At 46.4% G+C, this 59,968-nt stretch overlaps 1 protein-coding gene across 4 annotated transcripts; it reads right to left on the reverse strand.

Moving 5' to 3' along the window:
- Positions 1-8,426: 8,426 nt before the first annotated feature.
- Rrp47 (Ribosomal RNA processing 47) lies at positions 8,427-34,363 on the reverse strand. 4 transcript variants are annotated; one of them, XM_089586152.1, is made up of 5 exons: positions 34,177-34,363; positions 30,490-30,556; positions 29,798-29,853; positions 23,918-24,036; positions 8,427-9,474 (listed from the first exon to the last, which is right to left on the reverse strand). In XM_089586152.1, exons 1-5 carry the CDS (start codon positions 34,327-34,329, stop codon positions 9,417-9,419), a joined length of 453 nt encoding a protein of 150 aa, XP_089442278.1. In that variant the 5' UTR covers positions 34,330-34,363; the 3' UTR covers positions 8,427-9,416. The 4 variants fall into 4 exon arrangements, 3 of the variants coding, with proteins under 3 accessions (XP_089442278.1, XP_089442277.1, XP_089442279.1); XM_089586151.1 differs by having other exon boundaries at positions 8,427-9,472; positions 23,913-24,036; positions 34,177-34,362; XM_089586153.1 differs by having other exon boundaries at positions 8,427-9,472; positions 23,913-24,036; positions 34,234-34,361.
- Positions 34,364-59,968: the final 25,605 nt, after the last annotated feature.

Below are 59,968 nucleotides of genomic sequence, written 5' to 3' on the forward strand. Positions count from 1 at the left end.
AAGCATTGGTGGCCTCGGTTTAATCCACCTGTATGTTCGACAAGTGGTTTCTCGTTTCATGTTTTTCGGGGCACTACACACCCAATAATGCGGGCATTGCTGCAAGTAAATTTAGTTCATGCTTTACTGAGCACCACTGTGTCTTCTAATGCTTCTGATCGTCCGTGTTTGTGGGGATTCATGCATGAGGTGTACTTGTCTGTTCGTTTCCTAGTTGTTCCTTCCCCCCCCCCCCCCCCTTCGAGTTCCTTTTTTCGGTGCCGAGGAACGGTTGTATAAGGACTTAATCTCTATGCATTTTCCTGCGCCACTGTATCGCTCTGTGTATTTTGGTTTACCGGGACGTGACGTCCTCAAGAGTGCATGTAAAATGCCCCTCTCGCCATGTGCAAAATCATTTTTCTCTAAGCTACACACTGAGACATTACCAGTTAAACATGGCTAGAGAAAAGGGTATTTTCGTGTCTACAGTCAACTGTCGCCTTTGTGATGCTCCTCAAACGATTGACCATTGTTTCATCCATTATAAAGACACAATTCTCTTCTGGGACATCATGCAACGGACATTGAAAACAAAGACTTAATTTGACGCCGCATCCTGTACTATGTCTCACTGCACTACTATTCGCTGATGAGCCCTTAGATGTGTTATTTTTAACTGGATTACACAGCCTGTGGAAAACACGCATGGTGGACCGACATTATGAATCTGTTGCTTCTGCCAAACATCATTTCTGTAGAATGACTGTTCACCTAAAAGAACTGAATGCCCAGACTGAGTACGAACCAGAGTGGTACTCACTCTTAGTGCTGCGTTGTTCATGGCATCTTTTCTAGTTCTTTGTTGCTTAGATGTGTCGTGTTATTATGTATTTGCTATATGCTCTGACTTGACTGTTTTCTCGTGCTTGTGTGTTGATGTTCCACTGTTTGTAGATAGCTCATGTACATAAAACATCGCATCATTGTAATAAATACCATGTTGAAGAAAAAAACAAGCGGCGATAGCCTTGTGGTCTCGCTGAGCGGTCCTTAAAGGTGACATGTCTTGCAGCCGTGGGCTCGACTCCCATTCATGGGTATTGATTGAATAATTTCTTTTTCTTCTGTTCGTGGTTTGACCTCTAAGTTCAAGGTCAGAACTAGGCACCCAGCGATCGAAGCACGAGGTCCCGTAGTGAAGCTTTCGCTTCAAAAAGGCAGAGCTCCCACTGAGGGTCTAGAAACGTTTTTTTCTGGTGTGTTAAGCAGCAACAAAAACGAATCATACAATTTTGGTCCCAGAAGGGCAACTGGGTATAATACTTCGGGACCAATGTTTTTCAACAATAAATAAAAATCAATTGATCGCTTTCTTTTCTCTCTCCCTCGCGCCACAAGCTGCAGGGAAAGAAGGTTTTGCTCATGCACACGTCGTCTTGAGAGATAAAAGTTTCGTTCGAACAGCCGAAGGAAGCGGCTAACCCCGTATCTCTCTTGGCGCATGCGTTTCTCGCGCGTCGGCCGTTGCCTCCTCCCCGCAGGCAGGCGACAGTGATGTGCTTTTCATTGCGCCGCCGGAAGCTGCAGTCATCAGCATGCCTGTCTTGTAGCGGTTTCCCTGCTGCCGCTCAACGTCAACATTATGCGGCGGTCCCTGGAGGCATCTCTGACTACTGGCAGTCCTCCGCTGTCTAGCAGAGGTGCAGTAATGGCCTCCTGTCGCTTCCTCGCTGGATGGAAGCCATCTTGTGTACCCTTATTCGTGCAGCCCCCAGTTGCTCGTCCACAAGCCCCAGCACGCACCAGCTCTTGCTTTCATCAAAGATATGTCGTGGACTTTGTACCTACGGATTCACGGCAGCTTTCCCGCGCACCTCGGCGTGCCCACAGCACCTTTTGGAACTGATGCAGCGGCGGCGCGTCGGAAGTCTTTTGCGCAACTTCACGGCCGTACTGATGCCGCGGTTCGAAGCGGTGTTTGTGGCGGTGCAGTTCGTGGCAATGGGCCACTCCTAGCACGCACCCTTCATTCCTCAAAGCCACCGATGACTGCAGCATGGCCGTCCACTGCGGTCATAGGCGAGAGGGACCTTTGGAGGATCACCACCCTCTTCAGTGTCCAATGCTCTACCTACTTCGCCGTCGCCCAACCATCCTGTCGCAGCGGCATAGTTTGTGTTGCGTCTGCGTCTCTAGTGACACCCCCCCATCCCGACTGGATAACTTGAGTGAGAGGAAAAATCCCCCAAGCAGGTTCGAGCGTCCTCCGAGGTGGGGCCCCGGAGGATCCAGAAAATCGTCCCAGACTGAGCACGTCTGTAGATATAACAAACATGGCTTTACTTAAAACAGGCAAGCAGTCACTGATGGGTAGGGAGCTGCGCGGCCGAGGGTCGAGGAGTGGCTCCGGTGTGAGAATCCGCTGCCCGTCGCCAGAAAGGCGCCGGGGCCAAGTACCTCCGCAGGCCTGTTCTCCTTGCGGCCGGAAGTCGGGCGCGGAGCACTAGCACCGGTGACCTTGACGACGCACCAGAGAGGAGACGGCCGCCCAGGTCTGGACACCCGGGCACGGCCAGGAAGGCACTTTTTCACAGCAGGAGGTCCCAGCCACGGGACGGCAGGCACGAACCGACAGCAAGGCCGGCAGGATCTCCGGGCGGGCAGCACCTGCCTGTGCCCGTCACGGCGCCCGCTCTCCGAGGCAGCAAGAGGCAGGCGGGAGACAGGAGACAGCAGGCTCCTGGTGGCGCTGAACTGGGCGAGGATGGCTTCCCCAGGCCTGGTCACCGTTCAAGAAGCCGTTCAGCCGTGACCTCGCCTGCTCCGTTGCCCGAGCTCGTCTCCTCGCGCCGCTTGCGCCACGCCCTGCGTCTCTCTTCTTTTTTTTCTTCTTCCTTCTCTTCCCTGAGAGAGCGTCAGGCCGCCGCTAGTGCTGAAGGGCTCTGGTGGCGCATCACAACTTGTGCCTTGATCTCGCCTCCCACGCCAGTGCCACACGCGCGCTTATTGCTCGTTACCTACTTTGCCTCTCAAGGGTCACAAAAACACCGCTCCGACAGCATCTACCGTGATGTGCACTATCCTAACGGCTCCCTCGTCCTCCTCTGGCTCGCTTCCCTTCGTGTGGACTTGTGTGCAAAACTTCTTCCTCGTTGCACGGGCCCTTACTATGTTCTACGCCACATGACCGATGTGACCTATGAGATTGCACCGCTCCATCCCAAGACTCCCCCTCCCCGGTTACACCTTCGAAATAGAGCAAGTTGCCCGCCTAAAGGCATACTATTCCCACTTCACCTTGCCCTCATCGAGACGGTGACTTCCCCGCGGGAGTAGTGTCACCCACTGACAAAGAAGCGATTATCGGTGCTCTTGAAGACGACGACGCTGAGTGCTTGTGCGTGAGCGCTCGGAAAGCCTCAGGTTGTCGACTACCTCTCAGCCCTCCACAACTTGTTATGGAGACCTCCCCCGTAGCAATATCTAGCCCGGCTTGACCGACGGTTGGGTTCACCAGTTTTTCTCAGGAAAATGACTCCTTGAGGGTCGTCTTCTAGAAGGGCTGCAGTAGTATCCCTTAAATGCTTTTACAAAATGGCTTGTATAAAGCTATTACAGCCTTCGCTGAGAAAACCAGGCAATACAGAAAATATCAAACCCGACACATGAGCAGTAGGAGGTGTGTCCAGCCTGGACCTGGGTGATCAGAGGAACTTGGTCATCAGGGCCCAGGAAGAAAGAACAAAGCTGGGCTAGTTGGTGCTTTTGATCCACAGACTGCGACATATTACTAGCGTTGAAATACACACAAAGGAAAGCGAGCAGAAACACACAGGACAGGCGCAACACTTCAAACGAGTTGAAGTCTAGCGTCTGTCCTGTGTGTTGCTGCTCTCTGTCCTTTGTGTGTATTTTAACGCTAGTAATATGCCGCATTCTGTGGATCAAGGCCCAAGCGGCAGCGGCCTCCAATGGTCTTGGACAAGGACACCGCTCTATATTCGTACAAATAAAGTTACCACCACCGTACACTACAGCACCTCTTTCTTCCTTGTTTCACACCCTCCTTCACCCCATCACCATGGCACGGTTGAGGTCACCACCGAGAGTTGAGAGAATAACTGCGCTCTTCTCTTTCCTCAAGAAATGCCCAGCAAACGTGGCGAAGGCTAAATCCAAACATCCACGGATATTTCCTTTCCGGAAACAAACCAACCAACCTTCTTAGACAAAGCAGCACCATGTACCTCATGGATTTTGCACTAGTATTGCGATTTACAGCCACCTTCGCTATAACCGGTACATTTCCTCGTTATATCATTTAATAAATTTTATAAATGTCTGCATCACAGCACTACGAATCGTTTGACGCCAACCGGAACCCTCTGCGACAAACGGTTCGTCCGTAATGGCCAGCTGAAGGTTTAGGGGCGGAAAGGTCCTCGTTGCAAATCCCACACATATTTTGCGCTTCATTGCAATGCGTAGTTTTATCTTCAGGAACATGTGAAGTCATTTGGCACCACTTGTAACATTCTGCGTCAGATGGGTGACCCCTAAATTTTATGCAAATGGTGGTCCCGGGGTGGGAGGTCCCACTTCAATGCCTGCTATACTGGCACGTATATAACGGACTGAAAGTGTAAGTTTTAAGTGAAGCGCTATGCGCTTACTGTTGCTAGTGTGGCCATGTGGTTACTGTTTTGATCACTCTGACCTTCATTGCAGACAGACCAGTCCTTGACAAACATAAGTAACAAGAGCTAACGCTCTTAAAGCCAATAATTGTGCTTGGCTCAAAACCAAATGCCATGTGGTCTGTCGCTCCTCGAAGCGACGATCACAACAGCATCCCCGAGACGGATTACATCACAGCTGGCGTAAAGAGGGCAGCTTGCTTTCCCGGCGCTTTAGAAAATTGGGCCATCGCCGCAGACTCCTAGGATGTGCATGCACACTTGCACTCGTCGTCAAAAATACAAAAAAATTGTGTCACTGTAGAAGAGTAATGAGAGAATGAAAACGTAGTACTCATTGCAATGAGTTAAGCTTATGTTACCAATGCACCTATCAACACTAAAAAGAAAAATGCACTAATGACCGGAGCTACTTATTGAACCAATGCCTGCAACAATTTTTTTTAATAAACAAACGGCTACTCCAAGCGACAAAGGTCGAAGCAAGATAAAAAGATATCAACTCTAAAAAAGAAATCACAGAAACACCACAAGCATAAGCGAAGTGTTGATGATTATCATCTCTTAGAAAACATCCTTGATGTCAACACTGAACACAAATGGAAACTGTTCTACTGTTGGCACGCATTCTAGCAATGTGCACTACAGGGCAAGGGGCAATGCAGTGAAACACGTAAACCAGTATCCCACATGTGAAAACAGGTACACTCCAAAATTCCACTCTCCTGTGGCTGAAAGTATATCGGACAAACTGGCCGATGCTTAAGTGTAAGCTTCTAGGAGCCCAATGTATATTTCGGAACATCACTTTCTTCAGATCTAGCAAAGCATTGTAGTGAATGTAAATGATGTGAGCCTTTTTTTTGATCAAACAACAATTTTGATCTGCATCCTAATCAATTGACTAAGTAGGTGTCAGAGGCCTATCATACTTGTAATACAGCACAAATGTGCGACTCATCAATTATACATCATGAAAGGTGCTGTATCTAGACACACCTCATGAATTTTATTTTGATCTGTATATACCTTTTTTTAAAGTATGTGCATATTCTGTGTTTTGGGAATAAATGCTTTACTGCAAGTCAGCACTTATGGTATCTGTTCTGCTTTCTTCATGTTTTGTGCTGCAGTCATGTGTGGTGCCAACCAGCTAGTGCCAATTACACTCCCTACATGCACCTGCAGCCATCAATTCGTTGCAATTCTTCCGTGTCCAAAATTAGCATACTTAATCGTGCTACCTCAAAAACGCAATGCACCCTTGGTTTCCAAACCCAGCAGCAACACTCGGCGATTGGGGGCAATAAAATTGTTTCTATCAAATAGCAATACAAACCCTATAATACTTGTAAAGAAATAGCTTAAGGATTTGTGCAGCTGATAATATCAAAGCATAGTTAAAATGATGCCATTATTTTAAAGGCACACTGAGGAGAAATTGAAGTTGACTTGCATCGACAGAATACCAGCTCCTGATTACAAAAACGCCAATCATACTGACAACAAAGCTCTTGTAACGTAGAAAAGAGCAAGAACCAAAATACAGGTATCGCCACCACAGGCCAAACTCGGAAGTACAAGCTTCATGACGTCATAGGACAAAACAGTGTTGCTAGAACCAATAGTTCTAGCAACACTAGGACACGAGAAGCCACGAATCACCGAGACGCAGCAAATGCATGCGCAAATCTCCTTGACGTCGCCAGATGGCGCCACGTACCCGACAGCTACGCGCGCTCCGGCAGCGCCGGGACCAATCAGCGCCTGCTCACAGCGGGCTCCCAGTATTCCGCTAACGGTAAACAAGGTACACGGTATGCTAAGGGTGTCTATTTGCGAGAACTTCGTTGACGACTTCGAGAACGGGATCCATTGTAACGCTGGCAAAACGCCGGTGCAAACGTAAACGAAGCGACGGCCGCAATAGCCGATAGATGCCTTCAACGTGCGGCCGGCGGTAGCTTTCTTTTTGGCTGCTGCTGGGCCGCACTGCTGGCCGCCAGAAATCACGGAGTCTGCGTTACGTCATGTGCACGTCATGTTTCACGTCACTTAGTCCTGTGTCGTCATAGGAAAATCCCAAGTTTGAATCAGAGAGGCGGGAAAAACTTTTTCAACTTCGAATCCAAATTTCTTAGAAATAAATACATCTTTCGCTGCCGGTCAAGTGGCAACAAAGCCATGAAATGCCGAACTATCGAATTTTGGTGTAAAAAAAATATTAGTAGAGCTCTCCTCAGTGCCCCTTTAAAGGGATACTGAACCAAACTTTTGGAGCTGCTCTTTTACATGTAAACAAGAGCTTGAGCGGTAAAGTTGATAAATGGAACAAGCGTTTTAGCGAAAAAAGGCGGATAGCAGGTTTTTTTCGCGATTTACTGCCGCATCGTTGCACCTGGCGGCCGCCTGTGCAACGACTAGATGTGCGACTAGATGTCATAACAGCCGCACGCCCACTGTTCCCGCAGGACCACGATTGCCATCGCTACTCGCAGGTTTTCCAGTTTTTGCATCGGCCGCTCGTCGTCTGCTCATGGTGTACATAGATATAAAAGATGTTAATCGATGCTGTCTACATACTATAACCGTATGCACGCTTACGTACGCTAAATGCACCTATTTTTTTTCGGATCTTACGACATTTCTACCATTCTTACTTTTAAAACAGATACGCAACGATGTTTAGACTAGTGGCGCCATCTGGTGGTTAAGAGGCGAACCAATGTTGTCAACAAACTGACGCCCCTCTTAAGCCTAAAGGGGGCAGAATCGTCACTCTAAATAAAAAATAAAGCAGATTTTACTTGTACGTTTTATTATGGCCGACAGGAGTCGAAGCGAAAGACCGGTGGCCCATTTATGGCCGTTGAACGCGCTAAAGAAGGCTGTAACAATGACGAGTCCAGTCCGAAGCGAGGAGCCATGCATCGAAGGGTGCCGCCATATTTGAATCGGTGAAATTTTATCCAGCGGCAGAAATCGGTCCTTGACCGATCGGGCTTTCCGCTGGATGTTTTGACGGAATCTCTGCCGCGGTGGTGGATTCCGCTCGCTCTCGCCGCCGAATGTCCAAGTGTGAACGCGCCTTTATCGCTTGGTCTGCCCAAACTGCATTTAGACATCGCGCTTCGAGCGACACGAACGGTTGCCTCTCGGACGAGGGTGTCATGACATCACGCTCCTCACCTCGCACCGGCCGGGGGAGCTTCGCGTGCGCTCATAAAGCGCTGAAAAATATCTGCAGTGACTAGATTTCGGTGTAATCACATTCCGAGAATCTATATTCAGCGTTTTTGTTCAATTTTAAGATTTTGCTGCAGTATCCCTTTAATACTCACCCAGAACTTTCTTTCTGTGCTGCTATCATAATTATAGCTCATCGTGCGGGGGGTACAGCGTGAAAGAGACGAAGGACGAAGCAAGAAGACTACACAGACGAGTCTTGTCGCACACATACAAGACGAGTCTTCTTGCTTCGTCTTGTTTGTGCTGTACCCCCCCCCCCCCCCCCACGAGGAATTATTACAAACTCGCCCAGCTATCCATCTTTCTTCATAATTATAGCTCTTTGCAGCAGTACTATGTACTCATTACAGTACCTGCATGACTGTCACGCATTTTATTTTAATATTCAACCAGAACTTTCTCTCTGTGTTGCTATCATAATCATGGCTATTTGTGGTAGTATTCATGGCTCACTACAGTACCTGCATGACTGCCACACATGAGTCAATCAGACAGAACGATGAAAACAAATGCCCTTTATTGTTTCTCGCCACTTCAAGCGCCACCTTCCTGCAAGCAATCATGGGTGACAGTGGAAACGCAGCCACTTCCTTCACGACGTTACTGCACCACCTCGCTACATGTCAGCCCGTTCCCTCCACAAGTTAATTTCACTGGAGCTAGAACACAACATGGACGTGACGAAATTCCCTGCCAGTAATGCACCCAGCAGTGCGTTGCATGCTAAAAAACTCCAACACGTGCAACGCAGCAACGACTCTGAACTTCTCCAGTTGCAAAGACTAATGAAGCTGGTTTACAGTTTATGGGAATTTAATGTCCCAAAGCCACTCAGGCCAAGAGAGACGGCGCAGTGAAGGGCTCCGGAAAATCTGACCAACTGGGGTTCTTTAACGTGCACTGAAATCGCACAGCACACGGGCCTCTAGAATTTTGCCACCATTGAAATTCGACTGCCGCGGCTGGGATTGAACCTGCGTCTTTCGGGTCAGCAGCTGCAGATGCATTATAAATCGAAAAAAAAACCAGTCACAAAAGACGAGGGACAAGAGAAGGAGAGTACACTCCTTCTCTTGTCACTCGTCTTTTGTGACTGGTTTTTTTTCCATTTACAATGTACCAACTGGCCCGCATTTCAACCCTTCTGCAGATGCATTAGCACCAAACTGATACTGTTTCAATGCCATGCAGGGCAAATCTGGTTGATTTGTAAAGCAGTGTGCTCAGGTGTCGCCACACAAAGTGCAGGGGCCACTAAAGCAGACAAGCGAGAGGGATGTAATGCATGCGAATTCATTGTCGAGCTCATTTAAAACAAGAAATTTGTTGGCACAATGCTTGGGTGCCTTCAATCTGTGCCTCAGGCCTTCGGCTGCTTCGGTGACCTCTCACAATTTGTGAGCTCGGCAGCAACACAACTGTGTAGTAGAGTCTGCTTCCTCTCCTGACCACAGGTGCAGTTTTTGTCCTTCTCGAAGATGGGGGCCATCACCGACGCCTCTTGCGCGGTGGCTCTTGGCTGCCCTTTTGGCTGGCACTGTCCTCTGCAAACACAAAATGTGATGATGATGATGACTGCAAATTTTTATGCCGCAAGGACATCTGAGGGGCAAAGAGTGCTACGGCACATGCGTTTCCTTTACACAAGGTCAGGTCAAAGGCCCAATTCCCAATTCATCTCCGAGAAGACCAGCACCAGATCAGGGGAAGCTTGTACACATTGTATCACCGGTGGGTACCCGGCAGCACTGGGATCCGAACCCTGCACCTCTCACACATGTAAGGCGGATGCTCAAACCGCTAGGTTGTGCTGCGAGGTGCTGCGGTTGTGAATGAAGGAAACTACAAAGCAAAGCAACGCAGTTAGCTATGGCCATTCTATTGTTTCAAATCATTTTGCAGACTTGATATAAAAGCACAGGTTGTGATGACAATGCAATACTGCGCCAGGTTTCGAGCCGTCGCGTAGCTCACGGCACTGACATTGAACATCGTTGCCTCAGCCGCGCTCCGCCAGATGGCAGCGCCGTCGGCGCGCTGCAGTGGCGCCAAACAGTTTGCTCTGTCGACGACAGATGGCGCCACTAGGAGGTACGCCACATCTGGCCTTCGAAGCCGGCGTCAGCGGCAAACTAGGACTTAGTGCACTTAGCAAGCAAGTTACGAAAGCCAGATTTTTGGTATATATATCTCTCAAAAGAAAATCATACATAACACACACAGCTGTGCTGTTTGGTATTGAATTTCTTTGGACCATGAAAGACAACACACAAAGGACGACCAGGAGAGGCACAGACAACACAAGCTCTCAACATACATGTGTTTGCACAAGTCTCTGTTGCTGCTTATCCTCCTTTGTATATACAGTAGCCGACCGATATTTCGCACTTTGTGGAGTCTAAAAGTTCGAATTTTCGGACTAGAATAGATGCCAACAATATTGTGGTGATCGTTTTTCAACCGAAAGTTTGTTATTTGGGCCTAATCTAGACGCGAGCGGGCATCGCTGTCACTACCAACCCGTTTGCCACCACTGCGAAAGGTGCCATCTTGGATTTAAACGGAATCGGCTCGGCGAGCGCAATCGGAGTGGCTTGGCTATTTGTTCTCCATCGTTGCCATTCGAGACAATGAAATGCTCTCCACTGCCATCGAGATGGCCTACAAAGGGCGTGATCGCATCAAAAACTGAGTGGGACAGCTGCAGCGTCAGCCGCGGCTTGGACGACGCACCCCACGGTGCGGGGCAGCAAACTCTGTAGACGGGGGGCAGGGGGGACTGCATTCGGAGGCAATCGCTTCCGCTCGCGTCTTCCTGTGGGTTAACCATGGATTACCTATCCTTCTTTGCGAACGTCAATGCCTCATGCAAACTGACTGTTCTTGCTTCGCGCAACGAATGCATTCATTCACGGCATGACCGCGACCGCGTCGCACCATCTGGTGTCATGATGTGGTAGGCTGCGGGCATGAGGAAAGCACGGCTATGACTCAGATAGAGTCTAATATTATTGCTAGTAGGCGGAACATGGGGAGCGACGATTTTCACGATTTCGAAAGCCAGTTTTTCGCAGAAAAGTTTATTTTTCTCAGATTTTTTCGCAGATTTTTCAGACTGTTCGATTATTCAGACCATTTTTCGGGTCCCGCCGAGTCCGAAAAATCGGTCGGCGACTGCTTGTTCATGGCCTGAAGACATATGTAAGAGTTTTATCACAGAACATGGGGCAAAACTTGGTGGCTGGTGAAAAGGGTTAGGGTCAAGATTGAGGACAGCACATAGTGCTTGCTGTGGAAAGAAAAATGACTACCACAAGTCAAAAACGGAGCATGGATCAGAGAATAAATGAGTTATTGCCATCCAAACACAAATGGTGAGGAACAGGGACAGATATGGCCAAGAGCGCGAAAATGGAGTTAATGGCCAACACGAGCATTTGAACTGTGTTATAGGGAAGAGTGCCTGCAACATTGGCAATGAAAATGAGCAAGGTGGATGGGGCGTACTGAAAGTTGAGCCTGCCTTAACCCACTAGCGCCCAGCGTACTTTTAAAAGTACAGTTAATTTTTTATAATTTCACCACCAAATACTGGAATTTTCTTTTCAAGTAGGGCATGCTTTTGTCAACAGGGGATTGGCCAACCACCCTTAACTAATTTGGCGCACTTCCCCTGCTCAGTATGTCAGCTTTCCGTGGTGAAACTTCGGGATGTTTGTTTCCCGCGAACTGCACCGGTAGTTGCTTGCTTATAATTTTCTCACAGCCGCATTTTTGCACATATTACGCTAGTTTCAATTATAGAGCAGCACGAAAGACGAAAGTAAACAACGGATGCTTTGAATGTCCCGCACTTTTGGCGTTTTTTGCTCTGTTATGATTTATATACTGCTGTACTTTCTATAGTACACTGGGTCTTCCTGTGTGCAGAACGGCGCCTATTTATTCCAGTTCATAGATCTTATGGTTCCTTCCCATTTTTCGGAAAAAATCACTTTGTCTGCTCAGCAAGGCCTCGGAGGCTGCTGTACTCTCCGCTAGCGGTCTTGAGTATGATGATGGCATGATTTTAATTGGTTGTAATAAAGTTTGGTTGTAAGAACTGAAGGTTCTGCAGAGCAGACAGTTACTGTTATGCCATTCACACCGTCTGCGGAAAGTACTTGAGTTCATAAATGAAACTTTTGGAAGCGCGTGTTGTCCTGTCGTCACCTGAGGTGATTTCAACGCTTAGTGACCATTTCATCTTTTTTTGTAATTTTTTTACCTCTCAAGACATTCTTCTAGCGCTCCACTGGGACGAATTTAGGGCTAGAGGAACCGTTCGCCAAAACGAGTTTAGGAAGTGTGCACTCGGGCCAAAGAAAGCGATGAAATAGAAGCAGCCATGAAACATCGATTCTTGCTTCAGTAGTATAGGTTACATGCTTTTATTGAAGTCTACGATCAACAGTATAGTAACTATGGCTTGCAACTATAACAGCAGTGAGCCTATGTGTTTTGTGGAGTGGTGGTTGCCTTTAGCACAAGAAAAACAGATTTTTTTAAAGCCAAAAATCGTTTCCTTTTACAACAGTGGTATGGCAGGTGTTCACCTTTCGCATCAAGCTATCTACTGCCAGCATATCAGCATCAGGGACAAAAAGTGATAGTGGTTGTTGACACCAAAGCTCAACTTTGCAATTGTGAAAGCCTGAACAATCTGCCAAATTGCTAGAGACGAGCCTGCTGACTATTTTTGCTTTGGTAAGAACTTTATTCATTATTATCTACACCTTGACATGCAGTAACCAGTGGTTCGCAGACACTCTGGCTCAATCGTATATGATGCTTCTTTGAAAAGGAGAAAGCTTTCCGTTCAAAGTAGGATAACTGCGGTGCCAGTATAGCCAGAAAATATTCATGAGGGCCTGCAAGAAGTGTTATATCACCCTGCGTAAAAATCGCAGACATAATAACAAAATTCACGCCACCAATAGGAATGCAGTGAAGTAGCCACATGTGCTATGGGGAAGACCCAGTGTACTATAAAAAGTACACCTGTGAACCTCTGGAAGGAATAAAGCAATCGTGACGAAATTTCAGCAATCTCTTTTTCTTTATATGAGAGCATTATGTGCTAAAAATGAAGAAAATTCCTCTGTTAGATTTTTCTTGGTCCCTAATGGGTTAAGCAATGTGTCAGGAGGGTGGACAGTGTAATGTAATGCCCAGGAGACAGCATACAGTGGGCAACACTGACTGACTCTGCGCTCACAGCAGCACAAAGCAGCATGCAATGTGGTGACTCAGTGAATAAGGCCCTATTATATTCCACCTCACAAGTTCTTTGCAGTGCTGTCAGGGCTGCAACAGTCTGAGCCAATCAGAGGGGCGTGCCCTGCAAAACGTGTTTCTCTGCCCCCCCCCCCCTCACCCCACAACTGGTGGCTCCATCTCTGGGAACAAAAGATCACCAGTGTCCAGTTGCTGCGCGCAGAAAACTTGGCCAACTAGGCGGACACCATGATTACACAGGGCGGCGCACCACTTCGTAGAGGGCCTCTGCAATGCTGTGTTCGTGCGGACTTTCTCTGCTAATTTAACCAGTGAATGAAATGCATGCAGTGCTTTTAAAACACCATCCTGAACTGCCTTTTCAATTACTGCAATAACTGCATGAAAAAAAAAATTAGAGGGGACATTTAAACTCCACTTTAAGGGTATGACGCAATAGCATAATGGGTTAATTCCCATATACATACAAGGTCATTCTCTACTTTAAATTTATAGATCCCTAGGAGTCATGTGAACCTCCCCTGGTGCAGTGGTGCAGCGGTTAAGTGATGTGCCACTGCCCTGCAATGGCAGGTGCTCCCATGTTGCTCTACCTGAGCGACCAATCATTAATTTAACTGCCACCTGCCACGGTAGGCAGTTTGTTCACTATCCGGTGGGCAGGTTGTGATGGTGCCACATAGTCACGTGACTTACCGCAAAAACCCGCGTATAATATGAACCCAAATATAATACGAGGTGAAGTTTTAGAGACGCGAAATGGGAAAAAAAAGTTTCACCCGCGTATAATACGAGTGACGCAAGCTCATAGAAGACATTTATTCAAATCGCATCCCGCACTCCACTTCAATTACTTTGTTCTACAGTAGCGCTTTCTTCGGACATTTCTTTGTCTGACAAATCATCCCAAATGTACTCGTCTTCCGTGCCATCGAGGGCGTTCGAGATGCCGCACTTCTTAAGCCCACTTCAGCCGCCCGGTTGGCGTCACTGCAGGCTCACCTGAGCGCATCCACGCTGCGTAGCACCGCTTGACTGCATCCTTGAACAGTTTGTTTACATAACCATCAAGCGGCCGCGAAAGCTTCGTTGCGTTCCACTGCACGCCAAAAGGGCTTCTTTCTGTCGTGGCCATCCACGAATGCTTCCTTCGACGACACCAAACTGCCTCCTGGCCGCACCGTTGCCGATGTTCTGCGCAGCTAAAATCACTTTTCGCTTGAAAGCAGCCGAGTACTGTTTTCGAGACCCTGATATCATGCTCCCCAAAACAATATCCGCTTCACGAAGCGTGCCTTACATGCTAGCACGTGCGTTGTCAACAGGCACACCGCGACCCCCCGGCGCACCCAACGGACCAACAAAGAAACGACGTCGTGACGTCAGTTGTCGAGAGTAACGAAGCCAAGCCGTAGCCACGCCGCAAAAACGAAACCAAAACTTCGAGCAACTTCGAAAATTTTTCTTCGGATCCGCAAATAGTACGAGGCGGAAATATAGGACGCTAATTATGGGAAAAAAAACCTCGTATTATAGGCGGGTTTTTACGGTAGTTGACCCACCTGCCTCCTGGGTTGCTCTCTGGGCACCACCTGCCAGAGGCATGCTCGTGATTTTTCGCTCACAACACCGAGAATGCTGGCACAGGATTTTCTTCACAAGGGGGCCTTTCATGTGATACCATTAAAATAGCCACTGTCCAAATATTTGCAGGCTTTGTGTTGCCTTCCTTCATATCACAAGCTGCTGCGAACTTGTGACATGAAGTATAGGCAGGCATATATGTCTCAGGGTCTGTAGCCAGCAATGGTGGCCGCTCTGGGTGAGGGTACCAAGCACCCAACAGGCCGAGCTGTGAATGCATCTGCTAGCCCTCCATTACAGTTCCTGTTGCCGTTCACAGCACAGCCAACCATCTCACTCGATCACCACCACGAAGTGATCCCAGGAGAGGACGACAAACACGGTGCCCACCCTCTCTTCGCACACCAGGGACCAGCTGCTATGGTTGCAGAAATAAGGCAGGAAGAAGCATTAATGGGGCACTGAGGACAAAGTCGGCCTGTATCAACACATTAGTCGAACAGTGATAGGACAAACACAGATACCGTATTTTCCAGTGTATAAGACGTGGCTTTTTTCAAAAATCTTGCTGGTGCGTCCTATACAAGGGTGTGTCTTATACGCGAATATTCGGTTTTTTTTGTGAGTTCAGAAATTATTGAGGTTCATGCTCGAGCTTCTTTCACCGAAAAAATATCGCTGCCAATAACGTGGTTGTAACACGGTTAATACTTCAATACGGGCACCGCCGCGTACCACTTTTTCAGGTGAACTTTATCATGAAACAGCGGGGATGACGACTTCCGGAATCACAAACCGGTGGCCGTTTTGGAGGCCCCAAGCAAAAGTAATGTGAAATGCCAGAAGTTGGCGACAATCAGGCTTCTCGCCATTATCAAGACAAGCCAGCAACTGTGTTTCCTCTGTGTACGTAGTGCGAAGAGAATGTTTCAGCCGCGTCACCTCCAGAAATGGGCGAACTTTTTGGTAGTGCATCTGAAGATGAAGATGAAAAAAATGTTGTTCTGGTCATATGAGAGAGCTCTTTAGTTTTGCTTTTTTTTTGCTAAAACCTGGGCGGGTATGGCGCGAGTGTTGCTTTTTTCGATCACTTAGCGTTGCTCAAGAATTTCTCACAGGTACGGTGCATTTTCGATGGTCGCGCAAGCGTGTTTCATTAAGCATCACTAGCCTAACTGGATAAACTGGGGTGCGTCTTATATGCCAACACTTTCAATGACAGCTTGCATATATGGTGGGTGCGTCTTATACACCAGAAAATACGGTACTATGAATTACCATATTCGTTTGTAAATATTTTTAATAAAACGCGTGCAACTTCTACATTATATATCAAAAGCAGTTGGCAGTGAAACAGCGGCAGATAAGCGACATGTCTGTAAACAAAAGGCTCTGCTGCTGTTGGCAGCGACAAGGGGTGTAGGCAGAAACGCAGCATGCCTACACTGCGCCAAGCCACACTGCCTTCGCAGCCAACTGACAGACGCAAATATTTGAAAGCGTGCGCGTTGCAAGGGCTGAGCAACGTTTCTGCTGATTCTCGGAGAGTAATTCTGCACTTTTTCCGCCTGTTTGTCACAAAGAATTAACAGGCAGAGCGCTGCATCAGATTCCTTCTCTAGTCCTAGTTGGCAACAAGTACAGTGCGGCAATGGCGAGCGACCACGTTGACTGATTAAATGAAACCGAGAAAGCAAGAGGTATATGAAGGAACTAAATAGTCTACAGTTTTCAACTTCTGGACTGATACAGCATACACAACAGCTAGTGCAAGAAGTAGGATGACATGATGCAAGATTGGAACCAGCTTTTGCACATGATGAACCTTGTGATGTACTTCCTGTTTTCGCCGAGGCACTTCACTTCGGAAAACATTGAAAATTACTGGACGCTTAAGGGTGACGGAGTGGATTCCAAGAGAAGGCAAGCGTAGCAGGGGGCGGCAGAGAGTTAGGTGGGCGGATGAGATTGAGAAGTTTGCGGGGATACGGTGGCCGCAACTGGCAAAGAAGGACAGGGTTAATTGAAGACATATGGGAGAGGCCTTTGCCCTGCAGAGGGCACAGTCAGGCCGATGATGATAATGACTGAAGTCATACAGTTACATACTTTGATTGAAGCGAATGCGATCTCCCTGTGTTTTGTAACTTTGAAAAGCAAAGAGTGAACTTAAACGCTTTAATCTGCTTGATTAAAAATACACTGCAGAAGGAGGACTTGAGGTCTCGCTCCTCCGGTAATGTGCGTAAGAATGCTGTCTTGGCTTTGGGACAGCTGTGTCACGAGTGCCGCAACGCTAACTCCGACGGCCCACGGCGAACTAGGGAAAGAGAGGGCCCACGCTTCCTTCTAGCTCGGGGACCACTGCCTCCCGTCGCTCCCGACTGCCCATTTTATACCCTCCCGATTGCACCACGGGAGTGAAAGGAGTTGTTGTTAAGGGGGGACGAGGGTCTTAAAACTGACTTTTTTATTCATGGCTAGAATCTCATGAATTTTGCACACTGATGTGTTTGTCTCTCTTGATTCCAAATATGCAATCATAATTGAGCTCGTGGTCTTAGATCAAAATTCATCTTACAGGGTCTAGAGTGTAACTAGGTAATTTCTTACACATCTGTAATGAACTTTCTCACTGCATTTTGCTCCTTTTAATTACACGAATTGGTAGCCAGAGAGTTCCCATACCCGGTGACATTCTTACTTTTTTTGTTTGGGCCATGTATAGATAGCAATTTACAATTAGCTTAATGAGTTGCAGTGTAAAATACTATGACCTTTTACTCTCGACATAGTACATCAGGATGACAAGCCTTTAGAGAAAAACGAAGAATGTCACCGGGTATGAGAACTCTCTGGCTATCAAATCAAGTAAATAAAAGCAACAAAATGCGATGAGAAAATTCATTAAAGCTGCGTAAGAGATTACCTAATTACATTCTAGACTTTGTAAGATTAAAGACCACCAGCTCAATTGTGATTATGTATTTGGAATCAGAAGAGAAAAACGCATCCGTGCGCAAAATTTCATGAGATTCTAGCCGTAAATAAAAAAGTTAGTTTTAAGACCCTTGTCCCCCCTTAAAGGTGCACTGAAGAGGAATCTGAACTCGTCTTTCTGGCACGGGAACTCAATCTGCATGTTCCGAGCATTCTTAGAAACTTCGATTTATTGCCCTGTGTGGCTGATTTTCCTAATTAAATCAAATTAACATACGGCTCCCGCCTTTTTTTTTAATTCTCCCTCGTACGGTGGGCGGAGTCGACCAATGCGTGGAGTGCCTTTCAGCCAGTCCCGCGGCGGCTTGCCGCTCTCCTATCGGCGGAGTAATACGTAGTAGTTCGTAGAAGCAAATAGTCCGCACGTATTTTTAATTCTGCGGGCTTATTTTGCGGCTATATTATCTGCGAATGAAACTATTTATTCATGGAAACCTGAAAAACAAAATAAAGCGAAAGCAAAGCCTCCACGGAGCTGGCTGCAAGGAACTCCACGCGTTGGTCGACTCCGCCCACCGTATGAGGGAGAATTAAAAAAAAAAAAAGGCGGGAGCCTGACGTTAATTCGATTTAATTAGGAAAATCGGCCACACAGGGCAATAAATCGAAGTTTCTAAGAATGCTCAGAACGTGTAGATCGAGTTCCCGTGGCAAAAAGACGAGTTCAGATTCCTCTTCAGTGCACCTTTAAATTCAAGGTAGGGTTGTCGGTGACCGTGGCTCCCCCTGTCGGACCTCATCTCAGGCTGTTCATGCTTTGTTTCTTCTTCAAGAGTACAGGTGGCGCTGCTACACTACAGGTGCACAAGCACATACACAGACATTTTCCAGGAACTTCAAACGAAATCAACTTTTACTCTAGTAAGCTAAACAAGTCATTCTGATTCTTATATTAAAATTTGCAATCAAGTGTGCACGTTCTGCCCATTGTGAGTTTGTTGTGCTGTAGTATTTGCTGTCACAGCAAATACTACCTCCTATATTGCCGCAAATCTTTGTAGTGTTTGTTTGTGGTGTTTATTTGTTCATGCTTCAAGGCTGCCGGCAAGCCGCTTTATCGCTTCGTTTGTGACGCCAGAGGCGCCTACAATTATCTCTATTGATCGTATGTGACGCCAGACGCGCCTACAATTATCTCGATTGATCGCATCCAGGCGGAGCCGATTCTATTTTGCGCCAGAAAGTTGTAGTAACTTTCCACGCTCTATCTCGAAGGTTCGCTATTGGCTTTAAAAAGAGGACGGCCGACAGCGGCGGGCATTCTGTTCGACGACCGCTGAGCGTGCTTGTTGCTACGCCGCCGAGTGATTCAGTTATTTGTGGGCGCAAGTCAGCCCGAATAAAGAGTTTCATTTCGAAGACATTCTCGCTGCGTTCCTGTTCGGCGGACTTCAGTCACCACTAGGTGACAATATTTTCCATGCCTAGGCATCGGCTTAACAGCGCCCATTCAAGCATAATCAAGGATAGCAGTGCTGCTTGCGGGCAGGGTACGAGCGGGTGAGGAGAGGGTTTCACTATGCGCAAATGGGTGTGTGCTGCTGGTTCATGTGCACAGCCATTTTTTTTGCCACTGGTCATGAAGAGGCGCTCGCATCACAGACAAACCGCTCACAGCAGAGAAATTGAAGTGTGCGGTGCACTTCAATCTCTCTCTGCTGTGGCAAAACTAGGTGAACCGCGATGAACGAGATTTTTGGTATACTTCGATGCGCGTGCCTCATTCATCGCCACATGCCTACATTTGCCAATCGCTGAGAAGTGGCGCTCGCAGCCTCGCCGAAAAGCGTGGCGGTCGACATCCATTGACCTTGGTGCCGATGACCAGGCATCGAAATATATAGGAGGCTAAGGCAAAGTTCTGACCGATCTGCAATGGGAAAATACATGTAATCTAGGCAAATAACACTGCGTGACTTTGTTGAGATACTAGCACTGTTTAATCACTTTCTAGGACCATTGTTGAAACGAAACACTTGCTGAACCTCGCAAAAGTGAGAATAGGGAAAAAACTATGTGTCATACGTACTATACCAGAATTCGCACTGCTGCTTCAAGTGTCGCACTTAATGGCTTGCTGCAAACGCTGAATGTGGCTGCCAGCCCCTGTTTTGTCTTTTTTTTTTTACTGAAGGAATGCCCGGCACATAGTACAAGTGGCCAGCATATGTACACTTCCCAAGCTCAGAGCCCGACTGAATGTGAACGTGTTGCAGGCATTGATTCTTCCACTGTTCGCGACTCGACTGACAAGCAATGATGCAAATTAAGAGACACAAACTAAATCGGTATCGATGCAGAAATGCAATGCTGGCGGCAAAGCTGACCCGTCGCGAAAATTGTCCCATTCCCCATGGTCTCCGTCCCCGTCTGACCACAATAAACGTGTGTGGAAACTTCTTCCGCTTCCTTTTTTTCGGTCTTGTGACTCAACCAACCGTACCCCAATTTGCCAGCATGCCGGGAGTTATGCTCAAAAACATGCACGTGTGGCACACCAAATGCAGATGGTCCCACCATTTCTCCACACTATTCAATTCAATTCAATTCATATTTTATTTACCAGAATACTGGATGGTCTCCAGGGCTAAAAGTTGCAGCCAGCAACTTGACTGGGCCCTGGAGCCGTTTACAAAGGCAACAGCAGACGTTGGTTCCGAGCAGCACAACAAAATATTCACAACGCTATGAACAAAAATGTACAAGGAAATAGAGACATGGTAGAATAATTGTCATTGCAATCATACTCTCATTTATAACTGTAAAAAGTGTATTGTAGTTGCTTTGGCGATTTGAAGGTTACTTGTTTGAGTTTATTTAGCAAGACCGGTAGGTTGTGTTTTAACGATTGCAGTTTGTACTGAGTGCGAAAAAATGGAACGAACCAGGGTTCGGAAATTCGAGTTAAAGAAATAGCTCTAGGCTGCAGCAGCGCTGGAGAAAGAAGGAAACTTTGAGTGTCATGTTGAGAAAAATAGAAAGCCACTGCTGAAGGGTATATGCTTGGGCTTGTTGGTTCATATTTGAAAGGTAAAAACGTAGTGCAAAGAGACAAGGACACAGAAAGACGGACAACACACGGCGCTAACTTCCAACACTGGTTTATTTCAGAAAGGAAAGGTGGTTTTTATATCGGCATCAAGACCAACACGCCGTCAAACCATGCGCGAGCAAAGCGTATCAGCCAGATATGCGAGCTCTTTTGCCAGCGATGAAACAGAGGGGGTACTAACACAATCATCTTTCAAAAGTGATCGCAAAAGAGCTCGCATATCTGGCTGATACGCTTTGCTAGCGCATGGTTTGATGCCGTGTTGGTCTTGATGTCGATATAAAACCACCCTTCCTATCTGAAATAAACCAGTGTTGGAAGTTAGCGCCGTGTGTTGTCTGTCTTTCTGTGTCCTTGTCTCATTGCGCTACGTTTTTACCTTTCACTGCTGACACCAGCGCCACCACATCTCTGTTGCGTCACGGCCTGACGCTTGCATATATTGAACTATCGAGATATGACAGCTGGCAGGCTTCGCAGCGATGCACTACACAAGTGACTGGTGGTGATGCACCAAGCGTTCGTGCAAAGCTTCGCACTTTTATCTCCCACTTGCCAACAGCACCACGGCACCAGCATACAGTGCAGAGAGTTGGCAGCCCCATGGCCAGCACGTCTCTCATACCAGTAGACAGCGCTCTGGAAGCAGCAGCATAGGTGTTGTAAAAATCATGCACTCATGTCGATTGTCATGAAAGTGGTGAAAACGGCGATGGCTTTCTTAGCAGTGTATGCTGACAAACTCGCGCCATATAGAACAGCCAGAAAGGAGTACCCAACACCACACAAATCCCTCAACAAGTTAGAAGAGAACAAACACCCTTAGGAGACTACAAACCAACACATACCCAACACCAGCTAAGTTACACCAGTGGTACCCTACACTATACTCTCCGCAGTGGAGAGGTAGCTAACCTCTACCACATGGTGTGGGCATGCCAGTTTAATCCCTTACTTGACCCCATTCCCAACCCCTCGGAGGAGCAGTGGGCAGCTATTATTCTGCTCAGCGATGATCCTGACCGTCAGCACTGGCTGGTGGGGAGGGCCAGCGCAGAAGCAATGACCAGTGGACTACTGGACTAGGCGGTAGTGATGCAAAACTATTGATAGTACTATCGATAGTTGAGTCCCTATCGAACTATCGATGGTAAAAAAAGACTATCGATAGTACTATCAATAGTGCACTATCCATAGCGCACTATCAATAGGACTACCGATAGGCGTATTGATACTACGTGATACTAGCCTCATGAGACCGTCAAGCAAGTCAAGCAAATCATGTATCGCAAATGTTTTGGTTATATCGCTGGCCAACATATGCATAATATCAATGTTGTTACTATCAATAATCTTACCATCGACAGTTTCACTATCGATAGCGATACCATCACTAGTAGTACTATCGATAGCAACACTATCGATAGTAATACTATTGATAGTAGACTACCGATAATACTATTGATAGTCTATCGATAGTAGCACTATTGATAGTTTGTTACACTATCGATAGTTTCAAAAAAACTATCGATACTATCGATAGTCAATTTTCCGATAGTTTTGCATCACTACTGGGTGGCCCAGCCACCTGTTCCGAGAATATTCAGTAAATAATTATGTTTTCAATCAATCAATCGCTCCGACATGCCACTTTCCACGTGATGTAGTTGTGATGTGGAGAAGCCACCCTAGCTAGCGCCTGGCCTGCCGCCATTGCATGCCAGAGGTGCTGTGCTAGGAAGCCACCCAAACAGGCGCTCGAGTTTTGCGGCCTCCCGAATCGCCGCTAAAAGGCCTCCCTGTTCCTCTAGTAAGGATCACCGTAGTCACTGGCCCTTCAGTGAATAAATTGCGCTGCCCTTGCACACGTTCTTGACAAAATTATATATTAGAAATCACGGCCGTATCAAACCATTTAACGAGTTTCTATCTGCTCACTATAACGAGGTTCGGCTGTACCATGTTCCAAGAGCAAAACATGTTGCTTTCACCTAAAACCAACCTCTTATAAACTGGGTGAGGGGGGAGGGGGTCGGTTAGGGGAAAAAGGGGGAGACGGTAAAAAAGAACTGAACTGAAAACCTAGAAATGACAAAAAAAATGAATTGCACGTATACTCTCCGTATTAGTTATATTCTCGCAACCAAACTGTGACATGTCAAGAAATAAGAGTAATTTTCTTTGCCCTAAGGTCCATACGGGTAGGGTAGCTGCCATTCACTTCCATACAGTGGTCACGCAGTACATTGCAGTCTTGACACATTAGTTGGAATTAAGGGGGGACGAGGGTCTTAGAACTAACTTCTTTATTTATGGCTAGAATCTCATGAAATTTTGCACATGGATGCATTTTTCTCTTCTAATTCCAAATATGTAGTCACAATCAAGCTGGTGGTCTTAGATCTTACAAAGTCCGCAGTGTAATTAGGTAATTTGTTAAGCAGCTTTAATGAACTTTCTCACTGCATTTTGTTGCTTTTATTTACATGAATTGATAGCCAGAGAGTTCCCATACCCGGTGACATTCTTTGTTTTTCTCTAAAAGCATGTCCTCCTGATACACTATGTCGAGAATAAAAGGTCGCAGTATTTGACACTGCAACTCGTTAGGCTAATTGTAAATTGCCATTTATACATGGCCTAAACAAAAAAAGTAAGAATGTCATCAGGTATGGGAATTCGCTGACTATCAGATCATGCAATTAAAAGCAACACAATGCAGTGTGAAACTTCATTAAAGCTGGGTAAGAAATTACCTAGTTACGCTCTAGAATTTAAGATAACTTTTGATCTAAGGCCACCAGCTCAATTATGGCTACATTTTTGGAGTCAGAAGAGAAATACACATCTGTGTGTAGAATTCCATGAGATTCTAGCCACAAATAGAAAGGTCAGTTTTAAGACCCTCATGCCCCCCTTAAGTAGAGAGAAGATTTTTTGTACCTCTTCTGTCAGCAATAAATGCACCTTTTGTTATCGGACAGACATCCACGCAACCAATAGCAGCCACGGAGTCTGTTTTTACAAAGAAAAATACTGCCAGAAAAAGGCAGTGCCTGCATCGAACCCACCTGAGGAGGGGGGGGTCCACAGGGAGTTGCGCACAAAGCGCTGGGCGGCCCCCGCGTCAAGCTTGGGTGCCTTGGCCTTGTCAGCAATCTGCTTGGCCCGCACCATGTACTCCTTCACACGGTCCTGCACATTTATTTATTTATTCATTGGAATCACCGCCAGTCTCCGGTTGAGACCTTGGCAGCTGGGCATTACATGTATAATACAGAAAAAAGGCATGCTAGTTCAGAAACATAAATATAATATAAACATGGGCATAACACATCGTGTACTCCTTGAAATAGACAAACCTGCTACACCCCATTTTTATTCTTCTAGATATTTCAGTATTTGCCCTCAGTAAACGTATTCCCTTTCCACATTAAGTGCCTCGCTACTAACTGTGAACATTGCGCTCAGTAAACTCTGGGGCAGCTGTGCAAAGGACAACTATAATCTAGACCATTCATAGCTCACAAAAACCGAAAAGAAGTTCGACAGATGTCCACAACCGATCCAAAGAAAGAAAGGCGTGCTAGTTCAGAAACATAAACGTAATATAAACATGGGCATAACACATCGTATACTCCATGAAATAGACAAAAAATTAAGAAAAGCGTTCTAACCACAACCCTAGCTTTAAAACGCGCCTTCTAGTTGAGAACAAAAATTTGAAAATGAATCCGCGTTAGTTATAGATGTGCCTAGACGGTTCCATTCTCTTGTTGCTAGCAGGAAGAAAGAATCTTTCAAAGTGTTACTGTGATAAGGATATTTGGTTAGCGTATACGCGTGCTGGTTTCTCAATGCACGTTATTGTGACAGTGAAATGTACTTTGATGAATCGATCTTAAAAATGTTATTAAGAAGCTGATAAAGGAATTTTAGTCGCGCACGCTTTGCCCTTGTTGAGAGTGTTTCGAGCCCGGAGATTACGGCTAGTTGTGTTGGTGAGTCAGTTTTTTTGTACCTGTTGTGAATAAATCTCACTGCTTCACGTTGAATTCTTTCAAGTCGTGAAATATTGGTTACAGACTGAGGAAACCAAACAGTATTAGCAGAAACCAAACAGTGTTAGCATATTCTAGAACAGGTCTGACAAACATTTTGTAAGCTAAAAGTTTAGTCTCTGTTGCCGCAAGACGAAGACACCTCTTAAAGGTGCATTGAAGAGGAATCTGAACTTGTCTTTTTGCCGTGGGAACTCGATCTACACGTCCCTAGCATTCTTAGAAACTGCGACTTATTGCTCTGTATGGCCGATTTCCCTAATTAAATCGAATTAACGTCCGGCTCCCGCCCCTTTTTTTTTTATTCTCCCTCTTACGGTGGGCGGAGTAGACCCAACGCGTGGAGTGCCTTTCAGCCAGTCCCGTGGCGGCTTGCCGCTCTGCCATCGGCGGAGTAATACCTAGTAGTCCGTAGTAGCAAATAGTCCGTGCGTATTTTTATTTCTGCGGGCTTATTTTGCGGCTATATAATCTGCGAATGAAACTGTTTATTCACGAAAACCTAAAAAACAAAATAAAGCGAAAGCAAAGCCTCCACGTAGCTGGCTGAAAGGAACTTCACGCGTTGGTTGACTCCGCCCATCGTACGAGGCAGAATTAAAAAAAAAAAGGGCGGGAGCCGGACGTTAATTCGATTTAATTAGGGAAATCGGCCATACAGGGCAATAAGTCGCAGTTTCTAAGAATGCTCGGAACGTGTAGATCGAGTTCCCGCGGCAAAAAGACAAGTTCAGATTCCTCTTCAGTGTACCTTTAAGAAAAAACAGCTTTTGTAATGCATTTGAAGTGATGCTGTCGATGTGTTTGCCCCACCTAAGATCGTTAGTTAATGCAACTCCTAAGTATTTGTGTTCGTTGACGAAGACCAGTGGAGTACCATTGATGTTATACAAGAAATTTGATGGTTGTTTTTTTCTAGTTACTGCAATTGCTCCAGATTCCACCTTGTTAATTGACATTAATGTAACTCCTAAGTATTTGTGATGCACACAACATCACAGCTTGTGCCCAGGAATGGCAGGGAAATAACGCCAGACATGAGAACAGCTTCAGTAGAAGTCCTTGCCGTATAGTTCTTGCCACAAAAAAGAATAAGCCGTACCTGATGGATGCTAAGTTCATGTGTAAATAGTATCTCGTCTCAGCATGTTCCCAGACATAAGTAAATAGTTCATACACGCAAGGAAATTCAAGATGGTTCTTTCCTATCTTCGGAGAGGCACAGTCCTCTCCAAACGCGGTTACTCGGCAGTGATGAAGGAGAGACGGTCAATGATGCAGAGGCAAACTGAGTTACAGAAACAAAGTCACGATCGCAATGCAACTTAAAGAAAAATTCTCACACAGAGAAAGCTCTCTACCTGACCTTACTTATCGACCGGAGGGTTCCGGTTAACGCCTAGGTGCTTGTAGAAGCACGTGCGAAGCACGAAGCCCTTCCCGAGACCGCTGTCCAGTGCTGTTGCTTGCATATTTATGTGCCTCACACGTAAAGAAGTTAGGGCAGTCGTGTTTCAAGGCCCGTCCTGGACTTCGTTAACCAATGAAAGTTTAATATATACAGTAACCAGAGCTCTGGAAGGTTGGGCACAACCTTGAGCTCAGGGCCTGGTCTTAAAGAAAAAAAAACACACAAAGAAAACATTCTGAGTTCATATGTAAATATCTCATCTCAGCACGTTCACAGACATATGTAAATAGTTCACATTGTGCTTAGGTGTTTATGGGGCCAGTTTGTTCATTTTCGAGGAACGTTAGAAACTGCGTTAGAGGGAGAGGACAGGTTCCCAAGTTTTAGGCCACAGTTCTAATCTCTTACTGGCTGTTTTTAAGCAGATTCATTTGCTCACTGCTGTTACCCTGCCTTCATGCCTGTTTTTTTTTCATTTTCACATCAATTAGTATAACGTTTTACTGCATCACCTTTACCTTGGTTTATTGTTATTTTACATTCCGCCGTCTATGTGGTCTGAGATTTGTCATCCGAGAGAACCCGCCATATGCGCTCCACCCCATTTTTATTATTTCAGTTATTTCCCTCTCATGATGTGGATCAGCAGTCACTACCTGCCCTAAGTAGACGTATATTCCCTTACCACTTCCAGTGCCTCGCTACCAATTCTGAACATCGCGCTCAATATACTCTGGGGCTGCTAAATCAAGCCCCCCACCCCCAACACAATTTACCCGGGCCACTGCCACCGAGTCCATTGTATCCACTACGACTGCCAAGCTTGGACACTCACGTGACACAGGATATCAGGAGTGATCCAAGTAATGAAGGCCCCGCTCAGTAAACATGACTAAAGAAGAAAGTTGGCCTAGCTCAACGCAGGATTAAATACAGCTCTGACATGGTTACTGCAACTTAATCATTCAAAAACAAAACTGATGTCTTTTACGAACCGAATGTCTCAAATTCAAACAATATACTCCTTAAATAATAGCCCACTTGAGCTAGTCACCCCGTATAAGTACTTAGGACTTCACCTTCCTTCAGACCTAACATGGAACCACCATATTAACCTTATGCTTGCATCTGCTAATCGGTCATTAGGACTCTTAAAACATAACTTAAAGCATGCTCCCTCCCAACTCCGTTTACATGCTACACTACTCTTATTGGAGAAAAAATTAAATATGCCTCGGCTATTTGGGACCCTTACCAATCTTACCTAATAAATAACATTGAATCATTGCAGAACCACGCAGTTCATTTTATTTACTCCGATTATTCACGCAATAATAGCTACACAGCCTTGATGAAATGCGCAGATATCAATGTTTATGTCTCCGCCGGAAAGTTGCATGACTATCACTTTTTCATAAACAGTACGTCATCCATCGCTTCATAACGACTTTTTTTCTTTGGCTCCTGCGATTTCTGACCGCCACGATCATCCCTTTAAAGTTAGACGTTTCACGTGCAGAACATTTATCTATGCGCATTCATTCTTACCACGCATAATATCTGACTGGAACACTCTGCCTTCACATATCGCTACCACCACTGATCCTGATAATTATTTTAATTTTATATCTTCAATAACTACTCCTTAACTCTTTACGCACATTGTCATTTTATTTTTCATGGTTTCCTTTGTTGCACGGTATGTTATTAAAATGATTCTTGCATTAGAGTTCTGTTTGTATAATTTTAATACTGTTGTAATTTTCACTCTTTGCCGGGCTGCCAAACATTTGATTCTTTTGCTCATTTATGTCATGCTAAGTGTTTTATTTGTGGTTTTGTTTTATTTTCATCAATTGCCTGTACCCCCCCCCCCCCCCCTAAGTACGGTAGTACCCTCTCGAGGGCCTTTAGGGGTATTTTGATAAATAAATAAAAATGCTACCACAGAAAACATATAGGACAACGAAAAAGCAACTCGCAAGACACAGCATCAGAGCAGAACCAAACATAAAGTTAGGCTAGGTTGAAGCTAGTGATATGTCCGGGGTAGGGGGGGGGGGGGGGGGGGGGCATTTTTTCTTCACCTCAGTGTTTCCACACTGATAACCATGTAAAATGCTCATGATGTAACAATAGCACACAAGGGACACAGGGGACGGAAAGGAAACGGCGCAGACAAGCGTTGACTCACAACTGGGGTTTATTGCTGAAACACGCAATTCATGCAAGTCACTTTAAAAACACAAAAACACGTAGCCCCTCCCTGAAAGCCCAAGTCAGAGGGAAAAAAAACGAAATTGAAGCATTAGACACCACTCATCGCTGTGGAAGAATCAGTTAAAAAATCCGCTATCAAAAAAAGGAAGTCAGTGCAATGCTGAGGTCTCGCAGCCTGCCATGGTAACAGAGGGCTCGCTGATACACAGATTCTGACATTTCCTCTGCCCTCATTTACATAGCCCTCTGTTACTATGGCAGACTGTGAAATCGATTTCTCAGCCTCAGCATTGCATTGACTTTCTTTTTTGATAACGGATTTTTTTAACTGATTCGTCCAGAGCGATGAGTGGCGCCTAATGTTTCAATTCCGTTTTTGTTCCCTCTTACTTGGGCTTTCGAGGAGGGGCTGCGTGTTTCTGTTTTTGTGTTTTTAAGGGGGGACGAGGATCTTAAAACTGACCTTTTTATTTGTGGCTAGAATCTCGTGAAATTTTGCACACAGATGGGTTTTTATCTTCTAATTTCAAAAATGTAGCCTTAATTGAGCTGGTGGTCTTAGATCAAAAGTTATCTTAAATTCTAGAGTGTAATTAGGTAATTTCGTATGCAGCTTTAATGAACTTTCTCATTGCATTTTTTGCTTTAATTACATGAATTGATAGCCAGAAAATTCCCATACCCAATGACATTCTTGCGTTTTTTGTTTAGGCCACGTATAAATAGCAATTTACAATTAGCTTAACGAGTTGCAGTGTCAAATACTGCGACCTTTTACTCTCAACATAGCATATCACGATTACATACCTTTAGAGAAAAATGAACAATGTCATTGGCTACGGGAACTCTCTGGCTATCAATTCATGTAAACAAAAGTAACAAAATGCAATGAGAAAGTTCCTTAAAGCTGCGCAAGAAATTATGTAATTACATTTCAGACTTTGTAAGATCTAAGACCACCAGCTTGATTGTGACTACATATTTGGAATTAGAAGAGAAAAACGCATCCATGTGCAAAATTTCATGAGATTCTAGCCATAAATAAAAAAAAGTTTTTACACCCTCGTCCCCCCTTAAAGTGAAATCTGGAACTTGCGTGTTTCAGCAATAAACCCCAGTTGTGACTTAGCGTTTGTCTGCGTCGTTTCCTTTCCGTCCCTCGTGTCCCTTGTGTGCTATTGTTACATCATGATTGTTATCCAGCTTGCCCAACTTTCGGCTTTGCTTAACCATGTAAACGCTGTTTGACAGTGAACGCACTCACCAGCTCTCGCCGCACGGCATGCTGCTTGGGGTCCTCTCCCACTGTGCACAGGTACACTGCAATGGCCAGAGCACACATCACCAACATCATCATCCTCAGCCTGACTACGCCCACTGTAGGGCAAGGGCCTCTCCCGTGTCTCTCTCCCATTAACCCTGTCCCTCGCCAGTTGCGGCCACCGTATCTCCGCAAACTTCTTAATCTCGTCTGCCCACCTAACTTCCTGGAGCCCCCTGCTACGCTTGCCTTCTCTCGGAATCCACTTCGTTACCCTTAAGGACCAGCGGTTATCCTGTCTTCGCATTACATGCCCTGCCCAGGCCCACTTCTTCCTCTTTATTTCAACTAGCATGTCATTAACCCGCGTCTGTTCCCTCACCCACTCCGCCCGCTTCCGATCCCTTAACGTTACACCTGTCATTCTCCTTTCCATGGCTCGCTGCGTTGTCCTCAACTTAAGCTGAACCCTCTTTGTTAGCCTCCACGTTTCTGCCCCATAGGTGAGTACCGGTAGGATACAGCTGTTGTATACTTTTCTCTTGGGGGATATTCCTGCTATGAACAAGTGTATTATACCCCAGTTCTAAGATCTCTTACGCAATTGTGCAAGCCAGCGCACACTGTCATGAGGTCTGTGCATGGAAACAAGTCGCAAGGGATCTCGGAAACACGCTGCCCGCATGTGTACTCACTCCAGAAGAGTGAATTGAGGCTGTACAGCAGCGTCAGGTCCAACCGTGCCTTGTCCAGGGGAGTCAGCTGGGAAGGAAAAAAAAAAGATGCTGCTACACCCATGACATATCTTGCGCTGTTCAAAATCTACAAGCCAAATATTGGGGCAAAGCACCAAAGGTCCCAAAGAAGGATAAGCACGTCACATAACCGAGACATGCTAACATGAAATCTTAATGTCTCACCAATTCTGCAGTTCAACTACAAATCACTCAGCTCACTTAACAGGCTAGTACCAAGAATACTAGATTTTCTTGATGGGATAACTTGGTTTTGTCTGTGGTCATCTCTAATTAGGGAAAGCAAACAGCCATTTTTTCTGCAAACACATGCAATTCAATACCTACAAGCACTGAACCTTGTGATTGTCTTCATTCATTTCAAAGCTCATAAAAAGCTAACTAGCTAGCTTGGAATTACCTGTTACTTTCCTCTGTACCAGTTTAACGTATTGTGCTGTTCCCATGCTAGGTTTTCAACAGCTTTTAATTATTCTTCAGTACTTTCTATCTGTATTGCTACTGTTTGCATTAGTTCCTTTTGACAAGCCACTGCAGGCATAAGAACACGGAAATGAGAGACAAGCAAAACAAAACAAATGATACATGCACTAATCCATTGTGTTAAAGCAACACAGTGACGAAACACGCAAAAAACAGGAAAAAAAAAGACAAAGTGAAGGACGTAAAATAAATTGGTAAATTGGTTATTGAGGAAAGGAAATGGCACAGTATCTGTCTTACACATCTCGGCGGCCACCTGAAACGTCCCGTACGGGAAGGGAGGAAGGTGGGAGTGAAAGAAGAAAGAGAGAAAGAGGTGCCATAGTGGAGGTCTCCGGAATAATTTCGGCCATCTGGGGTAACGTCGAAACGCGGCCGCCGCGGTCGGATTTGAACCCGAGTACTCCGGCTCGGTAGATGAGCGCCTTAACCACTAAGCCATCGCGGCATGTATCTTTCCGGTTTTGGGTGTTTCGTCACTGTGATGCTTCAACATAACAGATGCCTACCAACTGTTCCAAATTTCAACCCTTCTGCAAACAGGTACGGACAAAAGTTGAGGGCATGGATAAATGCCCTGACACAGCGGCTTTAAGCATAGCCTAAGGTAGCCTGTACACAAATTCACTTTAAAGACAGACAAACGACACTAGAAATACCAAAGCCACACTGCAAAGGTGACAAGCTCTGTGACATAAGCAGGCACAAATGAGTGGAAACAGGCTCCGGAGGTGAGGGAGAAGGCATCACAGAAAGAAAGGGTGAAAAGGCAGGGAGGACGGGAGGGGGGCCTGGGTAGAAAGTTTGCCATTGTGGAAGTGCTGGGGAAGGAGAAAAAAGAAGGGAAAAGCAGCACATACTGTAAACGAATTTTTGCAATTACCTAGTTTTTGCGTTTTCCCCGATGCAACAGACATTGCTAAAAATTGATTCACCAGGGTGGAAATTTGAGCAAGTCGGTACTGATCCATAACATAAGAGTAGCGCAAAACCAGGACGATGGACAAAAAGGGAAAGAACACACACCCACAACACAGGCGCTAACTTCCGACTGACGAAGAAAGCCAAAACTAACCAAGTGAACGGAACCTGAGCAAAAGTAGCGCATGCGCTGACCTAAGGGAAAAATAAATAGAAAAAAGATGCGATAAAAAATGGGAGCTCACGGATGTTTTGAACCCAAGAAGGCCAGCTCTCATTTAGACAAGGAAATGGACGGTGTACTAACACAGTTATCTTGTAAGGCAGCAATCTGTGGAGCTTCCACAATTTCGCGAGTTAGCTTATCTCTACTCTAAGCAACAACTGAGCATTTATCCAAAAAAAGCACGCACTTGCAATCTCTGCAATGCAAAGCTAGATTGCTAACGGTATATGTCTTTATGTTGTTATTGTGCTCCCGAAGCCTATCGTTCAGGCACCTAGCAGATTGTCCAATATACTGCTTGCCACAAGAGAGCAGAATATTGTACACAATGACCTCAGCACATTTAACTTTTCTGGTGGTGGATGCTACACTGCTGCTTTTAGGAGCGATGTGCGGAGGGCAGGGATCTTTTGCATAACACACTGAATGGCTTTCTTCGTCAGTCGGAAGTTGGCACCTGTGTTGTGGGTGTGTGTTCTCTTCCCTTTTGTCCGTCGTCCTGGTTTTGCGCTATTCTAATGTTATGGATGAGTACCAACTTGCTCAAATTTCCACCCTAGTGGATCGTTTACAGTATTGCGAAAACCAGCAATATCGAGAAAGCCCCGCATGCCATGCCATGCAAGCTGGCACCAAGGAATGACGTTTTCCTCCCACAGAGAAATGGAGTTGCTGCTGAAGCTAATTTCAAAGAATGCAGTGATTTGTACCATCAGTCGGTTGCCGCTAAAAATGGAGAATTTTCCAAAGAGGACCCCTTCGTACTCCACAATTTGCAAAACGCCACACAAATGAAAGCAGACCACTCATTGGGACAACTGCAATCCTTACAGCACATCCCAAGATGGCAACTCTCTGAATATTCCATCGATGTTCACATAAGCAGTCCTCTCTCTTCTAATTCAATTTTCTACTGTATCAGTGGTTGCCACGTGTACCTTTGCCCTGAATTTGCACTGTCACGTTACATTGTACGACAACTTGCCTGCCTTGCCATCGTGCTAATTACTGACTTGCGACATTAAGAATGCTTCTATCGGCTAAACCATCAGCTTGATTGTGCTGAAATTTCACACATGGGGAGAATTTGGCATAATGAGGAAAACTAATGAGACAAGTTTGGCGCCTCTATCGCTGAAGTTGCTGCAGTAAACTTTTCTTGCACCCACCGTGTGAAGTAGACTATGAGACCTTTATAAAAAGCGCTCCCTAGGCATCTCAACGCTGCTCATTGGATTGCGTGCAGCTAGCACATGTCCCTGCGACAGGTAGGAGCAGTACAAAGGAGGTGTTTCCATGACCGTGTGTACACAAAGAAGAGGTCTATACCTTGCACACGAATTCATGCTGCGGTGAATTTAGTGCCCTGAGCGTAATTATTACCTAAGCATAATTTAGTGCCTGAGCGTAATCACCCTTGCCAAAACACCAATGGTCGTTAACCCAGCGAGCGCCGCCGCTGCCTCCACGTATTATGACAACCATTGTATCATGACAACCATCGTATCATGACAACCATCGTATCATGACAACCATCGTATCAAGACAACCATTCGACGCAGAATGTTCTGGATGGTGTCACACGACTCAGCGTTTCGTGCAGCATAAACTGACTGTTAAGTTAGAGCCTAGCTCGCAGCAGGAATTCGAACCGGCGGCCTTAAATCGGGGGCCGCGTATCATGCGCGGTTCGGGTGTCAACCAAGACAAGTGAGACTTCCTGCGTCATTTCCTTTCCTCACAAAAATAATTTTCGATTTGTCCATCGGGCAAGGCATTGCGCCGAACGGGCAATGGCGTTCCGTGGGCGCGTCCCACTCTAAAGGCGAAGCTTAAGCGCCCTCCAATTTTTCCTTTCTGTAACGCGCATGCTCTCATCAGCTAACCCGCGATAATATTATTGTGTGCGTAACAAACGTTAAGACACGGGCTGAACGAATCAAACATTCAAACGAAGCGCGCACAACAACAGAGAGGTACAGCAACGGTAAACCCACCCCTTCGGTCACATCCTGCTCGTTCTTGGAAAACAGCGGGCTCAGTGCCTCTCTCACATTGATCAGCGCAGAGTGGAAAGTCTGGGCTTGTTCTTTCACTTCAGCAGGGAACTCTCCGCGAGGAGCTATGCCAACCGGCGTGGAGGCAGCCATCTTCTTAGCGTCATCGTGCTCGGATGTGGACAAATGCACCTAAGCTGAGGGGGGGGGGGGGGGGGGGGGGGGGGGGGGGGGGGGGGGGGGGGGGGGGGAACAACCTCTGAATCAGAGTTTTTGCAAGCGCTGACGAAGAGGTATAGGGGACGCTTTTCAATAACACCAAAATATGTTGTGTGTGCGCCAACTTCGCAGAAACCTGTGAGCAGAAATAAGGAGCAACATTTTACTTTATTGCGTAGCAGTTTTGAAGCCACCTCAGCAGCGATCACGAGAATAGCGCTGCAGTCGAGTTGGTTCGCGTCGTCTGCTAAAGCCATGGCTTTCGGCGTGGAGCATGGTCTGGCATGGTGTGTAGAAGTCTACATGCCTCGCGTCATGACGTTACGCACGCTTCTAGGATTGTTTTTAAATGTGGCGAATAACCGTTGATTTGATAGTCTGTTTGCCAAACTTTGAGTGGTGACGCGGAGAGATCGATGCATTGAAATGAATCTCGCGAAAAGGTGGCACTCCGGAATCGTGCTTCGACTTTTGCGCCTCGCCAGACAGCACAGAAACATGAAGCCCATGGAGACAGGAAAACTTTCTTTCCTTCCTTCATGATGAAGCCGCTGTCGGCGATGCTGAGCTGCGTTTGGAAGGCAGCGCGGCGTACGGTAGTCCTGTGGAGGATATAGGAGGTATTCACATGACGTCATCCGCAAGGGGCGCTAGCCATAGAGTTTCTTACTACTACCTAGAGGGAAAGCTGGCGGCGCTGCACTTCAGCCAACATGGACGCTCAAAGCATCATGGGGCGGTGAGCTACTTGTTGCGGCACAGTCGTAGTTTTTCGGGAACACGGAGTGGCAGTACTAAGGCGTTTCATTCCGAAAACGTAGTTCGTGTGTGCGCAGACGACTTTCGCGCGAACGCAGTGTGCAAAAGCCATAGTAGTGAAGACGCGACGACACACGACGCCAATAAAAGGTTTTACTCTTCCGAAATGCCATTAAAAAACCTCTTAAAGTATCTAAACAACAACATTTTTTTTGAAAACATATTTACTTTTAAAAGTGCGCCTGTTAATTACGAAATATTAGTTTTTTTAGTGTTCATCACTTGGCCAATAGGAAAGCTAGTCATGTCTTATTTTAGGCAAACTTTGCACTTAAATGCTTTTCTGCTCGTTTGTTGCAATCATTAGACAAGATATTGAATGTTAGGACGTTTGTAGCTATAAAACAGCTTTATCTTTCTATTATTTTTTGGCCAAAAGTTACAGTTTCGCAACAAGTAGCTCACCGCCCCATGATGCTTTGAGCGCCCATGGTGGCTGAGGTGGTCACGTGGGGTCTCCATGCAAACTCCCATAGACGGCTTGCCACATAGAGTTTCTTACTACTACCTAGAGGGAAAGCTGGCGGCGCTGCACTTCAGCCAACATGGACGCTCAAAGCATCATGGGGCGGTGAGCTACTTGTTGCGGCACAGTCGTAGTTTTTCGGGAACAGAGTGGCAGTACTAAGGCGTTTCATTCCGAAAACGTAGTTCGTGTGTGCGCAGACGACTTTCGCGCGAACGCAGTGTGCAAAAGCCATAGTAGTGAAGACGCGACGACACACGACGCCAATAAAAGGTTTTACTCTTCCAAAATGCCATTAAAAAACCTCTTAAAGTATCTAAACAACAACATTTTTTTTGAAAACATATTTACTTTTAAAAGTGCGCCTGTTAATTACGAAATATTAGTTTTTTTTAGTGTTCATCACTTGGCCAATAGGAAAGCTAGTCACCTCTTATTTTGGGCAAACTTTGCACCTAAATTCTTTTCTGCTCGTTTGTTGCAATCATTAGACAAGATATTGAATGTTAGGACGTTTGTAGCTATCAAACAGCTTTATTTTTTTTTATTATTTTTTGGCCAAAAGTTACAGTTCCGCAACAAGTAGCTCACCGCCCCATGATGCTTTGAGCGCCCATGGTGGCTGAGGTGGTCACGTGGGGTCTCCATGGAAACTCCCATAGACGGCTTGCCAGCTTTCCCTCTAGGTAATAGTAAGAAACTCTATGGCTTGCCAGCTTTCCCTCTAGGTAATAGTAAGAAACTCTATGGCGCTAGCGGCCGGCGCGGCATTCGCCATGTTGGTGGTCGCGCGCGCGTCCACCGCAGCCAGCCGCAGCGTTTAAATAGCTGGTGATGAGTGAAATGTGAGTGTATTTCGCGTCTCGCTGCAGATAATTTCTGTCCGACCCGTAACACCGCGTGACTGAGTGAATATTCCGTGAACTGCGCGAAGCAGAAACGACCGGGCACGCTCAAAAGGTTCCACTTTGTGAAAACGTCGACCCCCCGTAGAAATGTGGATGCGCCGGCATGGTGAGCGACGTACGTTGCCGCGCGTTGAATTCACAGGTATCGAGGCACACATTGTGCACGTCTTAAGTTTGCTGACAGGCCAAGGAATTAAAGCATAAAAACCTACGAGAGGGTGCAATTACTTGACAAGCGGGTGAGTCCAAGAGAGCCGTGCTTAGGGTGCCGACGGCCGAGATGCCGAAGGCCGAAGTGCCTTTTTTGGAGAGGTGAGTAATTCGAAGGGTCTGTTTGCTTAGCTGTAGCTTAACTCGTTACCTCATTCTGCTTAAAGTGACGTATTACTACTGAATCTAGCGGAATGGCTGCACACTGCGTTGCTGCGAAATGACTAGACGTCTTGTTCATTCGAAGCAGCGCTACGCAGCTGCAATCAAAACTGCAAAACATTCTCTCTAAGTCTACCGTTCGTGCTGCGAGCGCGTGACAGTATTTGTTTGACCGTTCTTGTCGTAAAACTAAACAAGGCGGCTATGACGCTTTGCCTTTCTGCTGAAACACCGCCTGTGAGGCTTCAGCAGTTCGCGGACTACAGGCGCTTGAATTATCAATTTCTGCGGCGGCAGTTTTGGAATTTCGGTAATTAATCGTGCTGTTTATCCACGATGTGCCCTGCATGACTAGCTGACAGTTATCAACTGATATTAAAAGCTGCAAGTCATTTACATTCTTGCGAGCAGCGCAACCAGCCAGTTTTGCTGCCGAGTTGAGGCAGCTCGGTTATATCACGGCGCAGAAGAATTCCGCTACAAACTTCATGCACAATACGCGCTCCACAAAGATAAGTGGTCGCTGACGTATTCAACAACGTACAAATATGTTACGGATCACTAACAGTTCAGGCCGGGTACCTCACGGCGCACCTTGACGCTGCGCGAGCTGGCCTGAAACGACCGCAAACATGGCGCGCTTGCCGCGACGACGCTCGCGCCGTCTGGTAGCGCGGCCTCAGTGAATACCTCCTATATGGTGCGCTGCGCGCGATATCGTCTTTCTCGGCGGAGCGTCGGAAAAAGTTCACCGCACATGAGCGCCGGTCGGTGTGTAGGTGCGTATTTGCGGGCAGAGAGGTAATTTCACTAAGCGCTTGAACAGCGTCGGCGGGGTCCCTGTTCTGCCCGTTTCACAGGTTTCACATGATGCGATTCTCGCCACAGCGCACTGCGATTTCACCCGCACTGCGACAGAAGGGCACGCCGCTCCCATCGCAGCCGGTCGCAGCGATCGTTGCGAACATGTTCCGAAATGGTCTTGCATGTGTAGCTTGTTAGGGCGCTGTCACATTGAAATCCACAAAGCATGTCGCAAGATTCTGTTTGTTCACGAGTTTTCGAACTTATGAACGTTAATTTTTGTAGCTCAAATACGAGCTGTGACAGCGAGGCAGCGCGCGCGCGTACGGCACTAATACAACGTCCACGAAAGGTTGTACGCGAAAACTCACGCGAACGCGACACGCGACGCGCGAAGACTTCGCGCGAACAGAAATGTACTGTACGTATGACAGAAGCCAACAGCCACAGAAACCAAGGGGCACAGGGGAATTTTTTTTAATTTATTTATTTAATTTGTGGTGTTGATCAATTTAGAATGTTACTGAATATGTTATCGCTTAATGCTAATTGATTAGAAAAGCAGAAGAAAAAACAACCACATGCCGCCGGTGGGATCCGAACCCACGACCTCCGAATTACGCGTCCGGTGCTCTACCTCTGAGCTACGGCGACGGCTGTCAAATCTTCTGCTTTCGGGGGTATTTATGTTTACAAGTAACCTAACCTTGAGTGTTCATCAGCGCCACCCACGTTCATAAGCGGCGGACGTGGAACGTCCTGAGTTACCGCAGGTGTGACGTAGAACGTCATCGAACGAAGAGGGCGGAAGCTGCGTGAGAACCCTCTTATGCTTCCTATGGCGTCAAGGCTGCCAGAACCGAGGCCCTCGCTAAGCAATTAAGCAAACAAGGGAAGGGGTATGAGGGGCTCGTTATAAATATGACAGAAGCCAACAGCCACAGAAACCAAGGGGCACAGGGGATTTTTTTTTAATTTATTTATTTAATTTGTGGTGTTGATCAATTTAGAATGTTACTGAATATGTTATCGCTTAATGCTAATTGATTAGAAAAGCAGAAGAAAAAACAACCACATGCCGCCGGTGGGATCCGAACCCACGACCTCCGAATTACGCGTCCGGTGCTCTACCTCTGAGCTACGGCGACGGCTGTCAAATCTTCTGCTTTCGGGGGTATTTATGTTTACAAGTAACCTAACCTTGAGTGTTCATCAGCGCCACCCACGTTCATAAGCGGCGGACGTGGAACGTCCTGAGTTACCGCAGGTGTGACGTAGAACGTCATCGAACGAAGAGGGCGGAAGCTGCGTGAGAACCCTCTTATGCTTCCTATGGCGTCAAGGCTGCCAGAACCGAGGCCCTCGCTAAGCAATTAAGCAAACAAGGGAAGGGGTATGAGGGGCTCGTTATAAATATGACAGAAGCCAACAGCCACAGAAACCAAGGGGCACAGGGGATTTTTTTTTTAATTTATTTATTTAATTTGTGGTGTTGATCAATTTAGAATGTTACTGAATATGTTATCGCTTAATGCTAATTGATTAGAAAAGCAGAAGAAAAAACAACCACATGCCGCCGGTGGGATCCGAACCCACGACCTCCGAATTACGCGTCCGGTGCTCTACCTCTGAGCTACGGCGACGGCTGTCAAATCTTCTGCTTTCGGGGGTATTTATGTTTACAAGTAACCTAACCTTGAGTGTTCATCAGCGCCACCCACGTTCATAAGCGGCGGAAGTGGAACGTCCTGAGTTACCGCAGGTGTGACGTAGAACGTCATCGAACGAAGAGGGCGGAAGCTGCGTGAGAACCCTCTTATGCTTCCTATGGCGTCAAGGCTGCCAGAACCGAGGCCCACGCTAAGCAATTAAGCAAACAAGGGAAGGGGTATGAGGGGCTCGTTATAAATATGACAGAAGCCAACAGCCACAGAAACCAAGGGGCACAGGGGATTTTTTTTTTAATTTATTTATTTAATTTGTGGTGTTGATCAATTTAGAATGTTACTGAATATGTTATCGCTTAATGCTAATTGATTAGAAAAGCAGAAGAAAAAACAACCACATGCCGCCGGTGGGATCCGAACCCACGACCTCCGAATTACGCGTCCGGTGCTCTACCTCTGAGCTACGGCGACGGCTGTCAAATCTTCTGCTTTCGGGGGTATTTATGTTTACAAGTAACCTAACCTTGAGTGTTCATCAGCGCCACCCACGTTCATAAGCGGCGGACGTGGAACGTCCTGAGTTACCGCAGGTGTGACGTAGAACGTCATCGAAGTGAAAGCGCTCATTTATGTTTCATGCATGTGGTCTTAGCTGTCGTCGAGCGATCGTTATCGTTCGCTAGAAAATGCGCGCTGCCGCGTAGCAGATTTGCCTGAGAAGGAAAGCATGCATGCAGAACTAGAATTAAACTTTTGCACTGAAGTACGGTACTGACTTTTATCTTGTGGCGGGTTTAACGGCATGTGCTCTTTATGCCTTCGCAGTTCCAGAGATAAAAGCAAGATGGAAGAACTTGCGGGACACATTCCTCCGTGTGTTCAAAGCTCGCGTCCGGGCAAGGAAGAGTGGGGCTGGGGTGGACGACGTTGAAGAAGAAGATACCACCTGGCCCTACTATGAGCGGTAGTGCTTCCTTCGGGACACGATGCTCGGAAGGCCGTTAGTCAATTTCTCATGATTTCAGCAGATTTATTTCACTTTAACAGCACAAATATATACCAAAGGTATTTGCTGCTAAAAATTGTACCAAATCAATTCTATTTGTGTTTACTGTCTGAAATAAATCAGACTGTCCATGGTATTCAAGTGGATTTAAGCTTGCAAAGGCATCATTTACCTGTTTGCAAGTGGAGTTTACACTCATCTTTTACATCACTGCAAAACCTCAGGTATCTTGGACCCCCTACCGCTCAATGTAGGGGCCGAGGATGTAGCAGAGCATGACTCTGAACCATCACAAAATGCACAGCAGATTTTTGCTGACATGTATAGCGGGGAAAATGTTGTCTCTATTTTAAACTCTGGACTAAGCTCAACTCCAGCAATAAGTGCAGGAGTTGCGCTTCTGCCTGAAGCACCCAGCTGCATTGAGCCCTGCAAAAAAAAAAAAGCAAGAAGGACAGATACGACGATCAGATCGACAAACTTGGTGATATTCTCAAAAATGATCCGGATGAACTAGGCCATTTTGGCTCTTTTCTTGTAGCAAAAATGAGAACAGTTCCCAAAAGGTTGTGGAGCGAGATGCAGCTGGCGGTCTTTCAGACGATAAGTGGTTATGTCCAAGGTGTGAATGAGTTCGTAATTTATCCTGTGCTCCACAGGATGAGTAATTAGCTCATTCATCCTGTGCATGACCAGCTGGTGCAGGGACTTCTGATACCCATGCCACATGTGCCCAAGAAATGGCAGTAAATGCTGAAGGCCTTAAGTTTGTTAATGTCATTATTTTCCGAGTTGGTGCTACACGTTCACATTTAATGCCAATGTCGAAAGTGACGATGACGATAACACTTGTAAGGTAGTCGAAAGTTTAATCTGAATATAAACATTCCTAATGAGCACAATATATCGGGAGTGTTGTTCAAATGTAATGTAAAAGATGCTTTTCCAGAAAATGCGGCTGTTCCTGCTTTACAAGTCGAAAAAGTAACCATAAACTCGCATGTCAGCACATGAGTCGAGAGTACCTGTCAAATATGGCTGGTTAAAATGGCGCTCTTCGCATCAAAAATGCAATGTAGATACCTCATCTGACTGAAAGTTAAGAATGAACCATTTTCTACTGGTTAGGAAGTTGTTACTCATGCTTTTCTGCGTGTGGAATGGGAACGAGGGTACGCATTGCACGGGCGAATGAATTGTGGCGAACTCAGTAGGTCACGAATGGCAGTAAGGCTAATGCCATTAAATTTATGCGTGTGGCACCGCACGAACGTCATTAAAACTTCAAGCAGTAAGCACTTAATGGCATTAAATCTGTCCGTGTGGCACTGGTATAACTTTTTTTCTGTAAGGGGCCAAGACTTCCTGTTTTTCGTATTTTGGTAGGTATGAAATAGTTTTGTCCGTATTTTTTCTTGATTTTAACTGTTTTCATTATAGGAGTGGTATCACTCGAATCTGTGCAATAATCATGACATCATTATTATTTTTTTTTCAAAAAGCATTATATCCAACTTTACCACTATATACACATGTAACTCCTGTGTTAGATTTGTACTCAAACATTTATACTTCTGCACAATACTCAGTGCGCAATACTCATGGGTAATTTTTGCATGTGGAGACATAAGTAAATTCACTAATACATATCGAACTCTAATGTTATCTAGCTGCGAAGGGGCTAAGCGCACGCGGGCTGCACGCGTGTGTCTAGAGCCCTTCAGCATCCGTCACTATACGGTGGTACATAGTAGCGCTGGCCGGAACGCCCAAACCTGCCAGTGATAATGAACGAAAAATAAAACTGCGCGAGGAATACGAGACGAAGAGAAGAACACAACGACGTAAACTTCCAACTGAATTCATTTCGTAATAACGGCGATTTTTTAAAGCCCATAAAAAAAACAATAGGGTACAAACAAAAATGGCACCACAAAGGGATTGGAGAAGACAGGGGAAGGACTCCTGCACGTAAAAACTGTCCAGGCTCTTAACATGACCGCCTAAAAATTTCAGTTCTTGCATATACAGTGATAAACAGGTCAGTTAGACACTGTCGTCACCCCTACTGGAGATGCAATATTCTGCAATAACTTCTCTTTCAGTCTTATATGTGCATTTAATAGAAAGTTAATTTAATCTAGATGTGGCAAACAATCTTCATAGTTTTTACAGAGAAGATGCAGATTACTGTCAGTACTGGGGCGGAGTGAACATTTGTGTAGTCTTGCTCCTGCAGTTTTGTGTTTATTTCATGAACAACGCGAGCCATAAGTAACCGCAAGAATGCCAGAATGTCATGCCAGTGTGCATGTCACCACAGGAGGAAGCTGTGTGCACCATTAAGTAAAGGTTTCATGTCTGAGTTATATAATTGGATGCTTGTGATTTTGGTCTTGAAATGTAAGGCATTTTTTTTTTCGTTTCGAACTCTCGTAATTGCAGAATCTGTGAGGGCTTCTAAAGCTACTTTTCCGTAAACTTTTGTGTCATGTTCTGTTTTCTTGCAGTAACGATGGATGAAATCCAATCGAGGTGGTGAAACTCGAAAGACATTTTTCGCCGAAAACTGAGGGAAGTGAAAAATTCCACATGAAGTGGCTCCAGCGGGACCACAAAAATCAAGATGGCCATGTATGGAGCGAATGCAGTTTATGTGAGATATTTTGAAACCACGTCAGTGAGTATGCTCTGAAAAATGGTCCAATAGTCTGGTGGATAGGAAGAAATGCAAGGCGATACTGAAACACAGGTCGGTGAACTTGAGCTGAGTTGCACCTCGAATCACATGCTGAGCTAGTGTACTTCATTTACTTACTGCATCTTTTTTTTTCAATTATTTCATTACTACCAGGGCCGTTGAGGCATTACAGATAGGAGTGGTAAGTATCCTTGTACAAAATCAAATACAATAAGGAGAGTTATTAACATAGGTGATGAAGAAGCGCAGATTTGAAAGCTTCAGGTTCTGAGATGGAGACGATGCAGGCGGGCAGGTGGTTCCAGTCTGAGCTGGTCTTGGGCAGGAAAGGGTAAAAGTACTGGTTAGTTATGCAACTTGGAACACTCACTTTGAGTTGGTGATCAATACAAGATGATACATAACTTGGAGCATAGAAAAGACTTTGTTTTAGCCATTGATTTGTGTAATATATTTTGAGGAAAGTGAAAAGTCTAGAAAGATGACACCGCAGTGAAAGATCTGGAAGATCTAGAGTACTCTTCATGGGTGTGACGCTAGAAGAAAGCGAGTATTTAGTCAAGGTAAAATGGGCTGAACGATTGTGAATTGATTCTAAGGTATTAATCAGTGACTTGATGTTAGGGTCCCATACAGAAGACGCATATTCTGTTTTAGATCAAACGACCGTTTTGTACAGAAGTAGCTTTAAACTAACCGGAGCAAGTGAAAAGTTACGGCGAAGGAAACCAAGCATGCGATTAGCATTGTTAGTTATGTGTGCAATATGCGTTTTCCATGAGAGGTCATTGGTAATGTACATGCCAAGATACTTATACGCAGAAACAAAAGCTAAGGGGGAGCCATTTAGAATGTATGGATGCGGGCTAGCTTTGTAAGGTATTCGTGTTACTTTCATTGCTTTACATTTAGGTACATAAAGCTTCATTAGCCGAGTGTCGCACCAAGCAGAAATGTTATTAATGTCAGATTTAAGAACGAAGATAACAGGACTATCATGTGCAAGCTGAGGCATTGCTTTCCAGTTTCTTTTGCATTTCAGTGAGTGTTTTGGCCATTTAAACATATCCAGAACTATAGTCGGATACAACCTAAGTCTGCAGTGAAGCTCCGCCCACATACAGCCTGCGCGCACAGAATTCCTCCACGACGAAAAAGTAGTCTGGCTGAAACATTTCTTGTTACGTAAACAAGAAGCTTAGCACAAGAAAAAAGTTACAAGCTCTTCAGTTTTGATACGTGGATTGTTTGATATAGTCAAGCATTAAAAAATTGATTTCGTTTACAGTTGCGATTCGCCAGCGGAGTAATACAAGACGCCGCGGACCGCAGCCCAGTGTTAGCAACTGCTGTTTTTATAAGTTGTATCCTACTATAAGATAATGCACACAACTGTGACAGTGTACATGAAAATCTGATTTCCTTGCAGGAGCCGTAGCAACATGCAAGCTGAGCACCAAAATATTTGTGAGGATGACCAAGTGCCAGCAGACAATGCGCAGCTTGACACATCACCACAAGGTGAAGACTCGAGTCAAATGCCTCCACCAGACAATGTGTTGGCTGTCAACGACGTATTTCACGTTCCTGGCGACCCATTGGCGCATACAAGCACTCCAGAGCGGCCACGGGCTGCTCAAAAAAAAAAAATGAAAACGCATCTCTCAACTAGGTGCGCTCGACAACCAGATTGAAGCAATCAGAAGTGCTATTGCGGCAGAACTACCTATGGATGACATGAAGCACTTTCTGCTGTCATTGCATGGAACAATGTCGGCAGTGCCAAAGAGAATGATGAACCAGTTAATGATAGAGTTCATACATATAATCTCCAGCTGTGCTGAGGGTACATACCCGAATAACTTGTTTTTTACAAGTACTCAAATCACTGACAACACTGGATGAATGAAGTGTTGTTTCTTTGTTTATTTTATTGTATTGTGTGCAGAAAAAATTAAATCGGTACATACACGCTGCACTTCAGTTCGATGTCTGTCTAGAGCGTAAGGATTTTACCGCTCGTAAGTCGGACTACATCAGACGATGCCAAGTGTGCACGGTGTCACCCCACTCCTTTCGACGGAGCTCATTTTTAAAGAAAGCACACAGGTGAACGTTGCTCAGCACGTTTTGCTTGGTGTAAGCAGATGAATCGATGAAATGCTCACTTGAGAAACCAAAAATTGGCGGGGGCTTAGCTTTGGTTAAGCCTGATAGGTTGCGAGAGCAGGTGTTTTATACTGCATACGCAGCACCTCTAGCGGGAAGAGCGCGGCGCGCCGTGGCAAGCGGCCACCCTTAAAGGCCCATCTCCATGGGCGCATCCGAGGCGCACCAGCGCAGCGCCTACGCGTACCAGCGTACGCCGGAGCCGGAAGTCGCCGCTGGTTTGCGGTCGGTGTAACCAATCAGAGAACGCAGTTCTCTCGGCATCCGGTACGGCCCTTCGCGCCGTTTGCTTCGCCGAGCCGAGCTGAACGCGGTAGCCGCGACAGGCCATCGAGTTGCATGCGTTTCTCGACGCTTGTCGCGGTACGGCGCTGGGCGCGTAAGCGCTGCGCTGGTGCGCCTCGGATGTGTCCATGGAGATAGGCCTTTACCCGACGAGCCGAGTTGGTAGCCCGTCTCTCGCTCCCGGTATGACGTCACGCTGTGACGTCACTAGGCATGGTATCATGACGTCAGGGGTCATTCTAAAGGTCAAACGTGCCAAGTGGCCGCCGCTACGCGAAAGGCTGTTCTTGGGGAATTGTATTGCTTTCGCAAGAAAAGTCGCGTACCCGACTTGCAGCGTGAAACACAACAGCTGGCTTATGACCCTCGACTGCCAAGTCGTGGCTGTCTCAAAACCACGCTGACGACGCGGCGAACGCAACTACGCAGTACACTTTCAGAAGTTTCACTTCCAAGCGACACGGCGTCCCGAGCCGACCGCGCCCCGAAGCTCGGCGGAGAAGGAAAAAGGCGAGGAGAGAGAAACAGCTGGAGAGAAGAGGTGAGCCAACTTCTGGTTGCGAGGCTGCTTCGCAAAAAGTGACTTCATGGCCTCTGTCTACTGAACTTTGAAGCGAAAAGCTTCACTAGGCTCGTCGACACCGCGCTTCGCGTGAGCCACACTACAGATTTGCCACAGCTGCGCATGCGCGAAACCCAGTGACGTCACGCGGAGCGTAGGTGGCCGCAGCCGTCCTCGCCGCCGCGCGCTGACTGGCTGACTCCGTCGCCTGACCTTTCGCCGCCGCTTCTCCTCCTCGCCACCGTTCGACCTTTCGCCGCAGCCGTGCACATTTGAAAGGAGGGGTATAAGGCGCGCTTGCCCATAGAACAGGCGCACACTCGCCATGGAAGAGGCAACAGTCGGACGGCGCAGAAACACCGATGCAGAAGCCATGGTAGCTTGGGAGTTGGCTGAGAAGCAGCGAGAACTTTTCGCTTCGAGATATCCAGGCTTACCCTTAGCTAAGCCGCAGCCAATTTTTTCCCCCTTCCTCTATGCCTACAGCCACGGCAAAAAACGGGGCTGGGACACGGAGAAGCCATGCTTATGGGGTGGTTTATTTTCTAGTTTTTCTTCTTGCCCCGCTCTACTCGGCTTTGAAGCGAAGTGCTTAAATCTTAGGTGCAAGGGTGGTTCAAGAAATAAGGTCACAAGTCCTCTGCGAGGAAAGGTTTATTTAGGAAATCAAAGAGGTGCACAAAGTTACTAAGGCACTGTTACGTGTCACTTGTCACCGTACACTCTAAACCCAAATACACCTGTATGGGAGCAAAAGGGAGTAAGTTGTCTTATAGCACACTCCATTTTATAAAAGGGTGTGTGCTAGAGGACAACTTTATTCTCTTTTTTACTCCCTTATTCTTAGAGTGTAGTCCGAGAATTTGTTCCATCGCTAAACTAATCTGTCGAAACCGGCATCAAATGGATGGATGGATGGACGGATGGACGGACGGATGGACGGACGGACGGGTGGGTTTGTGGGTGGATTCCTTTCCAACCTTTCCTTTCAGTACGGTTTCCCACACTGCAAACCTGATGTTCCCTCTCTGCTGTTGAGCCACCAATCTTCCAATCGTTTTTTGCTAACTTCTACCGCACGTTTATTTACATGACCATTGCTATCTCTAAACACTAGGGCCTCAGGAAGAGGGACTTTGCCTGCATCGACATCCGGAAGGATGCCATCACATTTGAGTATAAGGTGTTCAATTGTTTCTACAGATATACCACACAGCACATGTGTCAGTTTCTTCATTGAATTTGTTTTGTAGCTGCGCGTTCGAAGACACCCTGGCCTAGCTTCAAAGAGTAGGGCACTGCCTTTTGATTTATCATTGAACGATTCCTTCCTGATCTGCCTTTTCCAGTATCGATATAGTTCTACACTATGCTTCTTCCATTGAATGAATCAAATTTTTAACTTCCGCGTCTTTAAACTGTCGTTTAATGCTCTTTCTTTCTCCATCCTCGTCTCCGGCATACTGCTAAGTTTCCTAGTCCTTTTCAGCCATTTTGAGTCAACACTCTTTTGCTATAAGTATTTAATTACTTTAGCTGCGCATCTGTTATCGTCTAGTTTCCTCAGGCGTTCATCATATAGCATTTTACTCTGAGCTTCCCGTGCTTCCCGGCACCTGGTGCTAATCCTCCAACAGCTCCCTCATTTGCTTCTAATCTCGACTGAACCTCTGCCCTTGAGCACAGAACCGCATTCCCGAAAGTAAGCCCCGGCACCATTATTCCTTTCCAAATACCTCTCAGTACTTCATATTTGTTCTACCCCCATAATGTCCTATATTTCATTATTTCGGCATCCCTTCGCCCTTTTGCCCAAAGAGACTGTTCGTGGTTTTCCGTGTATAACTGCCCAAGCAACCACAGATATCCGTCGGACGTACGAGCTAGATCCGAGCGTCCTTTGCCGAGATCGGACGTCCATCGGACGTACGAACACAATCCGATTTCGGATATCCGTATTCGTACATCCGCCGGACGTACGGACAGTGTCCACTTTTGTATATCCGCATGAGAGACGAGGTGGACGTCCGAAGGATGTAAGGTCGAGTATTTTCCCAGGCCATGAGTATGGACGTTTTTTCACAGAAAATTCGAGTCTTTCGTGTATGTATACTGTTTTATTTGCATCAGTTGGAGGGTTTGACGCGAAGAAGTTTGTAAATTGGTACGATTCCACTCCTACCTGCAGTGCAAGAGCCGCCAACGAGCTAATTATATAAGAGGAGAAGCAGGTGTTGCAGAATTTTGCAAGAACTCAATGACTAGTTTTATATTTATAAAACTTCTCCAAGTTAGAGGAGTTGCGCGACATGTCCACTGTTTTGCTAGCTAAACTTGCCATTGAAACCATTCGTAACCCTATCAAAACTCCCGTGCATTCTGCTATCACCATCATCATAGATGTCAGTTCGCGGTCAGACCAATCCAATCCATCAGTACGGCTCCGTAGCCATGTCCGTAGCGCTGTTGTTGATATGTCGCGTGGTGTTGTCGCGCACATCTTTATAGCTCTGTTATTATAAAATGTGGCTTTGTTCGGTCTGTGGACGAAAGTTGTATGTAACTTAAGCAATTCGAAAGATACGGGAAGCGCCTGAAGCTCTTCTGGAACACCGGAATCCCGTACTGCGTCGACCTTGGTGTAAAGAAGGCTTAGTGCACATGTGATTGCCTACGAAGGTATGTATCCAGTACACTTCTTGGAACTTTGCTTCTAGGACAATGCAGCATGCTCATATAACATTCGTTCACAGGACAGTGGGAGCAGTAAGCGCGAGGAGATGGCTTCCCCAAGTGTGTGCTGTTCTCACACTTTCGGGAGCCTACATCACACAGCTGCGGGAGCCCTCAACTCGCGCGACTAATTCCCACTCCTCTTCAAAGTTGCGGGACGGAGTGTTTTCGCATCTTGTTAATTTTTAAGGCATCGCTATGTTCACTGTGCCTATATAAAGAGTGACAACGCGCGAAAGGCAGACCATAGGAAGCACGTGAGGTCGCAGTGGTTCGCAACGGAAGCTTTGCGGCTTTCTGTGCACAGTCGCGTACAGTGCTGCGCAGGTTAGTGCCCTAAGGCCCATGAAAATAAATAAAGAACAGATACATTGTCAAATATGGTGTGGAAAAGAGAGAGCTGTTATTGCCTTATACTTATTGAGGTGTTTGTTAAAGTGCATTGTCTGTTATACTTGCAGCATTAAACACTTCCATTAATTGGTTCCAATGTTTTTACTTGGGCTACTACATTGTGCCATTTGTTTCACATGACTGATGTTTGCCGCGTTCTTTTTTATTTCAGAAATCCTGTGGGTGGGATGATTACGGATGTGTGTCCCAAGCTTGCCACATTTGAAGAGTCGCATTTAAGTAATTTTCCGAATGTAACCCATTGCTCTGCTGATGTATCATCAACCACAATAAAATATGCGTGCTATGCATCAAATCGTTTTTGGTTTTATTGCATTGCGCGGAGTGAAAAAAGCACGCATGCACCATATATGCGAATATTCGAGAAAGATCCGCCAATGGACGTACTCAACTGGACGTCCGTCGGCAGGCGAACCGTATACCTTTGGCCACCTTTCGGACGGCCGACGGACGTCCACCGGTTGTTTGCGGATGTTCAGCGCACGTACAGAACATCCGAAATAGACCTCTGTCGTACTATTATGATACATTCCAGCGGCTAAAAAGACACGGACGAAGGTAGACGAGACAGGACGAACGCCGGACTTCAACTGAGGTTTATTTCACAAACAGTGATAATATACAAAAGGGGGCGCAAGGAAAAGTAATCCGTGACAAGATTAACCCATAATCAAAAAAGTGCAGAAGGCTCCTTTGCCATGCCACTCATGTTTTCCACATCGGCGCACCTACTATCTATCGCCTACCTGGCTGAATCCACCCGTTTGCCTTCAGGTAATCTATTTCTTTTTTGTTTAGCGCCACAGAAGGGCTGCTGACGCAGTTTTCTTTGTCATTGAAAATACTGAACGCTTCAAAAATTTCTTCGTTCAGTATTTTCAATGACAAAGAAAACTGCGTCAGCAGCCCTTCTGTGGCGCTAAACAAAAAAGAAATAGATTACCTGAAGGCAAACGGGTGGATTCAGCCAGGTAGGCGATAGATAGTAGGTGCGCCGATGTGGAAAACATGAGTGGCATGGCAAAGGAGCCTTCTGCACTTTTTTGATTATGGGTTAATCTTGTCACGGATTACTTTTCCTTGCGCCCCCTTTTGTATATTATCACTGTTTGTGAAATAAACCTCAGTTGAAGTCCGGCGTTCGTCCTGTCTCGTCTACCTTCGTCCGTGTCTTTTTAGCCGCTGGAATGTATCATAATAGTACTACCAACCAACTAGCCCAACTTTCTACGCTTAAAGACCTCTGTCGGCCGTCCGAAGGATATCGGTGGTTGCTTGGGTGCCCTTCGTTTAACCATATCCCAAGATATTTGTATTCGGCCACTCTGGGTATTTCGTGGCCTTGTTTTGTAAGCACCTGATCAGTTGTATCGTTGAAAATCATCACACCTGATTTAGTTGCGCTAAAACTGAATCCTAGAGTGTCTTTTTTGTCTCCACAACAATTAACCGGAGCTTGCAAGTCTTCCTGGCTAATCTGCTAACAGTAAAATATCGTCCGCATACATTAAACCGACATTTCAACGACATTTCCGTCTAATCTGTACGATAGATTATAACCTAAATTACTTCCTTGCAGCCTTCTTTTCATATTTACCACATAAAGCATGAACAGCAGCGGTGATAGAGGACAGCCTTGCATTAATCTTTTGCGTACTTCGACAGCTGTACTTTTTATCTCATCCCATGTAATTTCAACTTTATTATCTCGGTATATTTCCTGTAGGAAATCAATTATCTCATGACTGATACCTTAATCTTTTAATATGTTCCCCAGGAGTTCCCTCTTCACGTATGCACCACTTATATCCAAAAAGGCTAAATACAAAGGTCTGTTTTCCGCCTTAGCTATTTCTATGCATTGGGTAAGCACGAACAGGCTATCATTCAAGCGCCTACCCCTTCTGAACTCGTTCTAAAGTTCTCCGAGTATGCTATTACTTTCTACCGACGACTGTGTTTCTAATTTCACCGCCTGTATTGCCAACCTCTATATTGCCACGTATCATTTTAAAGCATCGAGACGATGCTTCTTTGGAAGGGCGGTAATGCCACGTATCATTGTAGTGTTTGTGCGTTCACGCTCACGGCTGCAGGAAAGGGTTGTTATCACTTTTGTTCGTGACGCGAGAAGCGACCGGACTAATCTCGATTGTTCACAGCCATGAACAGCTGCATCTACTTGTTTCTAGGTTACTCTTGATGACCTCGACCTGTTATCTCGAAGTTTCCTTGCCGGCTTTAAATTGAACGATGCCGCGAGCAGCGGGCATTCGTAGATCGACGATTGACGAGCTCGCTTGTTGCTTACGCCGCCACCGAGTGATTCAGTTCTTTTGCGGGCGCAAGTCAGCCCAAAAAAATTACGAGGAACTTTAGCGGCTAAAGTGGTGAAAGGCGAAAGCCTGAGTGCTGCATTGTGCTACGCGATTGTTGACTTCACATTTTGTCGGTGCATTAATTAACTGCCAATTAATGACGCTTAAGCTTCGTCTTTAGGAGTGGAACGCGACAGCGTGTTGTAGCGCTGCCAGGGAGTCCACGGAATGCCACCACCCGTTCGGCGCGATGCGTTGCCCTTTGAACGCAACGCTGTTTAAGGAAAGGAAATGGGGCTGTGATTCTCTGTCATCTCGGTGGACACCTGAGCCGCATGGTGCAGGAAGGGAGGAAGTGTGAGGGAAAGAAGAAAGAGGGGCAGTAGTGAAGAAAATGAAAATTGTATTTGAGGAAATGAAATGACGCCTTAAGCTGTCTCACATATCTCAGTAGACACTAGTCGAAAATTGTATTTGAGGAAAGGAAGTTGCGCAGTAACTGTCTCACATATTTCGGTGGACACCCGTCAAAATTCGCGCGTGGTGACGTCACGACAATTTGGACCAATCTGGAACGCGGACAAATACGACTTGCTCGTCGGCAAATTTGTTTTTGAGGAAAGGAAATGTATCTGTCTCTCATATCTCGGTGGACACCTAAACCTCGACGTAACGGGAACGGAGGAAGATGGGAGTGGACGAAGACACCGTATTCACTAGACGCACCTTTGTTCATTCCAAACCGTCGAGCTGGCATGGCGCAGTGGTAGCGTGCTCGACTCGCACTCCGGAGACCGGGGTTCGATTCCCAAGCTCGGCCAATTTCTTACTCGGTTTTATTTATTTATCTGGTCTCACTAGAAAGGTTAATTGGACTAATTGGTTAAGTAAGCAATTAACTAAACTCAGTCAAACTTACTTGGAGCATCACTATGCGATCCCTTTAATTGGTTGCATGGTTAGTAGCGAAATTACAATTGGCCCCGTTTGAAATTCGCGCACTGTGACGTGACGACTGTTTCGACCAACCGAAAAGCGTGACGTTTTCTGTCGGCAGATCCTGCTTACAACGATGAGGCATTAAAGGCTTCCGCCTTAATAAAGAGGTTCGTTTGCAAGTATTTCTGGTGTCTTCCTGACCGCTGGACTGCCGTCACTACAACGTGACAATATAACAGATGTTATCGTAATTGGTCGGAAGGATTTTATGCTCATCTTAACTCCCTTTCCTTTATAAACCAAATTCGTTTTACTCTGTCTCCAGCTGTGCGGAATTTGCTTATTTGTTATGACTGTCTCCAATGTTTTCGTCACCGTTTCCTTGCTTCTTGGACCAAGTTCATTAATCATCTTAATTGGATTTTCGTCTATCACTGCGTATGCGGATTTAGGAATATTTACTTTCGCCTTTTTGCAGTGAAGACTAGTCAGTTCTAAGCTTTTCTCTATTTTGCTGTCGTGTGTTGCTCCCTCATTTTGGGAGATTACCGTATCGTCATTCCAAAATGACACAGCTGACGTAATGTAGTTCACAGCGTCGACTCCCTCTGAACATTTTCCCTTAGCAACTTGGATCTGTTCCTGGTTTCTTTGATTCGTTTTACCCAACCAGCTTAGATGGCTTCAGAATTTTCTTGGCCCCCCTTTAGTTGCATCGCGAACGCTAACTGCGCAGTTATTATCTGTCCGGAGATTGTTTAATTTTATTTTTGCACACAAAAATATTTTGCTCTGCCGCAAGGCGCCACGCTTGCATGCGCGATGTGATTACGCCTTACGATGCTATACGTACCGCAGGTACTACGTATAGCATCGTACGTCGTCGCTTGGGAAAACCAAACAGTCTTGCAAAAGTCTGGCGTGTGTATAGGATCAAAAGTAGCCCCGGTGCTCAGCAGTATTTTCCTTAGTCATGTCGACAAGGAAGTGGCGAATGAATTGGCAGGTGGTTTTATACGCATTTTTAGGTACGTTGATGATTATCTTGTGGTTGTGAAGTTCCCTCAGGCAGAAGCAGTGTCAAGTGTTTTAGATTGTTTTGTAAAGAACGGGTCCGGGCTGAAATTTACGCATGAAATTCCTCAGCATAACACATTACAATTTTTGGACTTACTGCTGGTCTTTGAAAAAGACCACGTGTGCTGGCAATACTCCCCTCGGAGTGAGAAGCCGCTGTTGAACTGTAGGTCTTGCCACTCGAAACTAGTGAAGAAAGGGATAGTAACCGGGTGCATGAGTATGGCGTTAAAGAAATCCTGTTCTCACAAAATGAAGACTAGCCTCTGCGCCCAGGTACACCGCTGTAAGCAGGCCGGTTCCCCAGACTCAGTTCTTGTGTCGTGTGCGGAAAAAATCCTGAAAAAACTGAAAACCCCCGAACGTGACTCTGAGCAGCGCTCCAGTGTGGACGATAGAACAAAGAATATAGCTGTAATGCCGTACGTACGTTCCCTTTCGCACAGATTTAAGAAAGTGGGGGCCAAGTATGGTGTCAACGTTGTGTTCTCGGCTCCTAATAAGGTAGACAAGGTGGGGGCAGCTGTTCAAAGGAAGAGAGATGGAATGGGAAAGAAAACAGGGTGTAAAATTAACCATGCAAACAAGTTCGTCTCGTGTAAGGTAGCTGTGGTCTACCAGATTCCTCTGTCCTGTGGCCGTACTTATATTGACCAGACAGGTCGCTGCATTAATGTACGGCTTTTGGAGCACCACAATTCTTTGAGAAAGTGTTCAACTAACTTGGCCAAGCATTGTCTCGAGTGTAAGTGCACCCCATTTTTCGTTGACACCGAAGTCTTGCTCATACATAACGATCGTAGCACGAGGGAAGTAGCAGAGGCATTTCATATCTTGAGAAAAAGAAACAGATGTGTAAGCCAGCCTTCAGTAGCATTGTCCTCGAAGGAAATGAAGTTGCTAAAAAGTGGTTAGCACCGATAATCACACGTGCGATTACGAGACATTTTATTACCCGACAAGTGTATTTTTGACAAACCGCATGCGCGCGCTCTCTTGACGCCTTGCCTTGAAAAGCAGCGTGTTTTTCCAATAAACGCAGTTGCAAGTTCAGTGCCGTGTGTGTCTTCTCTCCGTTCTCGTCCTGTGTCCTTGCGCTGCTTTATTACAAGGTACCGCAGGTGCTTCAGTGGAATAGCTTTTCAAGGAATCGGCTCTTGGTGTTTGATGGCGGCATCGCAAAAAAAAATGTTATTGCTAAAGCAATACTACTCCCAAGAACGGCTTTTCGCGTAGCGGCGGCCACTTGCCACGTTTGACCTTTAGAATGACCCCTGACGTCATGCCATGCCTAGTGACGTCATGGCGTGACGTCATACCAGGAGCGAGCGACGGGCTACCAACTCAGCTCGTCGGGTAACGGCGGCCGCACGGCGCGCCGCGCTCTTCCCGCTAGAGGCGCTGCATAAGCAGTATAAGCAGTGCATAAGCAGAGTTGACAGCCGTGCTGTGCGGGCGTAGGTTTAGGTGCTCTTCGGATCACGCGTGGAGACCGGACCGACTGCGAGAGCGACTGCGTAAAATAGATGCGTACTTTCCTTTAATATTTTTTAAATGTGTGTTTAGGTTTTTTAGGCTGTTAGGGGAAGTGCAGGTTAAGGAATACAATTTAGGTCAGTGACCTATATTCGGCCGGGACTATTTGGCCGGCAGTTTTGCCGGCAATCAGTGCTTTTTTGTGCGTTAACTTTTAGAGAGATAGCTATATTTTTTCTAAGTGACAGATCGGCATTTGCGGTAGGCAGAATTTTATTTTATTTGTGCACTTGTTTTCAAGTGTTTTTTGTTTTCAGCCTGTAGATATCTTAGCATTCGGTGGAAGCAATAATCGAGTGTTGCTAAGATGGTTAAACTACTGAAGGTTAGCTGTATGGAGTGTGAGGCGTCGGTGAATTTAAAAGAAACGCGGTTCGATTCGGTGGAGGAGGCCGAAGGCGCAGATTTTATGTGCAAATTATACGTATTAGGTGCACGCCTGGACAGGACTGAACAGGCGAACAGCAAACTAGTGCTCAGGATGGATGCTCTAGAAACAGAGTTACAGGTAGAGAGGGCAGGGAAGCGGAAGCTTCAAGAACAGCTTTGTCAGTTGGAGTCAAAAACGGCTGACACCGCCATTGGAAGCCACTATGGCGGGCATTCCAGCGCCAGCCGCGTGGATGGGGCTTGCACTGGTGTCACCCAGACTTCGCGCACTTTTAGGTGGGAAGCTCCCAGACACCCTTAGAGCGTGTGAGGGTAGCGGTCTCGGACTCGAAGGAGATGCCCTCGACTCAGCGTGGCAAGCTCAGCGGAGACCAGCTACCAAGTGACAAGAGGTTTTTGGGCGTTCGGTGCCCAGCTTTCGCTGGTCGCAAGCCAGAGAATGGGTCGGAGCCAAAGGTTTACAAAACAAAACAAGGTTTATATAGCAAAGAGACGATACAGAGGATTTCACAATCACTAGTACAAACACATACAGAGTGATTAACCAAACAATGTAACGCATGCAATGTTAAACTCGAGAGAGAATGCAATACAAAGGCAATATTGCACCTAAAGTGCACTAACACAAGAGAGAGAGAGGTAAACAAACAAAACACAATTTGTTCACCGGGCACTGCGGCAGTCCGACGACCAGAGTTCCACGACGATGCCGTCCCGCAGACTGGCGACCGTTGCCTCGTTGGTCCGATGCTGGCCGAGTGGTGTTTCCCCGGGAGTCGAACGGGCGCGCTTCTCCGAAGCTTAAACGGCGGTCCGGACTGACTGATAGCGGTCAACGTCCTCTTTTATAGGCTCGCTTTCACGTCTGTTTGTTCAACGCGCCAGGGTAGGCGCGCACATACACGCAGCATTTGCAGTGCTGTCTCCCTTCTCTCTTCTCACTGGCCGCGCGTCCCCATTGGTCAGAGTCAGGAGTCGTTTCGCGAAGGTTCCAGCGTGTTCTAGCGTGGCGCCGTCGTGGCGGCGTCGCCGACGTCCGAGTGCAGAGGAGGGGGACGTGGCTTAGTGCACGCAAGGCTACGCCCTTTTCCTCCGGTCAGCAGTAGAACCGACTCGCATGTTCGAGAATCTTCGGCGTGGATGACTCATTCCTTCGGCGCATGCCGTGACGGTGGAGAGAGAGGCACGCGCTCGGCGGGGCTTTCCCTCTCTCCCGTTGGGCTCGCGCCGGCGAGACGCCGTGCGCGCGGCGGTTTTTCTTTGTTTCTAAAATGCGCCGAATTTTGTGACAACTGGCATGGGCAGCGATACGCAAGTAAGTCAGACGTGTTCAGACAGGAACAGCTACGCACAGGTGGCAGCTGGGAAGTCGAGAGGCGATACTGAGAAGGTGAACGAGCTAATTCCAGGAAATAGGTCACAGTCGCTGATAAGAGGCAGCAAGATCCGGAAGATAGCAGGGAGGGCCAGAGTACGCTAGTGCTTATCGCTGGTGACTCAAACACGAGGCGCTGCAAAAGAGCTATTCTGGACCGTGTAAAGGGTGATAGGCTTGTTGTCATTAGGCATGTGCATGACTTATTTAGTGCATCAGACAGGCATGTTTCCTGCAGTAGACAGGAGTGGTAAAAACATGCCTGTCTAATGCAGTAAATAAGTCATGCACATGCCTAATGACAACAAGTTTCAGTAATCAGATTGATCGCCTTCAGGAAGCGGGTTACCCGAGGTACCTTGAAGTAGCGGTAACAGAAAGTATGCACAGACAAAGAAAAAGCACAAGGTTGACAGATAAAAAGGAAGGTCCCAACAAAATTGAAGTAATGCCGTATATTCACGGCTATCCCACGACCTCAAAAAGATTGGTGATAGGCGGGTGGCAGTCGGGGTGTTTCCAGGAAGGACAATGGACGATGTTCTGACAGCGACAAAAAGTGAACTTTCCGCGAATGTTGCAAGGCGTAACTTGGTAGTGGTAGCGGCGGGGCGAAATCATGTCCTGAATGGTGGCGCCGCACAAGTAGGGAAAAGATTAGCTGAGGGAGTTGACGGTATAAGGGCGATAAGCGCAGATCGTGGTGTGTACAGTGCCGGAGGTAAAAGAAAGGAATGTAGAGGTTGCTAACGACGTTGTGAATCTTAATAGAGCGATAAAGCTGTTAAGCCTCGAGAAAGGCTTTGAGATGGTAGACATAAACCAGGAAGTGCACAGAGCAGGTTTGGAAAGAGACTTTGGACGAGATGGCATCCATTTCAGTGGAAGGGTAGAAGAGATAGGCTGGCGCCTGGAAGGCCGAGCGGTAGCTTTTTTAGAGAGCGAAATGGCTAGAAATAGAACAGCAGTTAAAGACGAAGCAGTTGGTGTGTACGCTCTATGCGAGACACATCTGAGGGATCTAGAAGATCCACCTTCAATCGATGGCTATGTCTGGGAAGGGTGCAAGAGAACAACAACGGAGAAGAAGGGAGGAAGAGTAGGTATGCTGATACATCAAGGAACAAATTGGCAAAGAATAAAATCAACTTGCAAAGAACATGTCTGGGTATCAGGTACAATTGCTGGCAAAAAGACATGGCTAGGGGTAGTTTATTTAGGGACCGGGGACAAATGCAGGCAAGAAAACAAGGATATAGTTAAGTGCCTCAATGACGATATAAAGCAGATTGGAGACGGTGACGATATTATTTTCCTTGGAGACATGAACGGCCACATCGAGGATCTGTATCGATACACAGATTGTAACGGGAAGTTAATGCTAGGCTTCTGTGAGCGGCACAACCTAGTTATTGTCAATAGAGAAGCTAAATGTGAGGGACAAATCACATGGGAATCCCGTAACAGGCAGACAACCATTGACTACTGTCTAATGTCGCAGGGCATCTATAGCAAGCTCGCAATAATGGAAATAGACGAAGAGGGGAAGTACAGCCCAGGAAGTGATCATAAACGTATAGTCTACAGTTGGGAGCCCTAGTCAAAAGAGGAATGCAGCGAAGTCAAAAAGACAACGCAAAATTAAACGATAAACAATTAGCGCTAATGTCATCCGATATAGAAGAAGTGGTTTGGTTTATGGGGTTTAACGTCCCAAAGCGACTAAGGCTATGAGAGACGCCGTAGTGGAGGGCTCCGGAAATTTAGACCACCTGGGGTTCTTTAGCGTGCACTGACATCGCACAGTACACGGGCCTCTAGAATTTCTCCTCCAAAGAAATTCAACCGCCGCGGCCCGCGTTTTTCGGGTCAGCAGCCGAGCACCATAGGCACTGAGCAACCGCGGCGGCTGATATAGAAGAAGTAATCGAGAAACGCCCCATGGAAAAGTGGGATTATAATCATTTAGAACTGCTCATCGCTACAAAAATGAAACAAGTGAAAGGAGTAAACCGGTGGAGAGGAGAGAGGAAGCCACGAAGCTAGTGGAATATGGAAATTAAGGAAGCCATCGAACAACGACGGGTGGCTTCAAGGGAACACAGAAAAGCAAATAGGCCGCAGTTATCTGTAGAGGAAATAGGCAAAAAATGGGAATCTTATCGACAAAAGAAACAGCAAGTTCAGGTCCTAGTCCAGGCTAAAATAAAGCAGTCCTCTGATAAATGGCTGGCTGAAGTTCGCGAGGCAAATAAAGGGGGGCCATATAAGTTGGCTGGGAAAAACAAATCAAAGAACGCAGGAACAGATTATAGATGCTGAGGGAAAATGTTTAGAGGGAGAATGCTGTGAACTACATTACGTCCTTTATAGCTGCGTCATTTAGCAACGGCAATGGGGTAATCTCCCCAAGTGAGGCGGCAATACGGGACAGCACAATAGAGAACAGCTTAGAACTGACTATAGTCTTGACTGAGAAAAGGCGGAAGCAAATATTCCTAAAACCACATCCGCAGGGATAGACGAAATTCCAATTAAGCTGATTAATGAACTTGGCCCAAGAAGCAAGGAAGCGCTGATGAAAGCATTGGAGACAGTCTGTGAGGGGAAAAGTCCCCTAAGAAGGTTCGAGCGTCCTCCGAGGTGGGGCCCCGGAGGATCCAGAAAATTGTCCCAGACCGAGCACGTCTGTAGATATGACAAAAATGGTTTTACTTAAAAAAGCAAGCAGTCAGCGATGGGTAGCGAACTGTGCGGCCGAGGGTCGAGGAGTGGTTCCGGCTTGTGGATCCGCTGCCCGTCGCCAGAAAGGCGCCGGGGCCAAGCACCACCGCAGGCCTGTTCTCCCTGCGGCCGGAAATCGGGCGCGAAGCACTAGCAGCAGTGGCCTTGACGACGCACCAGAGGGAGGAGGCGGCCGCCCAGGTCTCGACACCCGGGCACGGCCAGGGAGGCACCTTCTCACGGCAGCAGGTCCCAGCCACGGGACGGCGGGCACGAACCGACAGCAAGGCCGGCAGGATCTCCGGGCG

Source organism: Amblyomma mixtum, chromosome 4, assembly GCF_055824585.1.
Source record: "Amblyomma mixtum isolate Tamu chromosome 4, ASM5582458v1, whole genome shotgun sequence".
Taxonomy (NCBI): Eukaryota; Metazoa; Arthropoda; class Arachnida; order Ixodida; family Ixodidae; genus Amblyomma; species Amblyomma mixtum.

Excerpts from the sequence above, each read along its gene's own strand:
- Rrp47 (XM_089586151.1), bottom strand. The coding sequence starts at position 34,329 with ATGGCTGCCTCCACGCCGGTTGGCATAGCTCCTCGCGGAGAGTTCCCT. Across the intron at positions 24,037-29,797 it reads ATGCCGTGCGGCGAGAGCTG|GACCGTGTGAAGGAGTACAT; the intron begins GTGAGTGCGTTC and ends ATAAATGTGCAG. Across the intron at positions 9,473-23,912 it reads GTGGACCCCCCCCTCCTCAG|AGGACAGTGCCAGCCAAAAG; the intron begins GTGGGTTCGATG and ends TTGTGTTTGCAG.